Source organism: Pelodiscus sinensis, chromosome 5 (assembly GCF_052426305.1).
Source record: "Pelodiscus sinensis isolate ZL-2025 chromosome 5, ASM5242630v1, whole genome shotgun sequence".
In the NCBI taxonomy this organism is placed as follows: domain Eukaryota; kingdom Metazoa; phylum Chordata; order Testudines; family Trionychidae; genus Pelodiscus; species Pelodiscus sinensis.
The window spans coordinates 129652167-129710339 of NC_143056.1; the positions used below are offsets into that span (position 1 = coordinate 129652167).

General features: G+C 61.8%; 3 protein-coding genes across 4 annotated transcripts; 2 read left to right on the forward strand and 1 right to left on the reverse strand.

Annotated features, from left to right (window-relative positions):
* The first annotated feature begins 6402 nt into the window (after positions 1-6402).
* CDK2AP2 (cyclin dependent kinase 2 associated protein 2) lies at positions 6403-12694 on the forward strand. 2 transcript variants are annotated; one of them, XM_075929132.2, is made up of 4 exons: positions 6403-6540; positions 11154-11254; positions 11339-11471; positions 12316-12694. In XM_075929132.2, exons 2-4 carry the CDS (start codon positions 11240-11242, stop codon positions 12381-12383), a joined length of 216 nt encoding a protein of 71 aa, XP_075785247.1. In that variant the 5' UTR covers positions 6403-6540; positions 11154-11239; the 3' UTR covers positions 12384-12694. The 2 variants fall into 2 exon arrangements, with proteins under 2 accessions (XP_075785247.1, XP_075785245.1); XM_075929130.2 differs by having other exon boundaries at positions 6423-6953.
* Positions 12695-15999: 3305 nt separating this feature from the next.
* PITPNM1 (phosphatidylinositol transfer protein membrane associated 1) lies at positions 16000-45134 on the forward strand. The gene is made up of 24 exons (XM_075928881.2): positions 16000-16215; positions 18660-18752; positions 18847-19061; positions 19632-19753; positions 21010-21234; positions 22435-22746; positions 25535-25630; positions 25854-25961; positions 26203-26264; positions 26553-26797; positions 27953-28142; positions 28486-28593; positions 30433-30593; positions 30922-31109; positions 35804-35974; positions 36219-36368; positions 37002-37150; positions 37798-37908; positions 38254-38370; positions 42100-42248; positions 42565-42714; positions 42834-43017; positions 43556-43684; positions 44001-45134. The coding sequence occupies exons 2-24, from the start codon at positions 18675-18677 to the stop codon at positions 44253-44255; spliced, it is 3675 nt and encodes a 1224-aa protein (XP_075784996.2). The 5' UTR covers positions 16000-16215; positions 18660-18674; the 3' UTR covers positions 44256-45134.
* A 5135-nt stretch (positions 45135-50269) lies between these two features.
* Positions 50270-56477, reverse strand: AIP (AHR interacting HSP90 co-chaperone). The gene is made up of 6 exons (XM_075929082.2): positions 56324-56477; positions 55102-55281; positions 54042-54230; positions 53482-53658; positions 52598-52739; positions 50270-51256 (listed from the first exon to the last, which is right to left on the reverse strand). The coding sequence occupies exons 1-6, from the start codon at positions 56420-56422 to the stop codon at positions 51051-51053; spliced, it is 993 nt and encodes a 330-aa protein (XP_075785197.1). The 5' UTR covers positions 56423-56477; the 3' UTR covers positions 50270-51050.
* Positions 56478-58173: the final 1696 nt, after the last annotated feature.

The following is a 58173-nucleotide window of genomic DNA, read 5'->3' on the forward strand; positions in this document are numbered from 1 at the left end:
AGCCCAAACTCCATGTTTGGATCTCTGGATCGCTTGGACTTCCCCCGCTTCTTCCAGAGCCCTCGCTTGTTCTCACGGGACCCATCTGTCCTTGTCCTGCAAGCGTGGCCACGCTAAGGTCCCATCCCCCCTGGCTGGAGCTCCCTGCTGTAGAGGGTGGATGTATGAGTCAGTAGAGTTCCCATTTTCTTGTTCTTCGGGTCAGTGTCAGCCAGTTTCTTAATAACTGTTCCTTCCAACCAGACAGGAAGCTGACACCCACCCCCTATGTCTCTGAATCTGACTTGTCAGTAAGCTTAGTCATCCCCTCCTTATAGGGGAAACTGAGGCACGCACCAGACTCAGAAATATTACAAAAACTCCCACTTTGCCAAAGGACAGGGTTGTGGTTAGAAGTGCCAGCGCCCCCCCTATGGGCTGCAGCCATTCCTGCAGGATGTTGGGGAGGGAGGGCAGAGCTGTATGTCCCAGCTGGCACCTCTTGTTTTTGGTGTGTTCCCAGTGACCAGTGGGTTTGGCTGCGTCCCAGCCATAGACAGTCTGCGCTGGAATCACTGGGACACCAGACTCCAAGGGCAGACTAATGCTTGGAGGGCCCTCTGGGAGCTGCACTCGGACAGCAGAGCCTGTATGGCAGTGCCCTTGATGTCCATAACACTTTCTAGCTGTTCCGGGGTGCCCTGGATGTGTCTGACATAGCAACACCACCAGAATCGACAGAGAGCTTCAGCCCATCGCGGGGGGTGGGAAGCGGGCCCAGGTGAGACCAAACCAGAAATGCTGCCGGAGTCTGCAGAGAGCCTGAGGTCACTGCTGTGCATGGGGGAGGGTCTGCCTCAGGTGCTGTCCCTGCCAATCCCACTGCCAGTGACGAAGGCAGTGCCGTCCTGTGAGCATGTACTCACAGATGTCAGAAGCAGTGTCAGCTACTGGGGCGAGGGGCAGCTAGTTCCGGGGTGTGAAGGAGGAATCCATCCCTCTACCCACTGGAAGGTCCCCTCCATCCTTTGTCAACAAGGAGACAAAGAGGCCACACATCTCCCACAAGCTAAAGCCCTGAGCGTTTCCAGGCAGCTAGCCAAGGCTGTTACTCCCTCAGTGCCGATGGCTGCAGCCTCGTGAGTGGAGGGAGAAGTAACATATTCCCTGAGGTGGGTCTCAGAGTCCCACACAGGCATAGAGGTTACACACCTGGGTGAAAGACTTTACTCAAAGAGTAGTTATCAATGTTTCACTGTCAGCCTAGAGGGATGTATGGAGTGGGGTCCCATAGGGGTCAGCCCTGTGTCGGGTACTATTCCTTATTGTCGTTAATGACTTGGAAATGGAGTGCAGAGTATGCTTATAAAATCTGCAGATGACAGCAAGAGGGGAAGGGTTACTGGAATTTTTGAGGTTGGGATTAGAATTCAAATAGACCTTGACTAGCTGGAGAATTGGTCTGAAAACATCAAGATGGAAGTCAATGAAGATAAGTGCAAAAACGTCACTTAGGAAGGACATATCAAATGCACAGCTACAACATGGGGTATAACTGTCTAGGCAGTATTATTGATGAGAGGGATCTGGGGGTTTCCTTGCATCACAAATTGAATGAGAGCCAACTGTGTGATACAGCTACAAAAAAGGCTGATGTTATTCTAGGGTGTATTAACAGGAATGTCATATGTAAGGCACAGAAAATAATTATCTCACCATACTCAGCCCTGGGGAGACCTCCACTGAATACTGTCTCCAGTTCTGGACACCACTCTCAAGGAAAGATGTGGAAAAGTTGGAGAGAGTCCAAAGGACAGCAACAAACATGGTAAAAGATTCAGAAAACCTGAACTAGGAGGAAAGGTCACAAAATCTCTAGGGCTCTCTAGTCTTGCAGGAACTTGATAACCTGCTATGGTAAGGGCTGTTCTAAAGACCATGGTGGTGAACTGTTTTCCATGTCTGTTGAAAGGAGAACAAGAAATAATCTCCAGCAAGGGAGATGCAGATTAGATATTAGGAAAAACTTCCTAACTCTAAGGCCCTAGAATAGGTTGTAGGGGAGGCTATGGGATCCCTGTCACTGAAGGATTTTAAGAACACTTGTCAGGGATGATCTAGGCCAGGGGCTCTCAACCTTTCCCAACTACTGTACCCCTTTCTGGAGTCTGATGTGTCTCTGTGTATCCCCAACTTTCACCACGCTTAAAAACTACTTGCTAATGTAAGCAGGGTCAGAAGGAGGTCTCCCGACAGCTAGCTGGCCAGGGGAGAACTTCTGGAGCAAACCGTATTTACATGAACACATCCACTCTGCCAAGATATCCAGCAGAGAGAGCTATGCAGCTGAGAGTGATCCACTTTGGCTGGCATTGGGCTACAGATCACCTTAGTACTGAATGCTGGGGTAACGAATTGTTATCAATATTGTTGTCTTTATTGTATGAATAAAGGGGACAAAGCCTGCTTAACCAGCTGAAAGGACCTTGTTAAGCCAGGGGCTTGGATGCCAGACCCCTGTGAAAAGAAGAGTGGTGGAGACATGTGTCCCAGCTAGAAGGCTCTCCCTAAGAGTCCCCGGTCCGGTTTAATGTGCTCCCCACCACTATTCAAAGATAGAGCTAAATAGGCTTCACTAAGAGCCTATTGTTATTTCCAGTACTCACTAGGAGCTGAAATCACCTGTGATAGAACAGTGTTTTTGCTTAACCTCCTGAGAGCTAAAAATCACGAAGAGAGACTGACCGACAGAGGTCACGGCAGAGAAGCAAGTGGCAGCAGAAAGTAACTGAAAAGTGGCAAGTAGTTGGCTGGAGAACAGCAGCTGGCAGGGCGGCCAGTGGAACTGGAGTTGGTGGGGTGGCCAGCCAGAGCAAGTGCTCAGATGGCAGAGAAAGCAAAGTGCCTTCCTTCCTGGCTGGGAGGTGAGTTCATACAGAATTGCCTCTGAACTCTGGCTCCTCACTAACCAAGGACCACCACTGTGAGTGGACAGTGATGAAGGAGCAGAAGGGAGCGCAGCACAGAAACTTTTGGTTGCAGAACTCAAGAACATGAGGCAGAAGGCACTGCCCATGCGTGCTGATGTGGGTGTTCTCGTCACGGTTTTATGTTTATGAATCCTGCTGGTGGCATTTCCTCTAATTAATGTCGAATGACTTCTCCCATTATTAAAAGTTTATTTACTACACCCAGACTCTGTGCTTGTGAGTAATTTTTCCAGGTTAGTGGAGGATGGAGGCTTGAGCCGGTTCTTTATTGCACTATTGAAAAGGAACTCCTAGATATTGAACTCGTCCCTGATTGATGACAGCTGCAGTTGGCAGAAAGGATATATTTACAAAATCAAACATAAACATGCCAAAGTGTCACACTGCCACATATTATTACAAATTGCTAACTTTTGCATTTTTACTGTTGTGAGACTTTATACCAGGGCTACTCAACATGTGGCTCGCGGGCTGCGGCCCATTTATTTGCGGCTCGTGGTGCAGTTTGGGTTTACATGGGGCTCAACATGTGACCTGCAAGTGAGATCCTTTGAACATGACCTCCACTGAGAACACGCTCCACAACGGCGAGTTAATATAATGGTCTTCTGTTGATATGCATTTTAGTAGTTAAATTCCTGGACTGTCATCGCTCATTAAAAGTGCTGTCATGTGGGTGGAAATCAGGTAAATACTGCATTTTATTAATATCAGCAGATCTTTCTTAAATGGGGCCTGCATCTTGTGTAGTCTTGCCTTAATCTTTGTATTCATGCCTGTCAGTGTGAAAGAACCTATTTGCATATGTATTTGCATGTATATGCAACCACACTTAAGTTGCAGCCCTCGGCATGTGCTGTGAGTATCATTGTGGCCCCTGGGGCTCCCAAAGGTGAGTAGCTCTGCTTTATACCTTACAGGAGCACCTTGTAAAAAAAATATATATATTTTTCATCTACATATAACTGCACAGGCACAGACTTTCAAAAGTGCTGGATGCCCAACCCCTGGCTCTGCCTCAAGCCGTGTCCCACTCTACCCCTTCCCCCAAGACACCATCCTCCCACATCCTGCCCAGTTCCCGTCCCTCCCCTAAGCACACTGCATCCTCACTTTTCCAGCTGCTCACAGTGGGTGTGAGGCTTGAAGTCAAAGGCAACGATCCATGGGGCCAACCTATGGGTGGGAGGTTCTGGGGGGTAGAGCTTATGGGGGGGTTGTTGGGAGGGTGCTCAGCACTCATCAGTTTTCCCCCCAAAGCACCCACGGAGTCAGTGGCCATGTATAATTGTCATATTGGATATATAAAGCATACCATGTTAGGTATCAGGGGAAAGGTTCTGATCAGCTGATAATCACTGTTCTATCTACATATGCAGGGCTCGACAAATTATACAATCTACTCGCCTGTGGCGAGTAGTTTGTAACCCGGAAGAGCCGGGTTCAGGCGATCTGAGCATGCGCAGATCGCCGGACAGCGCGGCTGGCGAGCGGGGCTCACCGCGGTTCGGCAAGCCCTGTACATATGTATATATTTAATGCATATAAGTCTTGAGATTGTTTTGTACAAGTGCCATGAAAACATGCTGTAAGTTGGAAGATCAACTCTAGATACTAGCTCCGCAGAGACAACAGCATAGAGCAGGTTTTCCCAACCTATGGGTTGGGACCCAAATATGGATCGCCATTACATTTCAAAAGGGTCTCCCCAGGTGGCTCTTAAGGAGCCATTCACACATTTTTTGAATTGCCCTGGGTCACCAAGTCTTCCTGAATTGTCAAAATGGGTCCCCATCTGGAAAAGGTTGGAAACTGCTGGCATGGAGAGAAGCCAAAACCCAGGCAAGTGTCAAAACAAGCATCAATAGACATTATCAAGCAAAGGAACAATTCAATGACTCACCTGCGTAAGACAGCTGCATCAGGGGAATTGCTCAACCTTGCCTCAGGACTCAGCAATACCCATCAGACTTGCCTGGACTTGTGTTCTCCAAGCAGATGGACTAAGGTAGAGGTGGGCAATAATTGTTGGGGGGGGGGGCACTTAACCAGTTTTGTTAATGGTTTCTGGGCTGGCACATCAGGTGGAAGGGGCAGGACCTAGGCAGAACGGCCAGTTTCCTCTGGGCACTGCATGCGGTGGAGGGAAGGGAGTGGGGGAGAGGAGATTTTGCACATTCCCCCTGCAGGGTGGGACAGCATGCGAAATCTCTTGGCCCCCTGCCGTGCCAGGGCACTGAGTGTCCAGAGGGAACCACCAGCTGTTTTGAAAAGCTGGCAGTTCCCTCTGATGCCACATGCCCGTGGCAGGGAGAGTAGACTTCATGCACTCCCCCACCCCCAAGTCCCGACGGGCCTGGGGGCAGGGGCATGGCAGGGTGGGCCGCAGACAGGATCAAATAGCTTGGCAGCCTGGATCTTGCCCACCCCTGGTATAAAACAGACCACACTGGCTCATGCTTCACCTTTCTCCTGCCCTCACCTGTGTGGCGAGTGGCGAACCAGTTAATACATTTGCTCTGCTCACCGTGAGCCGGGCAAGAAGGTCTATTCCTGAGGTAGAAGGCGGGGCAGCCGTGGCTGGCGCCTTTCTCTGTGCGGCGCGTGCGTAGCTCTGGGCGCATGCAGGCGATCGAGCTGGGTGCCTCCCCGTGCTGTTGTGCGGAGGGGTTTGCTGCTGGCCTTGCAAAGCAACGAGAGCAGGAGCCCAGGGAGCGGCTGCCCGGGGGGGGATCCCCTCCCAGCCCGTAGCTCAGTGGCAGCCGAGCAGCGCCGGGCGCCCTTCACACAACTGGCTCCCCGGGCGAAAGGCCAGTTGGCGCCGGCGCTTAGAGCAGCCTGAGCCCCGGGCAGAGCCCCCTGCTCCCGCCCGGGGCCTATGGCAGGGGCGACTCGGGGCAGCCCCCCCCAGCCACCAGTCTCACAGCTACATGGGGAGCCCCCCCCAAGGGAAGCCCCCCCCCTGCTCCCGCCCGGGGCCTATGGCAGAGGCGACTCGGGGCAGCCCCCCCCAGCCACCAGTCTCACAGCTACATGGGGAGCCCCCCCAAGGGAAGCCCCCCCCGTGCCTCTGGGCCCCCCCCAAGGGAAGCCCCCCCCTGCTCCCGCAGACCCCTGTGGCCTGCGCTGCAGCATCCCAGGGCCGGGCCCTGGTGCAAAACCGCCCTGCTGGGTTCCCACAGCTGGGGGGGGATGGGTCTCCCAGGCCACGACAGCAGCCCCCCCCCCCGGGCAGGATTCGCTCCAGGCCGGCCCCAGGCTGGATCAGGCGCCCAGCCACGCGGCGCCCTAAGCGGGCAATTGCCCGCCGGCTTCCCCACGCGAGGCCGGGCTGGCCGGGAGCGCCTAGGCCTCAGGGCGTCTCGCTGGTCTCCATAGAGACGGGAGCCAGGGAAGGGGCGCCGTGACGCGGGGCGCACGTCACAGAGGGGGGCGGAGGACGCAGGCGCGGGAGGCAGGCGTCACGAGCGGGCGCCGCGGGGTCCGAGCCGAGCGAGCGAGCCAGGCGGCAGCGGCGCGCGCCGGGCCGGGCGGGCCCAGGCCTGTGAGGGACGGGGCGCGAGCCGGAGGGGTGAGCGCCAGAAACGCGCGCGCCCGAGGGGCCGGGAAGGGGCCGCGCGCGCGCGCGCTCTCTCTCCCACTCCCAACCCCAGCGCGAGGACACTGCCGGACAGCGGCGTCGGGACCCAGCGGGACGGGGGAGGCCGCGGCCAATCAGCGGCGAGGGGTGAGCGGGGCCGCCCAATCGGCTTCAGCAGCCTCGCCGGCCGGCCAATCAGCGGCAGCGTGCGGGATCCTCCCGCCAGCCCGGGAGTCGACGCGCCCCGCGCCGGAGCCGCAGCCAATCAGCGCCCAGGAGCCGCGCGCCGCGTCAGGGAGGGGACTCGGGGATGTCCTACAAGCCCATCGCGCCCGCCCCCGCCAGCTCCGGAGCCGCCGGCACCAGCAGCAGCGCCAGCCCCGCCCCCGGGGCCCCGCCCGCCGGTGAGCGACAGAGCCCCCCCCGGGGTCATTCCCCCCCCCCCCGGGAAACAGCCCCGCCCGCCGGGGAGTGACAGGGCCCCCCCCGGGATCACCCCCCCGGGAAACAGCCCCGCCCACCGGGGAGCGACAGAGCCCCCCCCGGGGTCATTCCCCCCCCGGGAAACAGCCCCGCCCACCGGGGAGCGACAGAGCCCCCCCCCCGGGATCGCCCCCCCGGGAAACAGCCCCGCCCGCCGGGGAGCGACAGGCCCCGGGATCCCCCCCCCCCCCCGAATTCTCCTGTTCCCTGGGAGACACCCCCCGGCCTCGCGATCAGCCCCCCCCCGAGCAAATCCCTTGGGAGTGACCCCCCCCCAGAACCTCCCTCCCCCCCGGAGTAACCTCCTCAGGGAACAGCCCCCCCCCCCGGAGCCCTTGCTCCTCCCTCCGTGACCCCCCCCAATTGCCTCTGCTCTCCGCGAGCTACTCCCCTCCCCTCCGAGTGGGACAGCCCCTCCCCACGCGAGGGGACTTCCTCTCCCCCCACTTACCTACTGAGAGAGACCAGCCCCTCCCCCCCCTTTCCGGAACTGCACTTCCCTTGTGTGACCGCCCTCATTTCCTTTCACTAGTGAGAGACTCGCCCCCGCTCTCCCTGAGAAACCCCCTTGGGACCAGCCCCTCCCCCCCCCCCCAAGGAGCTGTATCCTAAATTTTCCCTGCCCCAGTCCAGCCCCCCCCAATTGACCCCTATCTGCTGTTGACCGATCCACACACGGAACAGCCCCAATTCAAACAGCCCTAACTGGCCGCCTGCCCACTCAGTCTCTGAACTGAACCTCCGAGGGCCCTGGGGCACCACTTACCGGTGAGCCCCCTCTCGCCAGTGCGCTCTCACAGGAATTCTGTTCCCTGCCAACATCCTGAATCCCCCTGCTAGTTAGTGCCACAGCTGCCACCCACAGGGCCTTCTCTTCCCCTGCCCTGCTCCATTGGCACAGGCTGAGTGGCACATGCTGTTCCTTCAGTACTACAGTGTCATACTGGGAATGGATACCCAAGGGGGGCATTGTGTGACCGAAAAGCTGATGTGATCACTGGCAGGTCTGTGTCTGCTACCTTGGAGCTTTGACATGGTGTATTCGCCTTTCGTTGTGATCAATCAGCTCTGTCCCTAGGTAGCACTTCTCATCCTGAGGCCGAGAGCCCATTATTAAATTAAGTACAAGTGCCCCCCCATCTTACAGAAGGGGAATTGAGGGTAGGGAGAGAGTTTGGCTTCTCCAAGGTTTATGGCTTAGTAAGGAGTGGAACTTGGGTCTCCTGCTGGGCACCTACTTCAGAGCCTGCTGGTCTGTAGTAGGTGCTGCACGTGTTTGTAGCCTCTGAGCCGGAAGGACCGAATGTTGTTTGAGAACTTGGATTGTGAAGTCAGACTTGTTCTGCATACAGGTGACTGGGTAGGGAGGGTTAGGGTAGTGCACACAGCTGGGACCTGAGTGTTCCTGACTTCTCTGTGGTTAACTGTGAAACCTTGCACACTCCCTCCTAAGGAAATAGGAGCCTAAATGCTGAAAAGCTGCATGGATAATGAGATAAATTTCACTATAAGGGCCAGTTCTGTTCCTGGGTGGGAGTCATGCTGATAGGGCACTTTTGAGGGGCCCTGCCATGGTAAGGAAAAAAACAGCACCGTGGCAGATGGGATTCCAGGGGGACAGATGCTAAGTAATGCACATTGGCGGGACTAATCTGAACTCACTGTCCACTTCACTGGGCTGTGTATTAACCATCACCACTCACCAAGCTGCTGAGTACGACTCTTGTGATTCCTTTTGTTTGCTGGGCAGCAACTTAGAGAGGCAAACACAGTTGGTGGGGGCATGAGGAATGGACTGGAGGAATACTATTGAACTCCTTGGCATGCTCTTCTGGAATTCAATGGGGCACCCTCCTTTGCAAATGATGTGCGGTACTGGTCAACCCATCACTGAAGAATTGGAAGGGCTTCAGAGATGAGTGACAAGAAACTCTCAGCCCTGGAAGGAGGTTGGGATGGTTCCGCCTGGCAGAGGGAGGGCTGATGAAAGGATACAAAATGCTGAATGGACTAGAGAAGACTGTGTAGTTCCCTTGTATCATAACTTAAGGCACATGGACATTGGATGGCATTATATCAGGCTTGCTGCTTTAACTCCAGGGATCTATGATCAAGCTTGTAGCACTCACTGCCCTAGGAGATCACTAGCCAGATACAGAAAAGGCTCAGATATTTAACTGGGGATAACCCTGCCAGAACCAGGTCTTATTAGAACATTAAATAACTATCTCCCATAGGGCAGGCTCTCCCATAACTGCTGCTGCAGACTATCTTGCACCTTCCTTTGAAGTAGATGCTGTATATTTTAAGCATGCAAAAATCAGGAAATGTCACAGTTGGGGGGAGGAGGGGTGTTGGCTTTCGCAGATGTGTTAAGAAAGCTCTACTGTGGTGGTGGTTTGGTCTGCTTGTTGGACTTATGTTAGATGATCAGCTCTCATCTTCCATTTTCTCTGGTAAGACTCTCTGTACCCCTGGACAATCTGTAGGCTTGTGACCTCGCCAAAAAAGTGAATCCTCAGCTGTGGGGCGTGGAAGGGAAGCTTAGCGCCTGTCCACATGAAAGTCAACCTGGAAGAAGCTGGGATGTGGATTAACTCTCCCTGATGAACATGTGTGGATGCTTTTATTTCAGAACAAGAGTGCCTTGTCTGAATTAGTTTAGTCTGCATAGGAAGTGTATTAAGATGAACTGGAGTAAGAGCATCCATATGTGGAACAGCTATTCTGGAGTAGCACCGAGTGTAGACAAGGCCTTAGTCAGCTGATTTAAAAGATCTCAATTTTGTCTCATGCCAATGCCGGACAGACAGCTGGGAGAGATGTTTTGTGAAGACATCAGTCAGTTCTATGAGGGACCCAAGGCTCTCCTGCTTCTCTGGTCCAACAAGGAGTCCTCCAGGCCAGCGGCAAATGGAGAGGTGCTTGTTGCTGAGGCTGACAGTGAGAGGGAAGTTGGTGAGGCAGACAGTGAGTGATGTGGGGGAAGCTCTCGCACTGACCCTTTTGTGAGGGCCTGGACACGGAGGGGAAGTGGCGACAGCCACACAGTATGGGCTGGGGGGGCGGTTTCCATGGCCTATGCAATGCAGAGGCCAGACTTGAGGGGCCTGAGGGAGCCTGAAGTGGTGTTGAGAGGGCTCTAGAGAGCAGGGTGAAGGTGTGTGAACTGTGGGAGCTGAAGTGCTTTGTGCTTAGAGCATGCTAGAGCAGGGCCTGGGGAGGCAGTACTGGGCCAGGGAACAGTGGAGCATGTGCAGGCTGGGACTAGGAGGGGCAGTGGAGCCGGGGTTGTGGGCGGAGGCGGCTCTTGCCCAAGATAGATTTTTTTTTTTTGTTGCAACACTGGGCCGCAGAAGATGAGACAAACCCATATGTTCCTGTGGCCAAGGCCTGCAGGGTGCGTGGGTGCTATGCACTGAGGAGGTTAATGCGATTAGCTCTGGGTGCTCCATGCACCTGGCAGAATTAGGTCAGTGGCTCTCTGCCCATGGCACAGCTAGTAAGTAGGGTTGTACGGTGAGAGGGCGAGAGCCCTAATGTCCTTTCAGCCCTGCCCCGGACCTCTCCGCCCCAGAACAGTGGTGAGGGCTGTGGATGGAACTGCATCCAGGGACGGGCATAGTGTCAAAGTCTGCATTGAGCCCACGGGGAAGGGGCTAGGCTGCGTGGAGGTGGGACTCCCAGGCTGTGGGCCTGTCTTGGTCCCTGGATGTTGTCGGAACCCTTGGTACCATGGTGCTGGTGCTAGTGTAGGAGCCCAACTAGACAAGCTTGGAGGAGCTGGCGGGGCTGTTGCACAGGAAGGGGGTCAATAAATCGGGGGGCATTAGAGCAGCGGGAGTAAGGAGCAGAATCTTCCCCACTGGTTTGTGGTGACAGCAAATGACACAGGCCAGATAGCCCGTAGCAGCAGCATTCGGGCCAGAGCCCTGCCCCACTAAGAGCCCTGTGGAGCCAGTCCACCCGTGTGCCACAAACAGGACATTGTAGCCTTGCTGGCATCTCCAGCCCACAGCAAGCTTGGGAGAGCCCTGTGTGCTAGAAGCACTGGCCACAGGGGAGGGAACAGGGCTGCTGTTTCCAGGGTAACCTGACCTCTCCCTTCCCATCTCTTTCAGCCACGAGTGTCCCATCGCCATCCGGATCTATCCCTGGAGCCTCTGCCCCCTTCCGGCCCCTCTTCAACGACTTTGGCCCCCCGTCCATGGGCTACGTGCAGGTGAGCTGCTGCCTCCACCTCTGCTGCCTGGCTTAGCATGACCTGGGGAAAGCCGGCCCCTCATGATCTCTCTGCCCCTTGCAGGCCATGAAGCCACCAGGTTCCCAGGGCTCTCAGAGCACGTACACTGACCTACTCTCTGTCATTGAGGAGATGGGCAAAGAGATTCGACCCACCTATGCAGGTAGCAAGAGTGCCATGGAGCGGCTGAAACGAGGTACGAGGCCCCGGGGGTCAGGCTTAAGTGTGACTGACGCAGCGACCCTGCCTGACTGGGCACAGAGCCTGAGCCACCTGCCGACAGCCTGGCCTGCCGCGGGTGTGACCGGCAGAGAACCTGAGCCCATTGCTGGGGGTCCTGCCCCAAATGTGATCAGGGCAGTGCTGCTGCCTGAAGCTGCAGAGGGCCTGAGCTCATTGCTGGGTTGGGCGGTGGGAGGCAGCCATGGGTGTGACTGACACAGCAGTGCTGTCTGAGTCTCAGCCCATCGCGGGGCAAGGGACGGGCTGCCCCGCCATCTCAATGGCGGTTCCTGCTGAGCTCCATGAGAACCATCGTGCTGCCGGCATTGTTTCCTGCCAACGGCATTGGCAGCCCCGTCCTGTGAGCGTGTGTCTGTCGGATGCAATGTCAGATTCTGAGGCAAAGGGCTGTGGGGCAGATGCATTCCCCCCAAGCTAAAGCCCCGAGTGCCCCTGGGTAGCCACTGAAGGCTCCAGCTCCCTGCCAGTGCCTGAGGTGCCAGTGGCTGCAGTGCCATGAGAGAGGAGATAAAGCCTGTGGAGTTGGGATCCACTCCATCCTTCCTGTGCAGGGGACGGGAGGTCGGGGGCCTGGCTGGTGCCTCTCCCACAAGGCTGAAGCTCCCCTTCGGACTCCCCTTCACACCCTGCCTCCAGCATTCTGCCCTGGCCGTGAGCTGATTCCAGACCTCATAGAGCCTCCAAAAGGCCTGGGATCCCAGCAGAGGCCTAGGTGTGACCCTGGCAATGTGCCCTGCTGTGCTGGGTTTGGAGGCTGTTCAGCAGGTCTAAGGCTCCCTTGGGGTTTCCCCTTGCAGGCATTATCCACGCCCGGGCGCTGGTGAGAGAGTGTCTGGCAGAGACAGAGCGCAACGCCCGTACGTAACAGCTGCTGCCCTGCCCCATGGACCTTCCCACCCACGAACATCTGAGAACCTGGAGAGCTGCCCTCCCACGGACCTTCCCACCTGAGACCTGGCTCTGCCATAACCCACACAGACCTTTCAGCCATTCGGCAGCCACGGATCAGGAGCAGGTCCTGCTGGGATGCTTCTGTTGCCGGCAGTCAGCGCTGGGGAAGCTGGTGCTTGGGCCACGCTGCCGGGATCTCCAGGAAGAGAAGCCAGCGATTTTTCTCACGTCTTTATAACGTGTTTTGTTTTTATAACTCAATAAAAGGAAGCATTGGGATTCTGACCTTCTGGCCCTTGTGGTTTGTGCTGCCCCCGTGACAAGGAGGAGCCAGCCCTTCCCGCCTCCCAGGGCCTTGGAAGCTGCCACAGTTCGCAGGAGGGTGGTTGCCTTGCACTGGGGGGCAGGAGACCCACTGTGTGCACAGCCCCCCAGCAACCCTGCTGTATGCCCTGGGGCTATCTGCAGAGAGCCACAGCACCTGGAGCCTGGAACTGCACCATGTGGAGCCATGCCACCCGCTGCACACCCCAGTTGGTGATTGGGAGTGTGCCTGGGGCAATGGCTCAGTTGCTGAGGCTGATGGGAGAGCAGCATGGCAACGCTGGGATTGCACCGGGGAGAAGCTGCTCTGGTCCTACTCCAGTTGCACCTGTGCTGCTCGACCCCCCTCTCCCCCACGTTCCTAGTGTGGTCTGCCCACACTGCGGTCTGGCACTGCCTCCCCCTGCCGTAGCCAAGCTTTCTGTTGACTCAGCATGACCAGCCTGCCAGCAGTGTGAGCGGGTCCCGTACTCAAGCCTGGCCTTGTCATTGGAGCCCTTAGAATCCCAGCCCAAGTGCATGCTCCAGTGGAGCAAGTGGGGGAGCGAGGGGGGGCATAGTATTTACTGGAAGGGGTCAGGGTGATAGCTAAGGGTGAGGTGCACTCTCTGGTTCACAGCCCATATTTTGTAAGTGCACTGAAATCCACATTCATGCCTGAATTGATTTGAATCTTGCTGTGCTCAGTGGAAGCCAGGTGGACTGGTCCAAATGTGGAGTGGTTTGATTAAGGCTGGGGCTGGTGGCCTGTGATACTTAAGTCAGACCAGACGATTTTGTGGTTCCTTCTGGCTTTTCCCTAGGGCTCTAGGCCTCTCTGGATGGGAGTGGTTTTGATGGGAAAATGGATTTTAATTAGATTATTTTTTTCAGAAAGTGTCTGCTTACACGTTCAGGCCACAGGTATTTCAAGGAGCTTGCTGCCATCATCTGTTCAAAGGGGTTTCTCGGCTTTTGCTAAGAAGGGCCACACTGGGTCAGACCAAAGGTCCTTCTAACCCAGTGTCCTGTCTTCTGACAATGGCCAGTGCCTGGTGCTGCAGAAGGAATGAACTGAACAGGTCATCTTTAAGTGGTCCATCCCCTGTTGCCCATTCCCAGCTTCTGGCAAACATGAAGCTAGGGACCCATCCTGCCTAATAGCTATTGATGGCCTATCCTCCATGAACTTACCTAAGTTCTTTTTTTAAACCCTGTTATAGTTTTGGCCTTCACCACATCCTCTGGCAAGGAGTTCCACAGATTGTGCATTCTGTGAAGAAATACTTCCTTTTGTCTGTTGCTTACTAATTTCATTTGGTGACCCCTAGTTCTTGTTATTTCCTCCTCATAACACTTCCTTACCATGGCCTTGCCCCAATAAAGAGCTGACTTTAATAACGAAAAGTGCTGTACAGAGGGATGATTGTCTTGAAAACTGATGCAAGATATCAGAGACTGGAGTAGATTGTGGGAAAAATTTTGTTCTGTGCCAGAGTCTGGACCTCTGCCCCCCCCAGCCTGCTGATGACAGCTTGGCTATTCAGTGGCATCAAGGACTAGCTCAAACTGCTGAGTAACACGAGCTTGAATTCCTCTGCTCATGGCAGGTTGGCATCTCTGCCTACGATTGCTCCCTCCACAGTTCTGTGTGAGCCATGCAGAGCCAGGTGCTGCCAGTCTGGTTAATGGATCTAATGCTGTGTCAGTGGCCCATGGCCTCTGCATTACAGGCCTTTCCTGAGAAAACTCCCAGCCTTTGGGCCCAGTGTCAGGGTCACAGCAGGGCTCTTTGGGCATGGCTGTGCTTTTGAGTAGTTCTAGCCCCTGACACCTCCCCATCTGCCTGGTGAGCCTGGGATGGATTTGGGGAACTGGCTGATGCATGGAGAATTGCACTGGTATCTCGTGGCAGAGATGCAGCCAAGACCAAGTCTGCTGGGTTCCTGTGGAGCACTGCTAGGTGAGATGGGCTGGGCACTGGGGATGCAAGCTCGGTGCATGGGCCAGGAACGGTGCTGGGACTGGGGAGTGGGGAGGAGGAGACTGGGGATGGGCAAGCTTGAAATGGATCTGTACTAGGTGCTAGCTTTAAAACACTGCCTTGGAGGAGCCCTTCACTGTGCCAGGCCTGCAAGGGGTCCCACTCTTCCTTCAGGGCAGACCATGCAACCTTACCACCTCTGAGACAGAGCTTCTGGGCTCCAGCCCTCCTGCTTTACCCTCAGAGCTCTGCCTGCCGTGCCCCACTGAGCCAGACCCCAGCTGGGTCTGAGCACTGCAGAGGGCCAGAGCAGCCAGTGGTCCCTGTGGGCAAGGGGCTTGGCCTCTGCAGCTAGGACAGAGACAGGACCTGTTGGCCCCTGGCACAGGGATGTCTAATCTGCCTATCCGTGCTAGGGCAGGGCTCCTAAACCCTCCACCAAGCCGCTGGCACAGGGCACTGTCTGCGACAGGAAATGGGCTGGGCTGTGTGCCACAAAGCTCCTACCAGCAGAGAGTGGTTGAAGTCAGGCTTGGGGGCACCAGAAGAGTTGGGGGGTGCCTAGAGCTAGGATAACGGGGCTGCAGGGTGGGGACTAAGGGGTACTGGCAGCGGGAGCCAAGAGCGAGGACAGTCCCTCGTGGTGGCGGCTTGATGCTGTGAGTCACGTTCATCTCATCCCCCGTCCTCAAAGCTGTTTATTCCCTTTTTGGGCTTGATGTCATTGGCCTCTGATGTCACAGCTGTTTCCATGGCAACTAGCTGTGATGTCACAGGCAGAGAGGATGGCACGCTGATCTCTTAAAGGAGCTCAGATGTTGATTGCTTGGAATGTGGGGAGGGAGATTAGGGTCAGGCCCCCCTTCCCCGGGCTGGGCTCCTGGGGCGCTGTCCCTGGGCCAGGTGCGATGCCCCCTCACTGGGAACATCACGATCCAGCCTAGCCCACCAGCCAACCACGGAAGAAGGGACAGCGCCATCACCAGCCCCCCTGCGCTCCCTCCTCGTGTTCCCCCCTCCCCTGCCCCAATCTTGCGCTCGGCTCCCTCCCCTTCCTGCTGCCCCCAGCTCTCCCCTAGCCTGCCCCCCCACGGCTCCCTCCCCTTCCGCCCCCCAGCCTCCTCCTCTACCCCCCTCCCACCCAGCTCTTCGGTCTCCCTCCCCGCGGCTCCAGTCCTGCCCCCTGCTCGCCCCCTCCCCCCACACGGCTCCTTCCCCGTTGGTCCACTCCTCTCCCGCGCCCCTTCGGCTCCCGCCCGCCCCGCCCCCTAGGCTTCCCTCCCCCCGCCCCTCGCTCCCCCCGCACAGAGCCGGGGGGCGGTGACGCGGGCAGGCAGCGAGCGGAGCCGAGCCGAGCCGAGCCGAGCGCCGCGGCCGGGCTGCAGCAGCCGAGCTCCGCGCGATGCTCCAGTGCGCGGCGGGGAGGGGGCCGCGCTGCAGCAGCCGCGGGACGGCGAGAGCCCGGCTCGGCCGGCGGGAGCAGTGAGAGCCGCCCGGCGCAGCCAGCGAGCGCCAGCAGGTGGGGCGGCTGCGGGCCGGGCGGGAGCGGAGCGCGGGCCTCGGCCTCTAGGGGGCGCCGGCTGCCTGTGACCCGGGGGGAGGGAACGGGGCAGGGACCTTTCCCCTCTAGGGGGCGCCGGCGGCCTGTGACCCGGGGGAGGGAACGGGGCAGGGACCTTTCCCCTCTGGGGGGCGCCGGCTGCCTGTGACCCGGGGGGAGGGAACGGGGCAGGGACCTTTCCCCTCTAGGGGGCGCCGGCTGCCTGTGACCCGGGGGGAGGGAACGGGGCAGAGACCTTTCCCCTCTGGGGGGCGCCGGCTGCCTGTGACCCGGGGGGAGGGAACGGGGCAGGGACCTTTCCCCTCTAGGGGGCGCCGGCTGCCTGTGACCCGGGGGAGGGAACGGGGCAGGGACCTTTCCCCTCTAGGGGGCGCCGGCTGCCTGTGACCCGGGGGGAGGGAACGGGGCAGGGACCTTTCCCCTCTAGGGGGCGCCGGCTGCCTGTGACCCGGGGGGAGGGAACGGGGCAGGGACCTTTCCCCTCTAGGGGGCGCCGGCTGCCTGTGACCCGGGGGGAGGGAACGGGGCAGGGACCTTTCCCCTCTAGGGGGCGCCGGCTGCCTGTGACCCGGGGGGAGGGAACGGGGCAGGGACCTTTCCCCTCTAGGGGGCGCCGGCGGCCTGTGACCCGGGGGGAGGGAACGGGGCAGGGACCTTTCCCCTCTAGGGGGCGCTGGCTGCCTGTGACCCGGGGGGAGGGAACGGGGCAGGGACCTTTCCCCTCTAGGGGGCGCCGGCTGCCTGTGACCCCGGGGGAGGGAACGGGGCAGAGACCTTTCCCCTCTAGGGGGCGCCGGCTGCCTGTGACCCGGGGGGAGGGAACGGGGCAGGGACCTTTCCCCTCTGGGGGCGCCGGCTGCCTGTGACCCGGGGGGAGGGAACGGGGCAGGGACCTTTCCCCTCTAGGGGGCGCCGGCTGCCTGTGACCCGGGGGAGGGAACGGGGCAGGGACCTTTCCCCTCTAGGGGGCGCCGGCTGCCTGTGACCCGGGGGGAGGGAACGGGGCAGGGACCTTTCCCCTCTAGGGGGCGCTGGCTGCCTGTGACCCGGGGGGAGGGAACGGGGCAGGGACCTTTCCCTTCTAGGGGGGGCTGACTATGACCTGACCCGGGAGGGGAATGGGGCAGGGGCCTCTAGGGGGCGCTGCCTCCTCTGACCGGGAGGGTTGGGGGGAGGGAATGGGGCAGGAGCCTTTCCCCTCTATATGGTGCCAGTTCTGATCCAGCCCCAGGATGAGGAACTGGCTGGTCTGGGGGTAGAAGACGGGACATAAGCCGCTGGCTGGAAACTGTCGGTCAATGAAGGGCTGTGAGTCCCATTGCAGGGCACTCGTCAGCAGCTGCCTGTGGTGTGAGGGTTCAGGCTGTGGGGGAAGAGGGTGTTGGTGTCCCAGGCCTAGGTGGTTGTTGTGGGTGGGAGAACAATTGGTGACCTGGGCGGGGGGGGGGGAGGTTTGGTGCCCAGGCTCACTTGGAAGGGTGTGTGTGTATGGGGCGGGGGAGGTTTGGTGCCTGGAATCCCAGTGAGGCGGGGCAATTTGGTGTCCAGGCCCCAAATGTGGGTTGCGGGGGAGTTGTTTCCCAGGGCTTAGGCGGAATTTGGGGAGGATTGGCGCCCAGGCGGACCCAGGCAAGGGGAAGATAGGGTTAGTGCCCAGGTTCCAGTTGGGGGCTGTGTGTGGGGGGGGAGGTTTGCTTCCCAGGCCCCATAGGGGAACGATGAAGATAGGATATTTGGTACCCAAGTCCCAGGTGAGGGTTGTGCAGGGGGAGGGGGAAATTTGGAGCCCTGGATCCAGGTGAGGGGGGAGGTTTAATGCTCCGGCCTCAGGTGGGAGTTGCGGGGGGCACCAAACGGTCCCAGGCCAGGGTTGTGGGGGGACTGTTGGGTGCCCAGGCCCCAGGTGGGCTTGTGAGGGGGGAAATTTGGTGCAGGTGAGGGTTGACAGGGACGGGTTTGGTGCCCAGGTGGGGGTTGCTGTACGTTTTGGCTCCAGGAGCAGCTCTCGGACCCCACGACCTGGACTTCCAGCAGCATCCAATTTGGGGGTTGGAGCTGGACAGAGTCTCACCCTTGCCTGGGTTGGGACCCAGAAGTCCAGGCCTGACCCTTGATGATGCCGGGCAGGGCACAGTGGACGCGAGAGGTGCTGACAGTGTATGTGGTGGGGGAGGGGGGGGAATGCCCCCTCCCAGCCTCTTGCTCCCCTCCCCCCCACACATCACCATAGAAACGTACCAGGCAGGATGGATTTTTAAGCAGGTCACATGGAGATTTGCTTTGATTCCCCATCCCCCATCCCAGGGCTTTGCAGCCAGAAAGGAGTGGGAAGGGGCAAGGGTGGCCCCCTGGGGTGACATGGGGGAGGGGCAGTGGGGCTCTAACTCTTTGCCCCTCTGCAGGCCCCACCCATCGCCATGCTCATCAAAGAGTATCACATCCTGCTGCCCATGACCTTGGAGGAGTACCAGGTGGCCCAGCTCTATATGATCCAGGTGAGGGGCTGGGGCTGTCTGTCTGGGAGAGGGAGTGTTGATTGGGATGAGACTGGCCCAGGTCGGAGCCAATGGCTCAGTGTCTCCCCTCCAGAAGAAGAGCCGGGAGGAGTCAAGCGGCGAGGGCAGCGGGGTCGAGATCCTGGCCAACCGGCCCTACAGTGACGGCCCGGGAGGCAACGGCCAGTACACCCACAAGATCTACCACGTGGGCTCCCACATCCCCAGCTGGTTCCGGGCCCTGCTGCCCAAGGCTGCCCTGCAGGTGGAGGAGGAGTCGTGGAACGCCTACCCCTACACGCGCACCAGGTGCCGCACGGCGGGCACGGGGAGGGGGCGTGTAAGGCCAGCGGAGGGGCACCCAGGAGGCGGGGAGGGAGCTGTGGAACATTGGTAGCTGTATTCAAGGGCTGCTTTCTTAGCCTGCTCTCTGCTCTGCTGTGTGCTTGTCCAAATCCCTCGCAGGGCCAGGGAGCAGGCACAGAGCAGGGGACAGCCCCCTTCGTTGTGGGCCCCACCTCATGCTGCACTGACAGCCCTAGGGCAGGTGCCTCCCATTCCCTGTCCAACCCCCCATTTCCTTAGCACTGCCCCTGCCCCCACCCGGCCTGGCAGCACCACGCGGCGCCCCTCACAATCGGGCGCCCCCGGCTGTCGCCCGGTCAGCCCGTAGCTTGGGCCGGCTCTGGGGGCAGGGCAAGGATGGGGGCAAGACCAGGGGAGAAGCAGTGTGGGGTGGGACTAGGGCCGAGTGGGGCGGGATGGGGGGAGAGTGAGGCAGAGGTGGAGGTGGGACAGGCGGTAGGGCTGGTCAGAGGTGGGGCAGGGCAGAAACTGCCTATTTCATCCCCCCGCTCCCTCCTTTCTGCCACCTCCCAGGTACACCTGCCCCTTTGTGGAGAAGTTCTCCATCGAGATCGAGACCTATTACCGGCCTGACGCCGGCAAACAGACCAACGTCTTCAACCTCACGGCGGCCGAGAAGAGGCAGCGGATTCTGGGTGAGCCCGGCTAGCGGGAACAGCTCCCAGCGGGGCACTTGACTGGTGAGCCAGTCTGCACCTCCGCTCCCCAAGAGGGGGAGGTACGGTGCCAGACCCAGGGGCGGTAGCCGAGACCTGCCCTGGCCATGTGCAGTGCTGGGGCACAGGGCGCAGCCCTGCCTTGCAACTCGTAGTCGTGCCAGAAGGGAGCTCAGGGCAGGGGAGGGGGCAGCTCTGGTAGGTGAGAGGATGCCGGGGACTAGGCGCTGGAGCCTGGGGAGCTGCCACTCCCTACTCCTGAGTCGGGTTTGCTGGAGAGGGGAGAGAGGTCCTTGAGCCCTACTGCTGGTGTGTGCTCTGTCCCAGAGTGCCGTGGGGGGGCGGGGCATTCCTCCACCGACCAGTCTCCCTCCCTTTTGTGCCCCACCCCTCACACTCCTCCAAACTCCCTGCTTTGTTGCTCTGCAACAAAAAATTTGGGGAAAGGGTCCCCCAGTGCATTGTGAGGAAGGGGGCCCCTGGGGCATTGCAGGGAAGGGGGCCCCATGGGGCATTGCGGGGAAGGGGGCCCCATGGGGCATTATGGGGAAGGAGGCTCCTGGGGCATTGCGGGGAAGGGGGCCCCTGGGGCATTGCAGGGAAGGGGGCCCCATGGGGCATTGCAGGGAAGGGGGCCCCATGGGGCATTATGGGGAAGGAGGCTCCTGGGGCATTGCGGGGAAGGGGGCCCCTGGGGCATTGCGGGGAAGGGGGCCCCTGGGGCATTGCGGGGAAGGGGGCCCCATGGGGCATTATGGGGAAGGGGGCCCCTGGGGCATTGCGGGGAAGGGGGCCCCTGGGGCATTGCGGGGAAGGGGGCCCCATGGGGCATTATGGGGAAGGAGGCTCCTGGGGCATTGCAGGGAAGGGGGCCCCTGGGGCATTGCAGGGAAGGGGGCCCCATGGGGCATTATGGGGAAGGAGGCTCCTGGGGCATTGCAGGGAAGGGGGCCCCATGGGGCATTGCGGGGAAGGGGGCCCCATGGGGCATTATGGGGAAGGAGGCTCCTGGGGCATTGCAGGGAAGGGGGCCCCATGGGGCATTGCAGGGAAGGGGGCCCCATGGGGCATTATGGGGAAGGGGGCCCCTGGGGCATTGTGGGGAAGGGGGCCCCTGGGGCATTGTGGGGAAGGGGGCAGGTTTTCACCTGTCCCTGTGGAGCTGCAGCGGGTGAGACCCTGGCCCTGGGGCAGGTGGGTGCCACGGATGGGTGCTGACTCCCTGCTGCCCCCAGACACCATTGACATTGTGCGGGACCCCATCTCGCCCAACGAGTACAAAGCGGAGGAGGACCCCAAGCTGTACCGCTCGGCGAAGACGGGCCGGGGGCCGCTGGGCGAGGACTGGCTGGAGGGGGCCATGGCTGCCGGGCCCCTCATGTGCGCCTACAAGCTGTGCAAGGTGGAGTTCCGCTACTGGGGCATGCAGTCCAAGATCGAGCAGTTCATCCACGACGTAGGTGAGCGCTGCCCTGCCCCCGCCTCTCCCCACTTCCCTTAGCGCTGCCCTGCCCCCGCTTCTCCCCACTTCCCTTAGCGCTGCCCTGCCCCCGCTTCTCCCCACTTCCCTTAGCGCTGCCCTGCCCCCGCCTCTCCCCACTTCCCTTAGCGCTGCCCCGGTCTCCCCGCCCCAACCCCCCATTTCCCTTAGCGCTGCCCCGGTCTCCCCGCCCCAACCCCCCACTTCCCTTAGCGCTGCCCCGGTCTCCCCGCCCCAACCCCCCACTTCCCTTAGCGCTGCCCCGGTCTCCCTGCCCCAACCCCCCACTTCCCTTAGCGCTGCCCCGGTCTCCCCGCCCCAACCCCCCACTTCCCTTAGCGCTGCCCCGGTCTCCCCGCCCCAACCCCCCATTTCCCTTAGCGCTGCCCCGGTCTCCCCGCCCCAACCCCCCACTTCCCTTAGCACTGCCCCGGTCTCCCCGCCCCAACCCCCCACTTCCCTTAGCGCTGCCCCGGTCTCCCCGCCCCAACCCCCCACTTCCCTTAGCGCTGCCCCGGTCTCCCCGCCCCAACCCCCCATTTCCCTTAGCGCTGCCCCGGTCTCCCCGCCCCAACCCCCCACTTCCCTTAGCGCTGCCCCGGTCTCCCCGCCCCAACCCCCCACTTCCCTTAGCGCTGCCCCGGTCTCCCCGCCCCAACCCCCCACTTCCCTTAGCGCTGCCCCGGTCTCCCCGCCCCAACCCCCCATTTCCCTTAGCGCTGCCCCGGTCTCCCTGCCCCAACCCCCCACTTCCCTTAGCACTGCCCCGGTCTCCCTGCCCCAACCCCCCACTTCCCTTAGCACTGCCCCGGTCTCCCTGCCCCAACCCCCCATTTCCTTAGCACTGCCCCAGTCCCTGTGCCCCGATCCTCCTGCTTCCCTTAGCGCTGCCCCTGCTCTGATCCCCCCCACTCCTCTTAGCTTCCCTGGCTGGGAAGGGCTGCTTTGGCTCAGACTGAGGAGCTTGGTGAGGGAGGGGTGCTCTGGCTGGGGGGTGCCTGGCGGGGGAGGGGTGCTCTGGCTGGGGGAGCCGATGGAGGAGAAGTTCTCTGACTGTGGGGGACGTAGTGGGAGAGGGATGCTTTGGCTGGAGAGGCCCGACGGGGGCGGGATGCTCTGGTGGGGGGCTTGGGGTGAGGGGCGCCTTGGCTGTGCCACACTCCCCGTCCCCTCCCCCCAGGGCTGCGGAAGGTGATGCTGCGGGCGCACCGCCAGGCCTGGTGCTGGCAGGACGAGTGGACGGAGCTGACCATGGAGGATATCCGGCAGCTGGAGGAGGAGACGGCCCGCATGCTGGCCCAGAAGATGGCCAAGTGCACTGAGGCCGAGGAGGCGGCAGCTGCCCCCAGCACCGAGGGCCGGGCCGAGCTGGGCAGCGCTGATGGGCAGGACCAAGCGGAGGGGCAGGAGCCACCCGACACCTCCCCTGACGACGCCTTCACTAAGCAGTGGTCCACGTCCTCCCGCTCCTCCTACTCCTCCCAGCACGGAGGTGCGGGCCTCGGGGCGCGTGGGGAGTGATGCTGGCAGGGTGGGGCTCCAAGGAGTGGGGTGGAGGTGTGGGATGGGAGCACTGGCCAAAGTGGGGCTGGAGGTGCTGCAGGCAGCAGGGAAGGGCTACTGGCAGAGGCAGGCAATTGGGTAGGGCTGGGGGGGTGGGATGTGGGGCAGGTGTGCTGGGGGACAGGGCACTGGGGGAGGGGCGGTGCTGGCAGGGACACTGGGGGACAGGGCACTGGGGGAGGGGTGGTGCTGGCAGGGGCACTGGGGGACAGGGCGCTGGGGGAGGGGTGGTGCTGGCAGGTGTGCTGGGGGACAGGGCGCTGGGGGAGGGGCGGTGCTGGCAGGGACACTGGGGGACAGGGCACTGGGGGAGGGGTGGTGCTAGCGGGGGCACTGGGGAACAGGGCACTGGGGGAGGGGTGGTGCTGGCAGGTGTGCTGGGGAACAGGGCACTGGGGGAGGGGTGGTGCTAGCGGGGGCACTGGGGGACAGGGCGCTGGGGGAGGGGTGGTGCTAGCGGGGGCTCTGGGGGACAGGGCACTGGGGGAGGGGTGGCGCTAGCGGGGGCACTGGGGGACAGGGCACTGGGGGAGGGGCGGTGCTGGCAGGGACACTGGGGGACAGGGCGCTGGGGGAGGGGTGGTGCTGGCAGGGGCACTGGGGGACAGGGCACTGGGGGAGGGGTGGTGCTGGCAGGGGCACTGGGGGACAGGGCACTGGGGGAGGGGTGGTGCTGGCAGGGGCTCTGGGGGACAGGGCACTGGGGGAGGGGTGGTGCTAGCGGGGGCACTGGGGGACAGGGCGCTGGGGGAGGGGTGGTGCTAGCGGGGGCTCTGGGGGACAGGGCACTGGGGGAGGGGTGGTGCTGGCAGGTACACTGGGGGACAGGGCACTGGGGGAGGTGTGGTGCTAGCGGGGGCACTGAGGAACAGGGCACTGGGGGAGGGGTGGTGCTAGCGGGGGCACTGGGGGACAGGGCACTGGGGGAGGTGTGGTGCTAGCGGGGGCACTGGGGGACAGGGCACTGGGGGAGGGGTGGTGCTGGCAGGTGTGCTGGGGAACAGGGCACTGGGGGAGGGGTGGTGCTAGCGGGGGCACTGGGGGACAGGGCGCTGGGGGAGGGGTGGTGCTGGCGGGGGCTCTGGGGGACAGGGCACTGGGGGAGGGGTGGTGCTGGCACTGGGGGACAGGGCACTGGGGGAGGGGTGGTGCTAGCGGGGGCACTGGGACAGGGCACTGGGGGAGGTGTGGTGCTAGCGGGGGCACTGGGGGACAGGGCACTGGGGGAGGGGTGGTGCTAGCGGGGGCTCTGGGGGACAGGGCGCTGGGGGAGGGGTGGTGCTGGCGGGGGCACTGGGGGACAGGGCACTGGGGGAGGGGTGGTGCTAGCGGGGGCTCTGGGGGACAGGGCACTGGAGGAGGGGTGGTGCTGGCGGGGGCACTGGGGGACAGGGCACTGGAGGAGGGGTGGTGCTAGCGGGGGCTCTGGGGGACAGGGCGCTGGGGGAGGGGTGGTGCTGGCGGGGGCTCTGGGGGACGGCACTGGAGGAGGGGTGGTGCTAGCGGGGGCTCTGGGGGACAGGGCGCTGGGGGAGGGGTGGTGCTAGCGGGGGCACTGGGGGACGGCACTGGAGGAGGGGTGGTGCTAGCGGGGGCTCTGGGGGACAGGGCGCTGGGGGAGGGGTGGTGCTAGCGGGGGCACTGGGGGACGGCACTGGAGGAGGGGTGGTGCTAGCGGGGGCTCTGGGGGACAGGGCACTGGAGGAGGGGTGGTGCTGGCGGGGGCACTGGGGGACAGGGCACTGGAGGAGGGGTGGTGCTAGCGGGGGCTCTGGGGGACAGGGCGCTGGGGGAGGGGTGGTGCTGGCGGGGGCACTGGGGGACAGGGCACTGGGGGAGGGGTGGTGCTAGCGGGGGCTCTGGGGGACAGGGCACTGGGGGAGGGGTGGTGCTAGCGGGGGCACTGGGGGACGGCACTGGAGGAGGGGTGGTGCTAGCGGGGGCTCTGGGGGACAGGGCGCTGGGGGAGGGGTGGTGCTGGCGGGGGCTCTGGGGGACAGGGCACTGGGGGAGGGGTGGTGCTAGCGGGGGCTCTGGGGGACAGGGCACTGGGGGAGGGGTGGTGCTAGCGGGGGCACTGGGGGACGGCACTGGAGGAGGGGTGGTGCTAGCGGGGGCTCTGGGGGACAGGGCACTGGGGGAGGGGTGGTGCTAGCGGGGGCACTGGGGGACGGCACTGGAGGAGGGGTGGTGCTAGCGGGGGCTCTGGGGGACAGGGCACTGGGGGAGGGGTGGTGCTAGCGGGGGCACTGGGGGACGGCACTGGAGGAGGGGTGGTGCTAGCGGGGGCTCTGGGGGACAGGGCACTGGGGGAGGGGTGGTGCTAGCGGGGGCACTGGGGGACAGGGCACTGGGGGAGGGGTGGTGCTAGCGGGGGCTCTGCGGGACAGGGCACTGGGGGAGGGGTGGTGCTAGCGGGGGCACTGGGGGACGGCACTGGAGGAGGGGTGGTGCTAGCGGGGGCTCTGCGGGACAGGGCACTGGGGGAGGGGTGGTGCTAGCGGGGGCTCTGCGGGACAGGGCACTGGGGGAGGGGTGGTGCTAGCGGGGGCACTGGGGGACGGGGCACTGCGGGAGGGGCTGTGCTAGCGGGGGCTCTGGTGGATAGGGGTGCCCAAGAGTGGGGTGCTCGCCGGGGGACTGGGTGGGGTGCTGGTGGGAGCGCTGTGGGGCAGGCTGCCCAGTCTCTGGTATCTGACCTTGGCCCCTCTCCCCAGGGGGGGTGTCGCCCCAGAGTCTTTCAGAGTGGCGCATGCAGAATATCGCCCGGGACTCGGAGAACAGCTCAGAGGATGAATTTTTCGATGCACACGGTACGAGTGGGGAGGGGTCCCCCATTCCTATGCACTGGGGGCATCCCCCCTTCCTCAGGGGTGTCTCTGCTGGGGTGTCCCCTATTCCCAGAGATGGGTGCTGGGGCCCCTCAGTCCAGGGAGCCATGCGCCAACAATATCCCCTATTCCCACGGGTGTCTCTCCGGGACTCCCTCATTCTTGGGGGGGGGGTCTCAGTCTCATGACCCACCTTCCCCCACAGAGGATCTGTCTGACAGCGACGAGGTCTTTGCCAAGGAGATGACCAAGTGGAACTCCAACGACTTCCTGGACACCCTGGAGCGGCCAGGCGAGCTGGAGGAGGGGCTGGGTGAGTGCGGGGCAGGGCAGGGGAGCAGGAGAGAGCTGGGGCAGGGCAGCCAGAGGGAGGAGTCAGAGGGTTGGGAGGGTGGGGGTTGTGACGGGGCAGGTGGAGGCAGGAGGATGGGGGTGGGTCGAGTGGGGGGGTGGGGCAGTGGGTCTGAGCACAGCAGGGATCCAGCAGCTGGGCCCCCCTCCCCCTCCGGGGCACCTCCCACGCCAGCATGCTTACCTGGGCTTTGTCTGTGCAGGGGACGGGACCAGCGTGGCCAAGCCCAATGGCAGTGGACTGACTCAGGCCAGCTTTGCTGAGGTGTGTGTCCCCTGTCGTGGCCCTGGCCTTACCACCTGTCCCAGCCCCACCCCGACTGGTCCTGCCCTATCCTTGCAACCCAGGTGCCACTTACCTTCCCCCCGGGCACCACTAGCCATGGCCTCCCCCAGCACAGACGCCCCCCATCCCAGCAGGGGACAGAGCTGGCTGCTGACAGGCCAGTGTGCCTGGGGCAGCTACATGGGGCCAGTGTGAGTGCCACGGCCCACCCTCCCCACACCACGGGCCCCTGGCCCCGCCTGCCCCACTGACGGCTTGTCTCTGCAGGGCGGCTCCGTGGAGAACGTGGCGCAGGCCTGCCGAATCCACGTGCTGTTCCTCATCCTGCACAGCGGCAACATCCTGGACCAGGGAGCAGGCGAGCCGGGCTCCAAGCAGGCTGACGTGCAGACGCTGGCCGCCACCTTCGACGCTGTCGCCCGCGTGCACTTCCCCGAGGCGCTGGGCCACGTGGCGCTGCGCCTGGTGCCCTGCCCGCCCATCTGTGCCGCTGCCTACGCCCTGGTCTCCAAGTACGTCCTCTCTCCTGCCGGGGCACTGCCTGCAGCGGGAGCTGGCCCCAGTGCAGCACTAGGGGGCGTTGTCCTGCAGGGCATGGGGGGAACCTATAGGGGGTGCTCTCTCCAGGGAAGACAGTCCTGACCACTGGGCAGCACTAGGGGGCGCTGTGTTGCAGGGACTGAGGTGGAAGCTCTATAGCAGACACTCTCCCGTGGCAGTGATGCCCCAGTGCGGCACTAGGGGGCGCTGTGCTGCAAGGAGGAGGCTCTATAGGGGGCGCTCTCCCTTGGCAGTGCCGCCCCAGTGCGGCACTAGGGGGCGCTGTGCTGCAAGGAGGAGGCTCTATAGGGGGCGCTCTCCCTTGGCAGTGCCGCCCCAGTGCGACACTAGGGGGCGCTGTGCTGTAAGGAGGAGGCTCTATAGGGGGCGCTCTCCCTTGGCAATGCCGCCCCAGTGCAGCATTAGGGGGCGCTGCGCTGCCCTCCTGTTCGGCGGATGAGCTGCTGCTGGGTGTGGTGGTTTTAAGGGTTTATAATCCCTGGTTGCAGTTGTTATTAATGTAACCATCTGACTCAGACTCCACAGAGCTGCAGCCGACCGGGCCTGGGATGAACGGCAAAGCCAAGTTTTAGTCCCACGCAGCGTGTAGGCAAGAGAGCCCCAGCCCCCACCCCGAGAGCAGGAACACGGCGCTAGGGACCCTTTGGTGCTGTTCCCTGCATGCGCGCAGACACACACCCTGCCTTGGGGGCCTAGCACTGCTAGGCAAAGGCAGCCCTGCCCTGGCCTGCCCGAGGAGTTGCTGTCTGTATGCCCGTTTGGGAGTAGGGTGGGGCTGGCGCCGTGGGGCTCAGGTGGGGGGAGCAGGAAGTGCTGGGTGTAGGGTGGGGGAGTTGTGGGTCTGTGGAGTTAAAGGCTGATCTAGATAGCAGCGAGAACTCCCGAGGGCCACAGGGCTGCTGACCCCCTGCTAACGTGCTGACGGTCTTGTGTCCTGCAGAGCGAAAGCAAAGGCTCTGTGGGCTATGGTGGGTGGGGTCCCATGGGCCTGCTGCCCTGCCCAGCTGCCTGTGCCATCCCATGGGGCTGGCTTCAGCTCATAGCAGAGGAGCATGGAGGTCTCTGGGCAGCTGCCGCCTCTTTCACCGCTCCCCTCTCTCCCCCAGCCTCAGCCCCTACAGCCATGATGGGGACAGCCTGTCCAGCAGCCAGGACCACATCCCCCTGGCCGCCCTGCCGCTGCTGGCCACGTCCTCCGGGAGCTACCAGCACGCCGTGGCCACCACCGTCGCCCGCACCAACCAGGCCCACAGCGCCTTCCTGCACTCCGCCGAGGGCTCCGGCTTCTGCGGCCAGGTCAGGGGGCAGTGCTGGGGGGCGGCGAGCAGTGGTTGCTGGCTGTAGGCACAGCTGGGAGGAGGATGCGGGTGGAGCTGTGGGGATCAGGCGGGGGGGGGGTTGCTAAGGGGCGGGGGTGATGGCTGTAGGAGGGAGGAGCTGTGCGGATGGCATCTCTGACTGGGGGGCTGGAGAAGGGAGCGCTGGCTGTGGGGGGCAGACGGGAGGGCATTGTGAGGAGTGGGGGTGGAGGCAGTGAGGTGGGGGACTGTTGGCAGGGGGCAGAGGCTGTGAAGGTGGGCTAGGATGGGGGACAGGGTGTGGTGTCTCTCCCGGGTCTGACAGCGCCTCCTGCCGGCAGGTGGTGCTGATCGGTGACTGCGTGGGGGGCATCCTGGGTTTTGATGCCCTGTGCCAGAGCCGGGCGGGCACTGTGGGGAGCCGGAGCAGCAGCCGCCGGGGCAGCCTGGTGAGTGCCTGGGCCCCGCTCTGCCAGGGGAGCTGGGGTGGCTCTGGGGGCCCCTCTATGGGATCCCCCATTTCCATGTCTCCCCACCCTGCCCCTTACCCAGCCCCCGAGGGCTGGAGCCTGCTGGGCTGTCCGTGACCCTGATCCTGCTTGTGGGGGGGCGGGGCCAGCAGCCCACAGAGCCCTGGTCTGGCATGGGGCGGGTCTCAGTGGGGGCATGGAAGGCCCCCTGAGGTGGGCGGGGAAAGCACCCACGATGAGTGGGAGGACGGTGCTGGCCCTGTGGGTGCTGGGGTGCTTCCAGTGGGGTGGGTGGCGCTGGCCCCGTGAGATGTGGGGTGCCCACAGTGAGTTGGGTAGCGCTGGCTGTCGGCGGGGGGTGAGGTGCCCGCAATGGCGTGGGCGGTGCTGGCCCCGTGAGGTGTGGGGTGCCCACAGTGGGGTACGTAGTGTTGGCCCTGTCGGGGTTGAAGTGTCTGTGGTAGGGTGGGCGGCGCCGGTCCTGTGAGGTGTGGGGTGCCCACACTGGAGTAGGTAGCACTGGCTATTGCAAGGGGTGAGGTGCCCGCAATGGGGTGGGCGGTGCTGGTCCTGTGAGGTGTGGGGTGCCCCCAGTGGGGTGGGCGGCGCTGGCCCCGTGGGGGGTGGGGTGCCCGCAGTGGGGTGGGCGGTGCTGGTCCTGTGAGGTGTGGGGTGCCCCCAGTGGGGTGGGCGGCGCTGGCCCCGTGAGGTGTGGGGTGCCCGCAGTGGGGTGGGCGGCGCTGGCCCCGTGGGGGGTGGGGTGCCCGCAGTGGGGTGGGCGGCGCTGGCCCCGTGGGGGGTGGGGTGCCCGCAGTGGGGTGGGCGGCGCTGGCCCCGTAGGGGGTGGGGTGCCCGCAGTGGGGTGGGCGGCGCTGGCCCCGTGGGGGGTGGGGTGCCCGCAGTGGGGTGGGCGGCGCTGGTCCTGTGAGGTGTGGGGTGCCCCCAGTGGGGTGGGCGGCGCTGGCCCCGTGAGGTGTGGGGTGCCCGCAGTGGGGTGGGCGGCGCTGGCCCCGTGGGGGGTGGGGTGCCCGCAGTGGGGTGGGCGGCGCTGGCCCCGTAGGGGGTGGGGTGTCCGCAGTGGGGTGGGCGGCGCTGGCCCCGTAGGGGGTGGGGTGCCCGCAGTGGGGTGGGCGGCGCTGGCCCCGTAGGGGGTGGGGTGCCCGCAGTGGGGTGGGCGGCGCTGGCCCCGTGGGGGGTGGGGTGCCCGCAGTGGGGTGGGCGGCGCTGGCCCCGTGGGGGGTGGGGTGCCCGCAGTGGGGTGGGCGGCGCTGGCCCCGTGGGGGGTGGGGTGCCCGCAGTGGGGTGGGCGGCGCTGGCCCCGTGGGGGGTGGGGTGCCCGCAGTGGGGTGGGCGGCGCTGGCCCCGTAGGGGGTGGGGTGTCCGCAGTGGGGTGGGCGGCGCTGGCCCCGTGGGGGGGTGGGGTGCCCGCAGTGGGGTGGGCGGCGCTGGCCCCGTGGGGGGTGGGGTGCCCACAGTGGGGAGGGCGGCGCTGGCCCCGTGGGGGGTGGGGTGCCCGCAGTGGGGTGGGCGGCACTGGCCCCGTGGGGGGGTGGGGTGCCCGCAGTGGGGTGGGCGGCGCTGGCCCCGTGGGGTGCCCGCAGTGGGGTGGGCGGCACTGGCCCCGTGGGGGGGTGGGGTGCCCGCAGTGGGGTGGGCGGCGCTGGCCCCGTGGGGGGGTGGGGTGCCCGCAGTGGGGTGGGCGGCACTGGCCCCATGGGGGGTGGGGTGCCCGCAGTGGGGTGGGCGGCGCTGGCCCCGTAGGGGGTGGGGTGCCCCCACTGGATGCCATCCCAGCAGGGCCCTGCTCTCTCTTCCCAGAACATAGAGCCAATCTCCCCGGAGCTCGGCAGCAGGAAGGACCCGCTGGCCGAGGGGGCAGGGGCACTGGGCCGGGCCAGCCCTGAGCCAGGGGCGCTCCCGCCCCCCCAGGAGCACGGCGACGTGGACTCTGTGCGCCAGCAGCACAATTTCCTGTGCAGGTGAGAGGCCCGGGGCTGGGGCAGGGCTGCCCCTGGTTGTGAGGGAGGCAAGGGGTGGCCCTTCTAGGGAGGATGCTGGCAGATTCGGCACAGTGGCTGTGGGCCCCCAGCACAGCTCGCCCCATTGACCACGTGTGACAGCCGCACCCCAACCCCACGGGAGCCGCGCCACGTGGCTGGGGCTGGACAGGAGACAGCGCCCCCTGGAGGAGAACGGCCCCGTGTCCCATTCCCGGCCCCCCTGAGCCAGCCAGCCCCCGCCCTGGAGGGGAACGGTCCCACGTCCCGTCCGGGAGCCGACTGGAGCCCGCTCTCCTGTCCTCTCCAGCCTGCAGGCCAGCGTCCCCCAGGGGGAGGCGGAGCTGCGGCGCAGCAGTTACTCCTCGGGCTCAGCGCCGGACGGGGGCGAGGGCGCGGCCACCCGCCTCGACTTCAAGGTGTCCGGCTTCTTCCTGTTCGGCTCGCCGCTGGGGCTGGTGCTAGCGCTGCGCAAGACTGTCATGCCAGCCTTGGACGGTGAGGGACCCCCGTGCCAGCCTGCCCCGGCCCCCTCACAGAGCTCCCCCAGGGCCGACACCGGGCCGGCTCTCTGCCTCCAGCACTGACCCCCACGTGCACACACCTGGGCTCCCCCCTGACGTAGGCACTGCCCCCGGGCGGGGATTTCCTGCCGGGATTGCCTAGGAGAGAAAGCCCCTGGTTCTGCCTCTGCCGACGTATCCGTCGTCTGCCAGGCCCCAGGGTCAGCTTTTCCGCAGTGGGTCCAGGTGAGGCCAGGCCTCTGGTGGAGCAAAGGGCCGGGCAAGGATCTGCAGTGAGAGACCAGGGCCTCTTCCTCAGTCCGTGCTTGGCAGGCCCCTGGAAGCTGCTGCTGGAGAGGCCTTGGGGAAGCCAAACGTCATCACAGTCTCTGCTCTTGCCTGGAGCCTCTGGGGTCTATGAAAGCGGCTCCTGGGCAGCCACGCTCTGATTGTAGTAATGACGGGCTGGAAGGGGCCTCGAAAGCTAAGTCCGTCCGCCTGCCCCAGGACAGGAGCATGTAAAACTAGCCCAGCCCTGATGGGTTTGTCTCAATTATTCTTCAACACCCATAGGGCCGGGGATTCCCCCACTTCTCTTGGAAGCCATTGCAGCTTCCCAGGATCCGTGGTAGGCCCCAGCTGTTAAACTGCTGTGGGGAACCTATGGCCCCAGGGCCGGATCTGGCCCCCGGCTTGCCTAGATCCAGCCTCACTCACCTCTCGTAGAGCAGTTCGAATGGGGAGACCTTGTAGATTTGCAGATAGAGTAAGTGCTTGTCGCAGTCCTGTAGCTGTTAGTCTGTAAGTGCCCTCTGCATTATGGTCAAGGTCCCACTAAACTTCTCCATCAGCCTGTTGGCTGGAGCTGTTGGAACAAACTGACCAGATAAAAAGTTGTAAGTCACCAGGCCCGGCTGGAATTCACACGTGAGTTCTGAAGGAACTCAAATATGGAATTACAAAACTCCTGACTGTGGTACATAACCTCTCGCAGCTCCTGGAAAAGGTAGCGAAGCTAATGCTGATTTTTAAAAAAGGCTCCAGAGGTTAGCCCATCAATGACAGCCTGGTAAGCCTAACTTCAGTCCTGGGCAAATTGGCTGAAACTAGAGTAAAGCACAATTGCCGGACACAGAGATGAACATAATTTGTTGGGGGGAAAGTCAACAAGGTTTCCGCAAAGGAAAATCATGTCTCACTGATCTATTAGAATTCTTCGAGGGTGTCAACAACCATGTGCACAAGGGGGATCTGGTGGATATAGTGTACTTTGACCATCAGAAAGCCTTTGGCGAGGTCGTAGAAGAGTAGGGTTGGAAGAGACCTCAGGAAGTGAACTAGTCCAAAGCAAGACCAACCCCACTACATCACCAAAGGCTCTTAAGCAAAGGAAGCTGCAAAGGAAGGAAGAGGGAAGGACCTCTCATGGACCAGTCACTGGTTAAAAGATAGAAGGCATCAGTGGGCTGTTTTTACAATGGAGAGAAGTAAATAGCAGGGTTCTCCAAGGATTTCTGCTGGGACCTCTGCTAAAAAAGGGAGACGCAATTAGGTGGCAGTTTGCAAATGATATAAAATGACTCCGGTGCAGTTTAAGTGCAAAGCTGACTGTGGAAAGCTTCAAAGGGCTCTCACAAAACCTGGCAACATGATAGCAGGCAAAAGTCAATGTTGATGAGGGCAGAATGCATTGGAAAACAATCCCGAGTCGGCATGCAACATGATGGGGGTTTCCGTTAGCTGTTGCCACTCAAGGAGACCTTAAAGGCCACATGGACAGTTGGCTGATGTCTGCTCCATGCACAGCAGCAGTCAGCTAAAGCTAAGCAAATGTTAGGACCCATTAGGAAAGGAATCAATGACAGAAAATGAAATGCCGCTATCCAAGTCCGTGGTATGTACACTGAGAGCAGTTCTGGTCACCCTATCTCAAAAAAGGTATCTTGGAATTGGAAGAGGTACAGAGAATGGCATGCTTAAAGCATGGAACAGCTTCCCTAAAAGGAGAGATTAAACATGAGAACGGCCAGATTGGGTCAGACCAAAGATCTGTCTAGCCCAGTGTCTGCTGACATGGCTGCTACTTGGTGCCCCAGAGGGAATGAACAGAACAAACAAATCATAAAATGATCCCTCCATCACCCATTCCCAGCTAATGGCAAACAGAGGCTAGGTACGCCATCCCTGCCCATCCTGGCTAATAGCCACTGATGGACCTGTCCTCCATGGATTTCTCTAGCTCTTTTTAGAACCTTATTAAAAATCTTGGTTTTCCCAACATCCTCTGGCAAGGAGTTCCACAGGTTGTGTGTATGTGTGAAGAAAAACTTCCTTTAGTTTGTTTTTAACCTGCTACCTATTCATCTCATTTGGTGACCCCCAGTTCTTGCGAGGGACGCGCTAGAGGTCTATAAATTCATGACTGGTGTAGAGAAAGTGAATAGGGAAGTGTTATTTATTCCTCGCACAGGAAGTAGGGGGGCAGCCAATGAGAGGACTAGGCAGCAGGTTTATGACACACATAGGCCGCGTCTAGATTGGCATGATTTTCCGGAAATGCTTTTAACGGAAAAGTTTTCCATTAAAAGCATTTTCGGAACAGAGTGTCTAGATTGGCATGGACGATTTTCCACAAAAGCACAAAAGGATGTTTTTCTTCACACCGTCAATCTAGACGCGCTTTTCCGCAAAAAAGCCCCGATCGCCATTTTCGCGATCGGGACTTTTTTGCGGAAAACAAATCTGAGCTGTTTACACTGGTCCTTTTGCACAAAAGCTTTGCGCAAAAGGGACTTTTGCCTGAACGGGAGCAGAATAGTATTTCCGCAAGAAGCACTGATTTCTTACAGTAGGAAGTCAGGGTGGCTACGTCTAGACTGGCCACAAATTCCAGAAAAGGGATGCAAATCAGGTAAGTCAGCATAGGGAAATCTGCGGGGGATTTAAATATCCCCCGCGGATTTAAATAAACATCTCCGCCACTTTTTTTCCGGCTTGGGGAAAAGCCGGAAAAAAGCGTCTAGACTGGCGCGATCCTCCGGAATAAAACCCTTTTCCGGAGGATCTCTTATTCCTACCTTCAGGTAGGAAAAGCGTCTGATTTTCCTGAAAAACTGGCCAGTCTAAACACAGCCATAAGGAAGTGCTTCACACAATGCTCCGTCAACCGGTGGAAAAGTAAAAGTGGGTTCAAAACAGAATGAGCTACATTCATGGAGGGTCGGTCCTTTGCTGGCCATTAGCCAAGGTATTCACACACCCAACCCCAAAGCTGGGACTGGGTGCTAGGGGATGGATCACTGAGAAGTTGCTCTTTGATGCAGTTGGCCCCGGCCACTATCCGAAGACAGGACACTGGGCTAGACAGAGTGGTGTTCTGACCCACCATGGCTGGTCTTAGGTTCTTCGGACCCTGTGTTTTTCTCCATAAGTGCCAGAGAAAGGTTGACATGAAATTAGCCCCTGGCGGCTAAAGGCCTCGCTGGGGAGGTCCTTGGCGCAGGGGAGCGAGTGATGATATTTGCCGCCACCACCGTGGATTTCTTCCTTGAGTGGGTGGCTGTCCCGCAGGCCCCATGGCAGCTGTAGCCACCTTGGGGAAAGATGAGTGTTCACAGGGCTTCGGAAGGGGGGAGGCTACACGGCCTGCCTGCCGGGGGATACAGTTCACAGGCCGCTTCGGAGGGAAAAGGTGCCCCTGTGTCCCCCTCCCTCGAACTGGGGCACTTTGCGTCTTGGCTGCTTGCCCCCCTCAGCCAGCTCCTGACACTGTGTCCCAGACACTGGCCCATGGCTTCCAGCCCGTCTGTTGTGCTCCAGCTTCTGGGCTGGGGATGCTGCGGCCGTCACCCTCGTCCTCCTCTCTGGTGTGTCGGGATCTCCGCGGCTGGCAACACTCAGAACCTCGCCGGGGGTGGAATGCACGACCCTTGCCAGGAGCTGCTGGAGCCAGCCTCCCACCTGGGCCTTGGTGCCCTCCCTGTGCTTGACCCCAGCTGCGCTGCTCTGCTACCTCCCTTGCAGGGAGCCTTGGCCATGTCACTTTTCCTGCTGTTTCTTTTCTCCTGCATTCCCAGGCCAGAAGGGCCCATGGGGATCACCTGGCCTAGCCCCCAACTCGTTCCTTTGTGGAACAAACCTGCCCCCCTTGACTGGAACGTCAGAGAACCCACCACACAGATTGTTCTAAGCTGGACTCCGTTGCCGTGGCCGCCTGTTGCAGGGCATGACGGCTGCCTGCAAAGCCCATTGCCGCCACCACGGTGGCACCGATTTCCAGAGTCTCTGCTTTGCCCCAGCCTGTATACAGACGCCCCGGGAGGGTCCCCTTTATTCAGCTCCATTGCTCTGAGATGGGGCCTGTGGGCCCAGCACCCCACTTCTCCCCATGACTCTGCAACAGAGAGGGGCCTCTCAATCCCCTAGGTACTGACCCTACCCCCTGAAACATTTGTACCCCTTGTTGCTCACCTTCCCCCCGGTGCAGGGACCTCCCCCTACATTGCTCGCATCCCCCCACAGGTACAAGAGCTGCTGCCCCTCATTACTTGCCCCCCACCTCACTGCGTCCCCCCAGCATTGCTCATTCAGTACGTGACTCTTCCCCCCTCCCCGCATTGCTTGCTCCCCCCTCCCGCCTTGCTCGCTCCCCCCCCCCAGCGTATGCACTTAACCCCCCTCTCCCTGCAGTGGTCCAGATGCGCCCAGCCTGCGAGCAGATCTACAACCTGTTCCACGCAGCCGACCCCTGCGCCTCGCGCCTGGAGCCCCTACTGGTCAAAGCCTTCCACGCCGTGCCCCCGCTGGGCGTGCCCCGCTACCAGAAATACCCGCTGGGCGACGGCACCTCGGCACTGCTGGGTACGGGCTGGGAGTGGGCAGGGGCTGAGGGCAGTCTCATGGGGGCTGGAGGTAACATTGTGGGGCAATGCGGGCTAGGGGGTTCCCTCTGGGATGTCCCTTGGGGTGGGCAATCGGGGGTGGGTGGGAGCTGGGATAGTGGGGGTCTGGCTGAGGGGTCCCCTGTGAGTTGTCTCAGGAGGACTGGGGGGGGGCAGGTCCTGGGGTTGCTCTCCTCACCCTGCTCTCTCTCTCCCTGGCTCAGCTGAGGCCCTGCAGACTCATTCCACCCTCTTCCTCGGTGACTTGGAACTGACGGCGCCCACCACCCCCACCAGCAGTTTTGGGGGCTTCTGGAAAGGCAGCGAGATGGTGGAGCCCCCCGCCCTCTCCAGCACCAGCGAGGTCGTCAAGAGTGAGTGCAACCCGGCCCCCGCCCCACCCCTCGCTCGCATGCTCCCAGCACCAGCGAAGACTTCAAATGTGACACGGAGGGATGGGGGGGTGCAGCATTCAGGGGGGTACGAGGCAGGGGGTGGGGGATACAGGGTAGGGCTGGGTGTGGGGCTGCAGGGCATGGTCCAAGGGGTAAGGGATATGTCTGGGAGGGGCGTGGGGGGTACAGGGTAGATCTGGGGAGGATCCTAGGGCAGGTCTAAGATGAGGGGGTACTGCGTGCAGGGTACAGGGCATGGGCCAGGTCTAGAGGCAGGGGGGCACAGGGTGGGAGATGTGGGGAGCAGGGCAGGTTTGGTGTGTGGGGAGCAGGGCAGGTTTGGTGTGAAGGGGGCAGGGAGGAGTGTGGGAATTTGGGGCCAGCCTGAGGTAGGGGCAGAGGGTGCCGCGTGAGGGGCCAGTGTGCAGTGGAGGGCTCAGGGCACAGGTTGTGGGGCATGGTCGGAGGTTGGGGTATCTGCCAGAGGGAGTGGAGTGCAGAGCCAGACTGGGGTGGGAGTCCTGGGCAGGGGGGCGGGGGTCAGGGCGGGGGTCTGAGGTGGCGGCGGAGGGACAGAGGTCCGGGGTCTCCTGATACTGCTCCTCCCCACAGTCCTGGAGCGGTGGTGGGGCCCGAAGCGCATAGACTACTCCCTGTACTGCCCCGACGCGCTGACCGCCTTCCCCACCATCACCCTGCCGCACCTCTTCCACGCCAGCTACTGGGAGTCCTCCGACGTGGTGGCCTTCATCCTGCGCCAGGTGCGCCCGGGCAGAGCCGGCTAGGGGGAGCCGCTGGGCCTGGGGGCAGGGTCTGTGGCACAGGGGGTGTCTTGCCTGAGCATGAAGGGGAATGTACAGGGGCCAGTGCCCTGTGGCTGGGGTTCTGGTGCCCTGTGGCGGGGGGTGTGCCCTATATTGGGGGGCTGATGCCCTGTGGCGGGGGATGTGCCCTATGTTGGGGGGCTGATGCCCTGTGGCGAGGGGATCGGTGCCCTATGTTGGGGGGCCGATGCCCTGTGGCGGGGGATGTGCCCTATGTTGGGGGGCCGATGCCCTGTGGCGAGGGGATCGGTGCCCTATGTTGGGGGGCCGATGCCCTGTGGCGAGGGGATCGGTGCCCTATGTTGGGGGGCTGATGCCCTGTGGCGAGGGGATCGGTGCCCTATGTTGGGGGGCCGATGCCCTGTGGCGGGGGGATCGGTGCCCTATGTTGGGGGGCTGATGCCCTGTGGCGAGGGGATCGGTGCCCTATGTTGGGGGGCCGATGCCCTGTGGCGAGGGGATCGGTGCCCTGTGGCGGGGGATGTGCCCTATGTTGGGGGGCCGATGCCCTGTGGCGAGGGGATCGGTGCCCTGTGGCGGGGGCTGGCCCTGGCAGGGGCACTGAGGCCAGGCTGGCATTGCAGGTGATCGAGAAGGAGCGCCCCCAGCTGACAGAGTGCGAGGAGGGCTCCATCTACAGCCCCGCCGTGCCCCGCGAGAAGTGGCAGCGCAAGCGCACGCAAGTGAAGATCCGGGTACGTGGCCTGCGCCCGGCTGACACCGGGGCAGCTGGCCTGCGCCCGAGCAGGGGGCTGGGCGTGGGAGGTGATGCGAGGCTGCGGGCAGAGAGTGGAGTGGGCAGGGCCAGGGCCCAAGCCAGGCCGGAGGTGGGGGGGGATGGACGAGGGTGGGCGGTGGCGATGGGGTTTGATGGCCGGGGTCACATTACGGGCCCCCCCCGGCGGTGCTGGGCCAGGCTCTGAGGCTTGGGGCTCTGAACGGGAGCTGTGCTCTGTGAGCTCAGGCTGGGGCGTGGGGCAGAGACCCCCAACAGCCCATGGGGGGGGAGCAGCAGCCACTGAGCCCCCTCCCCCCCACAGAACGTGACGTCCAACCACCGAGCCAGCGACGTGATCGTGTGCGAGGGGCGGTCCCAGGTGCTGAGCGGGCGCTTCATGTACGGCCCCTTGGACGTGGTGACGCTGACCGGGGAGAAGGTACCGGCCCCGGTGGGGGGGAGGGGCTGGAAGTGTGAATCCTGGCACCTGGGCACCCTGGTGGGTGGAGATGGGGGGTGCAGGGGTCTGGGTGTCCCAGCAGGTGTGGGGTAAGAGGGTGTGGGGGGATACCCCTTGTTGGAGGGTTGTGTCTGGGGTGCGGGGCAGGGGGATACCCCTTGTTGGAGGGTTGTGTCTGGGGTGCGGGGTGGGGGCGCTGCACCTGGGGGTAACAGGATGTGGGGAAAGGGCGTGTGGATGCTAGCAGTGGGGTGCCATGGAGTCAGTGTCAGAGCCATGCTCTGCTGTGTGGGGACCCTGCAGCCCCACTGCCTCCGAGACGGATTCTCTGGGCTCCGCCCTTCTGCTCCACCCAGTGAGCTCAGCAGGGGCGGGGGGGGGGTTCTTTTTGGGTGCTCCAGCAGGTGGAAGGGGATTCTCTGGGCAGGGTTTTGGGGGGTCTGTGTGGGTTCCCAAGCATGTGTGGGGCCTGCGGGGGGGGATCTGTCCTGGTGCCCCAGTGGGTGTGGAAGATGCGAGGGGGTGTGTGTCTGGGTGCCCCGGCAGGTGGGTGGGTGTGAGGGGGGTCTGTCTGGGTGCCCCAGCAGGTGAGGGTGTGGGGAGGGGTCTGTCTGGGTGCCCCAGAAGGTGTGTGTGTGAGGGGCGGTCTGTCTGGGTGCCGCAGCAGGTGGGAGTGTGTGAGGGGGGTCTGGGTGCCCCAGCAGGTGTGTGTGTGTGGGGGGTCTGTCTGGGTGCCCTACCAGGTGGGTGGGTGCGAGGGGGGTCTGTCTGGGTGCCCCAGCAGGTGGAGGTGTGTGAGGGGGGGGTCTGTCTGGGTGCCGCAGCAGGTGGGGATGTGTATGGGGGGGTCTGTCTGGGTGCCGCAGCAGGTGTGTGTGTGTGAGGGGTCTGTCTGGGTGCCCCAACGGGTGCGGGTCTGTGAGGGGGAGTCTGTCTGGGTGCCCCAGCAGGTGTGGGTCTGTGAGGGGGGGGGTCTGTCTGGGTGCCCCAACGGGTGCGGGTCTGTGAGGGGGGGTCTGTCTGGGTGCCCCAACGGGTGCGGGTCTGTGAGGGGGGGTCTGTCTGGGTGCCCCAGCGGGTGGGTGTGTGTGTAGGGGTCTGTCTGGGTGCCCCAGCAGGTGCGGGTCTGTGAGGGGGGGGTCTGTCTGGGTGCCCCAACGGGTGCGGGTCTGTGAGGGGGGGGGTCTGTCTGGGTGCCCCAGCGGGTGCGGGTCTGTGAGGGGGTGCCCCAGCAGGTGCTGCCCCCGTGCCAGCGCGAATGGCGGGGTCAGAGCTCTGAGTTTGCCCGGGCACTGCTTGGATTTGAAAGCTGATCTCTGCCGACCTGGGCTCGCTGTGCTGAGGGGGGGAGAGGGCCTGCGGAAGCTAACAGGAGAGCCCCTTTTCCTGAGCCCACGAGGCATCGGCTCCCATCTCACACCGGGCTCCTCGCCGCGCAGTGCTCAGCGCCCAGGGTACGAACACCCCGGAGCCGTTAGCACACACACCGCAGTGCCCCCCCAGCGAAGCCCCCACCAGCCCCTCGGGCCTGCCCCTCGGCCGCACAAGCAGAGCCGCTGGGCTGAGGCCGGGTTGCTTCCCAGTCATCCTCCGCAAGTCTTCCACCCCCACACCCGACACCCCCTTCCTGGGGGTCTCCAGGGCGGCGTTTGTCTTTAGAGTCACATGTGCCCTGCCATTGGGGTGGAAGGATCCCCGAGCAATGAACTGCTCTGCCCTGTCCGGGGGCTGGGGGGGGGGGGTCTCATTTCTGGGGAGCACTTTCCAGCTCTCTGTTCCCCTGCTGCTCCCGCCAATGTCCAGGAGATGGCGTCGGTGTGCGACACATTGCAGAACGCCAGCGGTGTCGTATTGATTCACCACCAGGCCTAGATCAGAATTAGCCCAGACTAATTAGCCCTTCTCTGCTGCAATGTCTCTTCAGATTCCAGAGTCTCTTGACCGCCTTCCGGGTGCTGTGCAATTCCTGTCACTCCTAGAGGGCCCCAGCTAGGGTTGCCAGGTGTGCGGTTTTGAACTGGACAGTCCAGTATTTCAGCTTTCTGTTCGGGAAACAAATGGAGAAAATAGAACTGCCTGGTATTTTCTAACGAAGATGGAATGTCGATTGTGATGGAATGTCAAGTGTGTCCGGTATTTTTGTTGAAACCAGCTGGCAACCCTAGCCCCGGTCACTCCCAGAGGGAGCACACCAAACCCTCACATCCCAAGTCTTAGAGGGGTGGCCTTGTTAGTCTGTAATGTTAAAATACTGAGTAGTCCTGTAGCACCTTAGAAAAAGATCTCTTAGCATTGGAAAAGGTTCAGAAATGGGCAAAAAAAATGATGTGGGGTTTGGAACAAGTCCCATATGAAGGGAGATTAAAAAGACTTGGACATTTCAGCATAGAAAAGAGGAGAGTTAGAAGGGATATAATAGAGGTCTATAAAATCATGACAGGTGTGGAGAAAGTGAATAAGGAACAATTATTTACTTGTTCCCATAACACAGAACTAGGGGTCACCAAATGAAATTAATAGGCGGCAGGTTTAAAACGAACAAAAGGATGTTTTTCTTCACACCGTCAACCTGTGGAACTCCTTGCCAGAGGATGTTGTGAAGACCAGGACTTTCACAGGGTTCAAGAAAGAACTAGATAAATTCATGGAGGACAGGTCCAGCAATACTTATTAGCCAGGATGGGTAGGAACGGCATCCCTAGCCTCTGTCAGGGGCTGGAAATGGATGACAGGAGAGGGATCACAAGATGATTCCCTGTCCTGTTCACTTCCTCTGGGGCACCTGGCATTGGCCACTGTCAGAAGACAGGACACTGGGCTAGATGGGCCTTTGGTCTGACTCAGTCTGGCCGCTCTTACGTTAGAGACTAACAAAAATATAGATCCACTTCCTCAGATGAGCTGAGTGGAGAAAAAAGGGGGAACCTCACAATTTATAACAGAAAAAGAAGGGGGAGGGGGGAAAACCAGGCAGTTATAGTGCCGGTGCTAATGTGGCTAATTGAGAGGGCGGGAGGTGCCCCATGCGCAGCTTTTCATGTCAATTGGGTGCTGACTATAACGGCTCATCCAGTTCATGTCTCTGCTCAGGCCATGAGGGATAGTGTCAAATTTGCATAGGAAGGGCAGCGCCGCAGTTTCTCTCTCCAGTTCGGTTTTGAAGCCAACAGATCCTGGCGGTGGGGTGGGCTGCCAGATGGTCTCTGATCCATCCTTCAGCTTCTCCCAGGGTCTGAGCCGTCCCAGAGGGGAACATGACAGCGGGTTGTCTGGAGGCCGGCAGGGCGGGCTGGCTGGGGAGACGTCTCGAACGCTGCGGATCTTTCTGAGTCACCCAGCAAGCCATTCCCAGCTGCCTTCAGCTTACCTGGGCTCGCTCCTGGGAGACAGGAGGCCGGAAAGGGGTAGGGGCTCTTAGCTAGATGCACGAGCTGGCTGCCTCCTCCTGGAGCGGATGGGGCAGTGTTTGGGGTTCCAGTCTAACAGCAGCCGGGAGATCCCCTTGCAGGTCGTTAGCTTTAGCTGAATCACAGACTCCGGGCTCTGTGGACGAGGGGGTCTCGGCCACTCCGAGGGGAAGCCAGACGTGTCGGTGCCGCGCTGGGCGATTTGGGATCCCGGGCAGGCGGGGCGGGTGAGCAGGGGCTGTTCACAGCACGTTTCCGAGCCGACGCTCTCGTCTGTGTGCCCCCCCCCACACACACACAGGTGGACATCTACATCATGACGCAGCCGCTGTCGGGGAAGTGGCTGCACTACGGCACTGAGGTGACAAGCAGCAGCGGGCGCCTGACCTTCCTCATCCCGCCTGAGAAGGCGCTGGGCATCGGCATGTACCCCGTGCGCATGATGGTCAGGTGAGCCCCCTGCCCTGCCCTGCATGTGGTCCCGGAGAGGGGCCCCAGGGCAGGGACCTTTTGAGGAGCGGGGCTGCACCAGGAGCCTGTCAGAGGGAGCCCCCAGGGGAAGGCCCAGAAATTCGTGCTGGGATGGGACTCAGGAATGGGGGAGGGGAGGCTGTTCGTTCCAGGGGGCCCTCTCTGCTCTGACCCCAGGACGGCTTGTGGGACTGTCCCCTGCAGTGGGGGAGGGGAGAGCTAGGTGTGTGGGGGGGGTGTCTCTGGGCGACTGTGTCCCACCCAATCCCTGACCTTCCCCTCCGCCTGCACGCAGAGGGGATCACAGCTACGCCGAGGCCTTCCTGACGGTGGTGGCCCGCGGCACCGAGGCGGTTGTGTTCAGCATCGACGGCTCCTTCACGGCCAGCGTCTCCATCATGGGCAGCGACCCCAAGGTGCGGGCAGGCGCCGTCGACGTTGTGCGGTAGGTGCCCCGGGTGCCCCCCATCTGTACCCCCACTTACCCCCTCCCCTCCGAACCCCCTTCCCACAGCTGTCCTCTCAGCTCCAGCCCCCCGTGATGCCCGTGTCTTGTCGCTCCAGACACTGGCAGGACTCGGGGTACATGATCGTCTACGTGACGGGGCGCCCCGACATGCAGAAGCACCGCGTGGTGGCCTGGCTCTCGCAGCACAACTTCCCGCACGGCGTCGTCTCCTTCTGCGACGGCCTCACCCACGACCCCCTGCGCCAGAAAGCGGCTTTCCTGCAGAGCCTGCGCAACGAGGTGGCGCCCGCGCCGGGCGGGGCTCGGGGCAGGGGGTGGGGGTGGCAGGGAGCAGGCCAGGGCTTAGTCAGTGCTGTGACGAGGTGGCACAAGGGGGCGGAGCATGAATGGCACAAGGGGCGGGGCTCTGGCAGTGTGAGTGACAGAGCTCAAGCACTGCAAGGGCACAGGTCTCGGGTGGGGAGGGGGCGGGGTTCAGGTGGAATGAGGGGCGGGGCTCTGGCAGTGAGAGAGGATGGGGCTTGGGTAGCACGAGGGGGTGGGGTCTGGCAGCACAAGGGGGCGGGGTCTGGCAGCACAAGAGGCGGGGCTTGGGTGACATGAGGAGACGGGCTAGGGTGCCATGGGTGGTGGCGGGGTCCGGCAGCACAAGGGGGCGGGGTCTGGCAGCACAAGGGGGCGGGGTCCGGCAGCACAAGGGGGCGGGGTCTGGCAGCACAAGGGGGCGGGGTCTGGCAGCACAAGGGGGCGGGGTCTGGCAGCACAAGGGGCTCAGGGCTCAGGTGGCACCAGGAGGCTGAGTACCCATGTGCCGCAGGCGGAGGTCACCATTGTGGCTGGCTATGGCTCCACGAAGGACATCTCGGTCTACAGCTCCCTGGGGCTCTTGCCCACCCAGATTTACATCGTTGGACGCACCGTCAAGAAGTTCCAGAACCAGTGCCAGGTACGTGGGCACCAGGGAGAGCCCAAGGGGCAGCCCCTGTTGGGGGATTGGCCAGCCCAGGGAACAGGGACTGGGATACGGGTCCTTTCCCCTCCAGGCGGTGCTGGCATCAGTCTGGCTCGGGGAGGTGGTGGGGATGGGCAGGGAATGGGACACAGGAGCCTTCCCTTGCATAAGGCTCAGAGCCCCTGGGCCTGGAAGCTGGGAGGCAGAGGTGCCCATGGCCTTGGGGGTCTGGCACAGGGGCAGTGGGGGCTGGGCCCCGGCACGCCCGCCGCCATCTGTCCCCACACTGGGTCCATGTGTCTGTCCACAGTTCCTGTCCGAGGGCTACGTGGCGCACCTGGCCCAGCTGGAGACGGCCTCGCTGGCGCATTCGCCCAAGGGGGCGCCCCGGCCCACGCTGGGCAAAGGCACCTACGGCTGCCCCGCCCCCGTCGACTTCCTGCGCAAGCAGAGCCAGCTGCTGCGCTCGCGGGGGCAGAGCCAGGTGGAGCGCGAGGGGGGCGCCCCGGCGGCGCCCCGGGCCAAGGCCCGCAGCGTCAGCCTCAAGCTGGAGAGCGAGGAATGAGCCCCTGCCGCTTTCCGGCCTGGCGCGCACGCCGCCGGCACTGCACCCGCACAAGGAAACCAGGGAGCGCCCGCTGGGACCACGTGCTGCGCCGCAGCCCCAGCCCGGGGCCAGAACTGTGCGTAGGGGCCCAAGGAGCCCCCAGCACCGGGGATGGCCTGCCCCCTTCACCTGGGCTCCCCTTTCCTGCCCACAGCCCACTGCTGTCTCGGGCATGGCCTGCCTGCCACTCACAGCCCCCTGCTGCCACAGCCCTGGGTGCCACCCCCCAGCTCTGCTGGTGCCCCTCCACCCCCGGTTCTCTGCTAGGCGCACCCTGTTGCCCACTTCTTGCCCATGCCGTTCTGTCTGGGAGCAACCAGCTGCCCTTGGGGTGTGTGGCTTGGTTCCCCAGAGGAACAGTAAGTTGGTGCTGGAAATTAGGAGGTTGGGCCTCTTCTCCCGCCCCCCATGCAAGGCCCGGCTCTGGCACCTTTGCCCCTGGGCCCTTCCGTCCACAGCACAGCAACTGGGAGGAGGACCAGCTGTCCCTGTATCTGGGCAATTCTCTGTACCCTGCATGACTCAGCCCCCTGCACAGAGACCTTCCCCCTCCAGCCCTGGCTGTGTCCTGTGTCTGATGCTGGGTCCCCAGTGTGGGGCCAAACAGCCTGGAGCTGGGTTGAGGCCACACTCCTTGCGGGGCACAAGCTGCCCCCACCTAGGGGCTCTTTTATTTATTTCCCTCCGTGTCAGAGTTAGCAAGTGAGGTCGGGAGGGGCCAGGCCCAGAGCAGGTGGGGCCTGGAAGGGGAGGGGCTGGATGGATTCATGGTTCTTTGGGTTGTTTTTTTAAATGGTGTAAATGTGGAATAAAAATGTACAAATAAATGGAGAACGATACAACCAGGACGGGCTGGTTCCTGGGGCAGGGGAGGGGAAGATGAGGTGGCCAGATCCTCAGGGGAGGGGAATACAGGGCGGCAGGTCCCTGGGGGAGGTCGTGTGCGATGGGAATGTTAAACCCACAGGTTAGAACCTATTCAGCGGGACAGGAAGGGGGTCGGGGCCTTGTCAAAAGTGGAACTAGCTGCTAACGCAGAAGAAAACGCTCTGAACGGCTTAGAGCCGAGCACGGCCCAACCAGCTAAACAAAACCGCAAATGGGATGGGCCGCTCCTTACGCCCCTGTCTGCTGAGAGAGCCGAGTGGGGGGAGCTGCCATTTCAGTGTCCTGTGCTGCAGGGTTACAACGGCCTTGGCATTTGTTACGACTAGCGATGCCAGTCTCCTGCCTCCCACCGGCAAATGCTTGATTAGCCTGCGTCTGAACAGAGAAAGCAGAATTCCTAGAGTCCAAGGCCAGGTGCAAGACCATTGTCATCAGCTGGGCCGACCTTCCTGTGGCACCCAGGCCAGAAAAGGGCTCAGAGCGGTGGCTGAGTTTGGCCGGATCTGCCAAAACGAGGCGTCCTGTGGCACCTTAGAGACTCACATTTACTTGGGCAGACGATTTCATGGGCAACAGCCACAGGGCTTGTTTTTCTAGGCCGGAGAATGATCCCCTACTAATCCCTATTGCAGCACTTCTAGGAGAACATCCAGGCTTGATTTAACCATTGCCAGCGATGGCGAATCCACCGCCTCTCCCCCCCCCTCTGGGGCAGCTGATCCAGTGGGTAATTACTCTCACTGGTACAGTGCGCCCAGGTTCCAGTTGGCCTTTGGCTGCCTGCAGCTTCCACCCACGGGCTTGAGTGAGTCCTGGGGCCACCAGGCTGATGCCCACGTTTGTTCCCACGGGGGTACTTAGAGACTGGCATTGTCACCATTGCTCTTTGGCCACTAGTGCTGCTAGCGGAGCTGGTCAGGCGCTGCCCGTGCTCTGGGCGGCGCTGAACCTCTGCCTGCCAGGACACGGGCCATTTGCTCCATGCCCTGTTCTGCACAGGCCGGCTGTGTCTTCAGTCCAGGGGTGAGGCAGGCAGCGGCCCCGCCTGTCAGCCAGCACCAGGGCTGCTGTGCGAGGCTGGGTGCTGCGCCCAGAGCTGGCGGCACTGCATGTGCAAAGCCAGACGGGCGTTTGGTGCAGCTCCACCTGGGAAGTCGTTCCACTGGAGGTGGGTAAAAGGGGGAGACCAGAGCGGGTCACACTGACAGGTGAACTCTCAGGCTAGGTTACCAGTCGACTGGGCCATCCTTAAGATTGATGGGGCCCCACAGACACCTCTCCCCGTGACTTATTCCCGCCCCCAACCCGGGATCCCTGCTCTCTCCTCATTCCCTCTCCAGCCATGGCACGTTACCCAGGAGAGTCCAGCAGAAAGGGGGTTAAATGGCTCCTGTGGAGGCTCCACGCAGCTCGCTTGGCATCAGAGCCGCTTCAGCAAGTGGGGAGGCTGACTCAGGTAGCTAGGGGGAACAGTAGCAGCCGTGGTAAGGACACGCACCCCAACGTTTGCAAGGTCATGCTGTTGTAATTTGGGGCACCAGCAGGATCACAGGTAAGAGCGGGTCGGCTTCCACACACGCAGGAGCCAACCCATTCTTACATGCTGCCCTGTTGGTGCCCGAATTTTCAGGTGCCCTACGCAGCCACATGTGCACAGGGATGGCCCTGCCAGTGGAGTTGTTCAAGCACCTGTCTTGGGGCCAACCTTATTTAACATTTTCATCAATGACCTTGGTACAGAAAGTGGAGTGTGCTAATGAAAGTGTGCTGCTGACCCATGGCTGGCAGGTACTGGCAATACGGAGGAGCCCAGAATATCATACCAGGAGATCTGGACCACCTTGAAAGCTGACTAGAAATGGGAAGAAACTGAACAGTGCAAAGTGCAAGGCCGTGCTCCTAGGGACTAACAACAGGAATTGTTGCTATCAACGGTGGACGTATCAGGTGGAAGCAATGGCAAAGGGTGAAGACCTGGGTGTTTCAGTTCATCACAGGCTAATTGTGAGCCACCTGTGTGATGCGGCTGTAAAACAGGCAAATGCAGACCCAGAGTGCATCAGACAAGGGACTTCCCGCAGAGACAGGGATATAGAACACTGAGGCTACGTCTACACTGGCACCCTTTTCCGGAAATGCTTAAAATGGAACAGTTTTCCATTATAAGTATTTCCGGAAAAAGTGCATCTACATTGGCAGGATGCTTTTCCGGAAAAGCACTTTTTCTGGAAAAGCGTCCGTGGCCAACGTAGACGCGCTTTTCCGGAAAAAAGCCCCGATCGTCATTTTGGCGATCAGGGCTTTTTTCCGGAAAAGACTACTGTGCTGTCTACACTGGCCCTTTTCCGGAACAGTTTTTCTGGAAAGGGACTTTTGCCCGAACGGGAGCAGCATAGTTTTTCTGGAAAAACACTGACAATTTTACAGTAGCTCATCATTGCTTTTCCAGAAAAGCAAGAGGCCAGTGTAGACAGCTGGCAAGTTATTCCGGAAAAGCGGCTGCTTTTCTGGAATAAGTGGCCCAGTGTAGACACAGCCTGGGTGAAATCTCATCTGGATCAGTGTGGGCAGTTTTGGTCTCGTGTTCCAAGCAGATGAATTCAAAGTGGACCAAGTGTAGAGAAGAGGGACTAGGATGGTCCAAGGAATGGGGAACCTACCTTCTATGAGGCACCAAGAGGCCGGGGTTACTCAGCCTAACCAAAGGCTGAAAGGAGACAGAATTGCTCTTTCTAAATACATCAGAGGGATAAGCAGGAGGAATTACTTCAGTGAAGCACCAGTATGGACACAAGAACAAATGACTATAAACTGGCCCTCAACAAGTTTAGACCTGAAATCAGACCAAGCTTTCTAACCATCAGAGGAGCGAAGGCAGCAGCAGAGCCAAAAAACCAAAGGCTGTGTCCACACTACCACGTATGTCAGTGTCACTTATGTCTCTCAAAGCTGCCATCTTGCTGAGCAATATAAATTACACCACTGACAGCGCTGGTGTGGGCAGTGCTATGCTGGTGGGAGAGCTTTGCCCTGCCACACAGACACTGCTGCTCGCTGGGGATGGATTGACAGGCATGTCTCACAACACAGCTACCACTCTTGCTGGGGTGGATTGACAGGCACTTCTCACCACGACACAGCTACCACTCTTGCTGGGAGTGGATCAACAGGCATTTCTCACAACGCAGCTACTGTTCTTGCTGGGGAGGATTAACAGGCATTTCTCCTCATGACACAGCTACTGTTCTTGCTGGGGTGGATTGACAGGCGCTTCTCTTCGTGACACAGCTACTGTTCTTGCTGGGGTGGATTGACAGGCGCTTCTCTTTGTGACACAGCTACTGTTCTTGCTGGGGTGGATTGACAAGCACTTCTCTTCGTGGCACAGCTACTGTTCTTGCCGGGGTGGATTGACAGGCGCTTCTCTTCGTGGCACAGCTACTGTTCTTGCTGGGGTGGATTGACAGGCGCTTCTCTTCGTGACACAGCTACTGTTCTTGCTGGGGTGGATTGACAGGCACTTCTCCTTGTGACACAGCTACTGTTCTTGCTGGGGTGGATTGACAGGCGCTTCTCTTCGTGACACAGCTACTGTTCTTGCTGGGGTGGATTGACAGGCACTTCTCTTCGTGACACAGCTACTGTTCTTGCTGGGGTGGATTGACAGGCACTTCTCTTCGTGACACAGCTACTGTTCTTGCTGGGGTGGATTGACAGGCACTTCTCTTCATGACACAGCTACTGTTCTTGCTGAGGTGGATTGACAGGCGCTTCTCTTTGTGACACAGCTACTATTCTTGCTGGGGTGGATTGACAGGCACTTCTCTTCGTGGCACAGCTACTATTCTTGCTGGGGTGGATTGACAGGCGCTTCTCCTTGTGACACAGCTACTGTTCTTGCTGAGGTGGATTGACAGGCGCTTCTCTTCGTGACACAGCTACTATTCTTGCTGGGGTGGATTGACAGGCGCTTCTCCTTGTGACACAGCTACTGTTCTTGCTGGGGTGGATTGACAGGCGCTTCTCTTCGTGACACAGCTACTGTTCTTGCTGGGGTGGATTGACAGGCGCTTCTCCTTGTGACACAGCTACTGTTCTTGCTGGGGTGGATTGACAGGAGAGCTGTAAGGGCTCTAGCATCACATTAGCGGTTTCAAGACTCACCTTGACAGATGTACGGCAGGGACTGTGAGAATCCATCCCCAGTGAGACTGCCTCCAAAGGCACACGGCTGATCTGACTGCTAGCAGCAAACACCCGCAACAGCTGGAGATGGGGCACTAACCGGGAAGGGTGCTCAGTTACTACAGAGAATTCTTCCCCTGCTGTCTGGCTGGTGGGTCTCGCCCACACACTCAGGGGCTGTCTGATGGGCATATTTGGGGTCAGGAAGGAAGTTTTCGCTAGGTCACACTGGCAGAGTTTGGTGTTTTCCCTTTCTGGACAGCATGGCACATGGGTCATTTGATGGACTGAGTTAAATAGTGGTGTGTCTCGGTCTTGCTGGGGGACTGTTAACCCTGCCACTGGTTCTGAGCTAGTGCAGGAGTGGGCAGGAAGGACGCAGCAGGTCAGAGTAAAGGATCACGATGGTCACTTCTGGCCTTAACTTCCATAAGGCTTCCAGCCCTGCTAAAAGCAGCTCAGTGGGAGGGCTGAATTTTGGGAGCTCAGATTCACACCCCTGATGTGGCACAACAGTTCGACAGCCCAGCTTGCTGCACTTGGGGTTGATGGCCCTTTGGAGAATCAGCCCTTAACCACACAGGCCTGGGGGAGCCTTGCTGTCCCTGGGCAAAGGGGCAAATTGGGTCAGGCTATGCCCGAGCAGGACTCAAATGCACAGCCCTTGGCAGTCAACATCATGGGCTCCTGTCTGCTTCCCAAGCCCCCTTGTGGCCAGGCTGGGCACCCCACACTCCCAAGCCCTGCGGAGGGTGCGAATACCAGTGGATGCCAGTGACCAGCTCAGGCTGCCCCTTGGGGGAGGTCAGCGTGGTGCAACAATGCCAGGGTCTGACCCCCAGCCCCCAGAGCTCCCCCCCCCCCCCCGGCCCCAGCGACGCAGCAATAGCAGACGCTCGCAGGTTGCAGGTGGATTTTAGCAACTTCACACATCGGTAACAGACATCCCCACTCCCCCGGCCCCTCCCAGCCGAGCCCTCTGCAGCCCAGCCGGGGAAGCACCCACAGTCCTGCCCAGGGAGCTGTCCCGCCTCTCCTGGCACCTGCCCCCACGCGGGGTAGGCCGGGGCCAGAGCCCCTGCCAAGGCAGCACCATTAGAGAGGGGGTTCCCACGGGCCAGGGTGAAGGGCTCACCGTGATGTGGAGTGCCTAGGCGGACGCCCACCCTGGGCTCTGAGTCCAGACACCAATCTCGGCCCACGGCATCTCTGGCAGCCACGGTCCGGGGCAGGGCCAGGTTGAGAACTTGAAGCGGGGGAGGGGAGGGAGCCGCTTCCTGGGCACTAGGAGAGTGAGGGTAGCTCTGGAGGGCCCAGAAGGGCCCCCATCGTGACCAGCAGGGTCCTGCAGATAAACCAGCTCCAAGGCACCCAACCCAGCTCACTCACCCATGGAAGGGGTCGTGGGGTGCCCAGGGCATCGGGCCGCACTGGGATGCGGAGGGGCATGGCAGTGGCTTTGGCCTGGCTGGGGCGGGGGGAAGGGCGGACAAAGCCCAAAGATAAATATCAGTTTTCTGGCTACTGAGCGGGGGGGAGGGGGTCAGGCCAAGCACGGACGGACGGACGGACGGAGCTGCCCGCTTGCTCTAGCCTGGGCTCTGGTGGGGGGCACAATGGTGCTGGGGTCAGCAGAGCCCCTCAGCCTGTGCAGCCCCTGGCGGCTCCCTGGCACGCCCGCTACTGGGAGAAGATGCCCTTGAAGCGGATCTTGTCCTCGTCGTCCTTCTGGCGCAGACGCGCCTCCAGGCTGCGCAGCTCCTTGGCCACCACGGAGCCCAGCGATGGGTCGAGCGCCAGCACCTTGGCGAAGTCGGCCTGGGCCTCCGCTATATTCCACACGGCTGCATGCGCCTTCCCCCGCTTGAAATAGGCCTTGACGTTGTCTGGGGGGAGAGGAGGGGTGGTGCCCCTCAGTCCTGACTCACTGCCCAGCTAGCCCAGCCGTGAGCTCCCCACTCACACAGCTCTGCCAGCGCCCCTTCGTCCTGCCCCACAGCCCCTGCAATCCCAGCCCTGGGTTCCCCCCCCAGCTCTGCCAGCGCCCCTTCGTCCTGCCCCACAGCCCCTGCAATCCCAGCCCTGGGTTCCCCCCACAGCTCTGCCAGCACCGCCCTAGTCCCAACCCACAGCCCCTGCAATCCCAGCCCTGGGCTCCCCCCACAGCTCTGCCAGCACCCCTTCGTCCTGCCCCACAGCCCCTGCAATCCCGCCCTGGGCTCCCCCCACAGCTCTGCCAGCACCCCTTCGTCCTGCCCCACAGCCCCTGCAATCCCGCCCTGGGCTCCCCCCACAGCTCTGCCAGCACCCCTTCGTCCTGCCCCACAGCCCCTGCAATCCCAGCCCTGGGCTCCCCCCCACAGCTCTGCCAGCGCCCCTTCGTCCTGCCCCACAGCCCCTGCAATCCCAGCCCTGGGTTCCCCCCCCAGCTCTGCCAGCGCCCCTTCGTCCTGCCCCACAGCCCCTGCAATCCCAGCCCTGGGCTCCCCCCACAGCTCTGCCAGCACCCCTTCGTCCTGCCCCACAGCCCCTGCAATCCCGCCCTGGGCTCCCCCCCACAGCTCTGCCAGCACCCCTTCGTCCTGCCCCACAGCCCCTGCAATCCCGCCCTGGGCTCCCCCCACAGCTCTGCCAGCACCCCTTCGTCCTGCCCCACAGCCCCTGCAATCCCAGCCCTGGGTTCCCCCCCCAGCTCTGCCAGCGCCCCTTCGTCCTGCCCCACAGCCCCTGCAATCCCAGCCCTGGGCTCCCCCCACAGCTCTGCCAGCACCCCTTCGTCCTGCCCCACAGCCCCTGCAATCCCAGCCCTGGGCTCCCCCCCACAGCTCTGCCAGCACCCCTTCGTCCTGCCCCACAGCCCCTGCAATCCCGCCCTGGGCTCCCCCCCACAGCTCTGCCAGCACCCCTTCGTCCTGCCCCACAGCCCCTGCAATCCCAGCCCTGGGTTCCCCCCCACAGCTCTGCCAGCACCGCCCCAGTCCCAACCCACAGCCCCTGCAATCCCAGCCCTGGGCTCCCCCCACAGCTCTGCCAGCACCGCCCCAGTCCCAACCCACAGCCCCTGCTAGCCCAGCCCTGGGCTCCCCACTCCCAGCTCTGCCTGTGCCCCTCAGTCCTGCCCCACAGCCCCTGCTAGCCCAGCCCTGGGCTCCCCACCCCCAGCTCTGCCAGTGCCCCTCACAACCCCCAGCCACTCCTGTCCTGCTGCGTCCCTCGCAGCTCCGTACCTTCATATTTGTTGAGGATGGAGGAGCAGTGGTCTAGCACCTCGTAGTACTCCTCGCACAGCAGCTTGCACTGGCAGTAGTTCAGCAGCAAGGGGGTGATCTTCAGGTCCAGCTGGATCCAGTCCGGGGAGCCTGGCTGCTCCTGCGAGAGGGAGGAGGAGGGAGCGAGGCACAGGCACTGAGGGGAGGGGAGAGGCTGGGGGGGTCTGGGGCTGGAGCCTGGCAAGATAGTGGCATTGATGCAGCCACTAACGCAGAGGTGCCTGCGGTCGGGGACTATGGGAATATTGTCATGAACCAGCTTTGTGACTCAGTTTCCCCACTGCCACTGAGGGCGAAGGGGTTAATTCCCCCCGGGATGGGGCCAGCTGGGAGACACGGGGCCAGTGGGGCTCGCTGGATTGCTACGTAGGCCCCAGCCAGAGCATGGCATTGCCAACTACAGAGCCAAGGGCCAGCCCAGCGAGGGGACAGAGCCAGCAGGTGGGTGGGCTAAGAGCCAGGCTCAGGGCCACAGGTCAGAGAGCATCCCGACTCCAGGAGGGCCCCTGACACTGGGGCTGCAGTCTCTGGGCATGACGTAGCCCTGGCTGCCCCGAGGGCACTACCCTGTGGTGACCCGGGCAGCCCTGGCTGTGACTGCGCCCGGGAGGGGCGTTCCCTGGGGGTGCACAGTCTGATCTCAGCAGGACTCGCTGCCAGAGCTCACGGGCAGACGGGGGGCTGGTGCCCAAAGCCCCATGCAGAGCTCAGCACTAATGGGGGCTCTCCCATGGGACACCAGGTGGGCGGGAGTGGCCTGGAACAGCCCCCGAGCCAGCGCCCCACCCCCGTGCTCAGGGCAGCAGCTCGGGATGCTGTGCCCAGGCGGGCCAATCGCTTACCTTCATCTGCAGGTTCTTGAGGCAGGCGATGGCATCATAGTACTTGGCAGCTGCCTCGGTGACCTTGCCCTGGCGATAGAGCGCGTTGCCCTCCTCGTGGATCAGCGGCACGGCCTGCATCTTCTCCTCGTCCGTCATGGCCCAGGGGTCCTGCTGGTATGAGCCGGGCGCCTCCACCTGCAACAGCACGTTGTTGGGGGAAGGTCCGGCTCTGCTCCAGCCACAAGATGCTGCATCAAGTGGAGAGAGCCTGGCCCCGCCCCAGGCCCACAGCACCAGGCTGATCCAGACAGAACCAAGCCCCCACCCCTGCCCCAGGGCACCAGGCCCATCCGAAGAGATTCCAGGCACCTCATCCATCACACTACCTGCTTCCCTTGGCTCCCTTCCCAGGCACCACACCTGTCAAGGGAAAGCCCAGCCCAATCCAGCCCTGGAACAACCCCCCAATCCCTCCATCTTTCCCCACCCCTTAGGGACTACAGGGGGGCCCCTTTTCAGGGGCACTCCACCCTCATGTACACCCCAATCCCCAGGTCAGGGTCCCCAGCCCTCATCACCTTCAGCATGTCGATGGCAAAGATCAGGGGCTGGGGGTTCTGCTGCAGCTCGTCCAGGTCGGGGTAGCCCAGCGAGTGGTGCTCGTGCATCTGGGCGATGCCGCAGCAGTGCCGCTGCCCCTCCAGGGGGTCCTTCCCCGCCGCGATGTTCCGCAGGCTCTTCGCCACCAGCGGGTACAGCACCACGTGCTGGGGGGACAGGGCGTCAGCACCGAGCAGCGGGGGCAAGGGGCGCAGGCTGAAGGCAGGAATTGGTGGGACTGATCCAGGGCACCTGCTCACCCTGCGTGGCCACTTAGAGGAGACTGATCATTCTCCTCCCGGGGGCCAGGAGCACAAGGCCAGGGGTTGGTCACTGCGCCGACTGGGCTGGAATCAGACCCATTAACAACAAGGGGCTGAACCAACACCCACAAATAGAGACCTAGCAGAGACCTGGGAATCCAGTAACTCCTGGGAAGGGGCTGGCCCCAAACGGGAGAAGTTGGCAGCTGCTGGGAGGAACAGGTCTGTCCCCCACCCTAGCCCTGAGGCACCGACCCCATCCGGAGAGCTGGAAGGCTCTGCCAGCTCCAAGAGCAAGAAAATCAGCCCCACAACCAACAAAGCTGCACTGGAGAACTCCCGGCACGGTCAGAGCTGTGCTGAGAAGAAAGCTGCTCTCGGCAGATCAAGTGGCATTTGGGGAGGGAGGGTAGCTATGGCGACAGATCTCCTGCTGCCTTCCAGCTGGACTAGGGGCTCTGCCAAGGTGACTTGACTGGTATTCTAATACCGGCATGGCTTCCCACAGGGCTACAAGAGGCCAACAGATCTCAGCTGGACTAGCTCATCATGAGCCCAAAGTCCTAGAGCCATCTGGCTGCCCTTCTGGAAAGCTCTGCCCAGAGCCTGGTACAATGGAATGCTGCTCTCCAGACAAAACTGTCTCAAGGTGGGGTGGCAGCACAGATGACAGAAATCTCTGACGGGCGACCCAGGAACTTAGCCCATAAGCCATTGCTCAGGGATGATGCTTGGCAGGGGGATGCAAGGAGCAATGGGGATAGTGGGAGGATACCTTGGTGTCACACAGGAACTCAGCCTGCTCCCCCTCCCGCATGGTGGTCAGGATGGTCTCCCACACAGGCAGCTTGAATTTCTTGCCTACAATGAGCTCCATGGGCTTCCCGCGGGCACGGCTGTCATCCAGCATGCGGTGCTCCCCATCGGACAGCAGGGTGCGGTAGTGGAAAGTGGCCTGGGGAGAAGATCAATGGGTAATGAGGCTGTTTCATACCCCACCCCTTGCCACCAAGCACGCTGGGGCTCCGAGGGCAAGTGACTGCTAGGCCAGACTGGCTACTGGCCATAGCAGATCTGGGGCAGGGAGGCTTGCCTTGGAAGGTGGGCACGCTGGCCTTGGGAGCCTCAGCTCTCGCCACCTCTGACAACCCCAGTGACCAGGCCCAGCCCATTACAGAGAAGGGACCTGGCAGAGAACAGCAGAGTCACCCAGAGCACCCCGGCCCAGGCGCTGCTGCGTGCCCAGCTTGGGTCGTGTGCTCCGGGCAGGCCCCTGCTATGTATCATGCCAGCCCCCCTCGCCCACTGGACTGGGGCCACTGCCTGGCCCTGCCCTCTCGGTCATGATGGGGGGCATCAGCCTGGCTGACAGCTACTGCCGGTCTAGTCTCACCATGAGCCCTGGGCACTGGCCCGGCTCTGCGGGGCGGGAGGAAGCCCAGCACAGGCCTGTGCCAGGGGGCGACTGGCTGGGCCGGGGGATGGGCACCTGCTGTCCTCAGGGCTCAGGCTGCTGTAACACCCCCCAGCCCTGGGGGGCCCAGCCTGATGAATGTAAACACTGAGCGACCCTACCAAAATACCCCTCCCCGCGCGGGTTACAGCCCCACCCCCAGCCCAGGGAGGCGGGACTTGTCACTGCTGGCACCCGGGGACACGCCCCTTCCCTGGCACGGGGCCTCACTGCCCCGCGCCAGAGCCGCTGTCCAATCACACCGCTCTTTCTGGGTGCCCCGCCCCGTTAGCGTGACTGGCCAATCAGCGCGCGCAAGGGCGGTTGTGCGTCACTGGCACCAGAACCAATAGAACCGCGGTGCCGGACAGGCGGGGCACGTCACCGTGGTACCGGCTCGTTGTCGCATGCGCAGTCCCAACCCCACGTCAGGGATGTTGGCCTCCGAGCTGCAGATGCCGTCAGGCCCATCCTAACGGTCTGTCCCCGCCGCGCATGCGCGCCAGGCCCCGCTGTGCCCCGTGGGGGAGGGGCGGCTGGTTACCTTGGTGCCGTCGCAGTAGTCGGGCAGCGGGCCCCGGCCCTCATGCACCAGCCGCTTCGCGATCCCGTCGTCCCGCAGCCGCGCGAGGTGATCCGCCATGATGGCTCCCGCGGCGGCTTCTACGCCGCCGCCGGCTCGGAGAGCTCCGGGACTTTCCGGATGGGATCGGCTCCTTCCGGAACCGCTCGGCCATTTCCGGAACCGCTCGGCTACACCCGGAACTCCTCGGCTCTCGCCAGAACAGCTGGCGGGCGCTCGGCTATTTCCGGCAGCGCTGCCCTGGCGGCGGGAAATGGAACAGCGCGGGAAGCGCCCGGCGCTGTTCACTCTGAACCCTACTGACGGGGCGCTCTGCTTTGTGCCCACGACCGATCCCACCCCTCCCTCCCTGCCAACCTGCTGTCCTGTCTCGCCTGCCCTGGGAGTCCCTGCTGTGGGAGGAGCAGGAGAGCATTGCAGAGCCAACTCTAAAGGCTGAAAATGTCCCTGTTCCCCCCCCCCCATGGGCTCCCCTGCACAGAGGGGACTCTGCTACTTTGCCCTAGCGCTGCAAACCACAATTGGAGGTTGCCACACCAAGATTGCTCAATTAGGGAAAACTGCAAAGAATGAGGCAGTTAATCCCTGAAAACTCTGTAATTTCTAATGCTTAAATGCACCAAGCAGGTACCTAAACTGCTTCTCCAATAGCTTACTGGTTAGTCAGAAGCCAAACACACAGTTCCTGCAAGCAATCCAGATGTGGGCTCCCACCCACACAGCCAAGTCAAATATGATTACAGAAAATTTTTTGTCCCATAAAAAGTTTTGATCCCAAAGGATCAGTCACATTACCCACCAGGTTAATGAATGCTTCAGATGTTACCCAAATACTTCAGATGTCACACACTTACTGCCAATTCTTATTTTTTTTAAATGAGTTTTACAGGGTTTGGTTTTGGTTTTGTTACAGACTACCACGGCTGTCTCTCCAGGACTTTTAAGCTTTATTAGAAAAGTGAGAGAGTCCTGGTTAACTCAGGGGTGGGCTAAAGGACCTCTGCAGGCCAGATCTGGCACACCAAGCAGGTTGATTTGGTCCTGCCACTCCCTCCCCGCAGGTCAGTCAGGGCCTAGGGATAGGGGAGCATGTGGCACTTAGAGTCAACCCTGGCGGTTGACTGTAAACATCACGCACCAGAGGGCAGGGAGGGAGAGACTTTGCACTCCCCTTCCCCCCCCCCAGGTCAATCAGGGTCTGTGGGCGGGGGGAATCGCATGAAGTCTCCTACCCTGCAAGCCCAGTTCTCAGCTGGTGGGTGGAATCTGGTCAGTTAGCCACAATTCATTGTGTAACTCTTTCTGGCCCTGCTCACAGAGGACTTTTGAAATCTTAAGAAATTGCACAAGGGGCAGGAGCTGCATCTCAGGACCTCTTGTCAGGAAGCAGGATCTGCAGCAGACCTAAGGCTTGTCTACAGTGCACATTTTGTCTCTAAAAACTGCCTTTTGGTGACAAACTAGTGAGAGCATATACATTGCAATATGTCAAGTATCAGAGGGGTAGCCGTGTTAGTCTGAATCTGCAAAAGCGACGAGGAGTCCTGTGGCACCTTATAGACTAACTGAAGTGTAGGAGCATAAGCTTTCGTGGGCAAAGACCCACTTCGTCAGATGCATCTGACGAAGTGGGTCTTTGCCCACGAAAGCTTATGCTCCTACACTTCAGTTAGTCTATAAGATGCCACAGGACTCCTCGTCGCTTATACATTGCAATGCCACTTTTGTCAGGAAAAACACCCAGTTTTGGCAACAAAAAACTTCCAGGCCTGCAAGAGACTTTTGTCTTTTCCCCTCCCTTTATTGTCAAC

Excerpts from the sequence above, each read along its gene's own strand:
- PITPNM1 (XM_075928881.2), top strand. The coding sequence starts at position 18,675 with ATGCTCATCAAAGAGTATCACATCCTGCTGCCCATGACCTTGGAGGAG. Across the intron at positions 18,753-18,846 it reads CCCAGCTCTATATGATCCAG|AAGAAGAGCCGGGAGGAGTC; the intron begins GTGAGGGGCTGG and ends TCTCCCCTCCAG. Across the intron at positions 30,594-30,921 it reads CAGCACAATTTCCTGTGCAG|CCTGCAGGCCAGCGTCCCCC; the intron begins GTGAGAGGCCCG and ends TGTCCTCTCCAG.
- AIP (XM_075929082.2), bottom strand. The coding sequence starts at position 56,422 with ATGGCGGATCACCTCGCGCGGCTGCGGGACGACGGGATCGCGAAGCGG. Across the intron at positions 55,282-56,323 it reads ACTACTGCGACGGCACCAAG|GCCACTTTCCACTACCGCAC; the intron begins GTAACCAGCCGC and ends TCTTCTCCCCAG. Across the intron at positions 51,257-52,597 it reads CATCCTCAACAAATATGAAG|ACAACGTCAAGGCCTATTTC; the intron begins GTACGGAGCTGC and ends CTCTCCCCCCAG.
- CDK2AP2 (XM_075929130.2), top strand. The coding sequence starts at position 6,860 with ATGTCCTACAAGCCCATCGCGCCCGCCCCCGCCAGCTCCGGAGCCGCC. Across the intron at positions 11,255-11,338 it reads CGTCCATGGGCTACGTGCAG|GCCATGAAGCCACCAGGTTC; the intron begins GTGAGCTGCTGC and ends TGCCCCTTGCAG. Across the intron at positions 11,472-12,315 it reads CATGGAGCGGCTGAAACGAG|GCATTATCCACGCCCGGGCG; the intron begins GTACGAGGCCCC and ends TTCCCCTTGCAG.